General features: G+C 36.7%; 1 protein-coding gene and 2 long non-coding RNA genes across 5 annotated transcripts; all 3 read right to left on the bottom strand.

Annotated features, from left to right (window-relative positions):
• Positions 1 to 3,194: 3,194 nt before the first annotated feature.
• On the bottom strand, positions 3,195 to 5,700 carry LOC113320221. Of its 3 annotated transcripts, none has more exons than XR_003345966.1 (4): positions 5,608 to 5,700; positions 4,858 to 5,108; positions 4,660 to 4,694; positions 3,195 to 4,319 (listed from the first exon to the last, which is right to left on the bottom strand). It is a non-coding gene; the product is annotated as an uncharacterized LOC113320221 (long non-coding RNA). The 3 variants fall into 3 exon arrangements; XR_003345967.1 differs by having other exon boundaries at positions 3,756 to 3,773; positions 4,270 to 4,319; positions 4,660 to 5,108; XR_003345965.1 differs by having other exon boundaries at positions 4,217 to 4,319; positions 4,660 to 5,108.
• Positions 5,701 to 19,848: 14,148 nt separating this feature from the next.
• On the bottom strand, positions 19,849 to 24,089 carry LOC113324273 (phosphate transporter PHO1 homolog 7-like). Its single transcript, XM_026572597.1, has 12 exons — positions 23,420 to 24,089; positions 22,678 to 23,084; positions 22,516 to 22,587; positions 22,284 to 22,413; positions 22,022 to 22,142; positions 21,666 to 21,924; positions 21,453 to 21,557; positions 21,289 to 21,333; positions 21,042 to 21,191; positions 20,567 to 20,845; positions 20,333 to 20,469; positions 19,849 to 20,154 (listed from the first exon to the last, which is right to left on the bottom strand). The coding sequence occupies exons 1-12, from the start codon at positions 24,087 to 24,089 to the stop codon at positions 20,052 to 20,054; spliced, it is 2,478 nt and encodes an 825-aa protein (XP_026428382.1). The 3' UTR covers positions 19,849 to 20,051.
• A 36,778-nt stretch (positions 24,090 to 60,867) lies between these two features.
• On the bottom strand, positions 60,868 to 62,384 carry LOC113321231. The gene is made up of 4 exons (XR_003346561.1): positions 62,308 to 62,384; positions 62,101 to 62,233; positions 61,402 to 62,027; positions 60,868 to 61,311 (listed from the first exon to the last, which is right to left on the bottom strand). It is a non-coding gene; the product is annotated as an uncharacterized LOC113321231 (long non-coding RNA).
• Positions 62,385 to 62,494: the final 110 nt, after the last annotated feature.

Raw genomic sequence — 62,494 nt, 5'->3', positions numbered from 1 at the left:
CCGTTCATCTGATCCGGCTTCGAGTCTTTCGAGAACCATTCAGACACCCACCAACTGTAGAAGCACTTCGTTTCGTAATCTTTCCGAACAAACCCTGCCGACTTGGCGACAAGAGTGGCGCGCATTTCCTCTTCCTCATCAGATAAAGTAATGTCAAGGTTACCTGTTATTGATTCAGCAGGACGGCTACACTCTCTAAAGAAATAGTCATTTCACCCCACCTGCATATGGCCGTATGAGTATCCGGACACCATCTGGAGATAAAAGTGACCAAACCCACAATGTCCTTCCTGATTTGAAGTGTTGCAGAAGCCATGACCGCATTGATGATTTACGCCCTGGTCAGACTGTCTCTTACGCAGTCTTGACTTATCATGAACCGCATTCATTCATCAAAAGAACGCAATGGACTCTGACAAGCCCAGAAGTCAATAAGGTACGCATGATATTCATTTTTCTGAAGACAAAATCGTATCACGCGCAACTGGCTGAACTGGTTGGGCGTCTCCTTCATTTTATGAACCGTTCAGAAGGATAGCCACATATTTGGGATGGTTTCTCTTAACTGTGACAGACTTTGTAAAGAATTCGTCATTCGTGTTGGGATTGGAGTTGCTAACGTTTTTCGACATAGCGGCATGACTATTCTCAGGTGACATCCTAACAAAATTTTCTTATACTGCTTTCACTCTCAAAGTAGCTACAACAGAGAAAAATAAAGAAGAATTACTGCTTTGAAGAAAAGCATGCATGAATATTTTATCAAAATTGGACGCAATAATCAAGGAGCAGTAACAAATCTTCTATGAAGAAGTTTTCTTTCTACTAGCTGCGTGTCATGATACCCACGGAAAAAGAATGGGGACTAATGCTTGCTCGACGGGATGTGTGTGCTGAAAATTAGGGCAAGGTGCCGAAGTTTATCACGGATATAGCAACCATCTCGCGTATCATGATACCCACGGGAGCCATGCTCTCGGCCAAACCACGCCTTGATACGGAAACCATGCCCATGGACAAAGGAAACCCTAAAAACTAGTTTTCATGGAAAGGGGCGAATATAGTTGGCCGCGCACAAACAATGACCTAGCATGTTAATTGGTTTCGTTGCTATTCGCATTATGGGTAACCCTAATATAATACTGCCGGAGAAGAGGAGTCGTTCATGTCAAAATATTTTTGTGGAAGTAATTCCTATAGCTAGAGTTTACACCAACACATAAGAACAAGCTAAAGAAGGAACGCTGGAATACATACCTGGAATGCGCTCGCCTGCTCTGTTGCTACTGCTTTGCCGCCGACACCAAGACGTGTACACGAGACTAATGGAACAAGATGGATAAGATGGGTAGCGCCTTTTATAGGCACAACACTTTTGAAACTCAAATGGGAAAAGGTTTCCTGTTTTAAGCTACCCACGGAAAGGGCAACCGGGACCGCGCTAGGAACGCCCCACAGCGCCAACAGTTCGCTCCCTAGACAGCACCAACAATCCGCGACCTAGACAACGCCAAAAGTATGCGACCTAGCCAGCGCCAACAGTCCGCGACCTAGCCAGCGCCAACAGTCCGCTCCATAGCCAGCACCAATAGTCCGCGACCTAGACAGCGCCAACAGTCCACGACCTAGCCGGCGCCAACAGTTTGCGTCCCAAGACAACCATCAATCCGCGGCCAAGACGACGCCAACAGTCTGCGTCCCAAGCCAGCAACATCAGTCCGCGGACAAACCAGCGCCATTCATCTTTCCAAAGCAACGTCGTCTTCCCGCTCCAAAGCTAGCCCAAAGTAGCGCCATCCACCCTTCCAGCACCATTGACCTAGCTAGCCCAAGCAGCACCATCTTATCCACTCCACAGCCAGCCAAAGCAGTATCATCCACCTTTCCGTAGCCAGCCAACGCCCGTTCCGCAGACTAAGTTGCAGTGCCACCTCTGCCGATCAGTATCCAAAGATGCAACGCTGATGCCGACACCCTATGGACAAGCCGGATTTATGCAAAGCCGCCAATGCAAGGGTCACAGATTCTTCATGCCTCCTGACAAAGGTTAACCAAATCTTCCTGACGACATCTTCATGACTTGCCGTTTCGATTTTATCCTTGTCTGTCACCATCTCATGCTTACCCCGCAACAATGCCATTGTTCCGAGTTAAGCAGGGGACTTAATGTTGATGGTGGTTTTTAGCTTAGGGTTAAAATTGTAAAACCTTACATCAGATATGACGTCACTCTGTAAGGAAACAGAGCCATGAGTGTCAACCTCTCCACTGGCATACTTATTGAGCCGTTCAATATATCTACATGAAATTTAACCAGACTGGGGGATGTAGCAACAAATCCCAAACACTCTGTAAATATCGACACTTCGCCTACACAAGACTCACTGAGTACTTTTCTTGTGCTATATTCCCCGACAGAATCCTTAATATCGGTATGGCATGACGGATTTATGTTCACTCGCAGCAGAGTAGCTCTGATCTCCAAGTACCAAAGTTAAGGCCATTGCACGAAATGCTCAGACAGAAAGCACACTGCACTCTGTAAAAACAGGAATTTTGTGGCAGCACACAAGATCCAATCCAATCAATAATTGTGACAACTCACAAAAAACTCATGAACCTCACTAATTTGCATAAATTATGGTTTTGCGCCCTGCACAGTATATTAAACCCCATTTGGTTAAAACTACTCTTAAGCAACTAAACAATTGATCCGCCGCGGATTAATAGGTGTAGAGAGTCCTGCCCAAAATTAGAAAACAAAGAGTAACGGAGCCACATAGAAGGAGCAAAAGCGTGGCCATGCCACAGGCCACCTGGCACTTGTGGAAAATTGCCGTTTCGCGACTATCAAAGCAAGTCATAGATACGAGTTAAAGACTTGCTTTGGCAGTCGAGGAAAGGGTCGCTGTTTGAGCGTCTTTTTTATCTATGACGTGGCTGCGCGGGTCGCGTAGTATCTTATACCAACGACCGGTATTGACGGTCCATAAGTTCTGACTGACCACAGTCGGTCGTAGATATAAATCTTAATATAAAAAAAAGTAGACTTAGATTGGCTGACTGGCCTGATCGAATCGGACTAAATCTCAAATCAAACCCAAATGAAACTCAAATGGGAATTCAAATGAAAACTAAAACAAATTCAATGAAACTGAAATGAAACCCGTACTCAGTAAATTTATAATGACCTTTCCATTAATCATCCATTGTTTTCATCACACAACTTATAAATACATTCAGTTTACACTTGGATTCAGAATCATACAAAAAAAGGATTCAAATTCTAAATTCATACTGATACAAATCCTAATAAGTTCAAGGTTTCTTAAAGATAAGAGCAACTAGCCCTAGTAAGTTCAAAGTGTCTTAAAGAAAAGTGCAAACCAGCAAAATGATAAACTTACTGGTGTTGAACTAACCCCCGAAACTTGATACACCAGCGGTAAAATGAACTAAACCAACACTTCGTAATGGAATACCCGCAGCAAAGAAAGTTACAAAATAATGGTTTCGTTAGGCACTTAATTTGGAAAGTTACAGAAAAAATAAATTCTGGTTCTAGATGTTTGGAAGGGTCAAAAGACTACAAGTCCAACACGGAACAACAAGCACCAAAGATTAAAAATACCCCACTTACAGTTCAGTATCATATTCCAGGATATCTACACTGCTGGTCATTAATAATTTGCATACCACAGGGATTAAAGATCATCAATTAGAGCCTCCTCTAACCAAACCATCAACTATGGTTCTCTAGATAGAATGTATACCTGAGGAATAATGCTCATATCTCATCACATTCTTTCTTAATCACTTCGAAAAGATCAAGCACTGAATATAGACTACAATTGGATTTCATAAATTACACCATTTATCACAGTATCTCATACTAGATGATGTATATAACCATTTCTTTCGCAGAGTATTAGTGACAGACAATCCAAAGGGCTCCATGACCTAAACCTATAAAGCTGGGACATAATTTGAGACTTCAAAATGATAACTAAATTGTCCATAACAAAGCTACTAAACAACTAAATTAGCCATAACAAAGCTACTAAACTAGTATCGCCATTCAAGTTAGTTTTGGAACCAATAACCAAGACAAGAAGATGCCATTGAAACCATCCGGTTCACACAATGCAGTTAATAATTCTGAAATATATAGAGAACGCTATAGAGAACAGTTACCCCATTTTGTTTTCTTTAAGGATTTATATCAAGCACTTGATGTGCAGTATCTGTTGCTTCAGACAATGAACTTACACAATTCAAGTTGATAATTTCAAATAAGGACCTTTGTCAGTTTGAGCTCCCTGAAACAAGGAACACGATTGAATGGTTACAATATGACATGAAACTACATCACACAACTTGTACAACACCTATGTGAGTGTAAATTGGTAAGGCAGTAGCAAACACAAACATATGACATGAACATAGTAGCTTTTACATTCTTAGGTTTTACATGAACAAAATAATTTTCTAATACATGCGACCACATCTCATATTCTTAGATTTTACATTCTTAGCTTTTACATGAACGGAATAACTTATACAATCATCTCATCGACTGGTCAAACTTAATTAATACTTCATTTGTAGAAAATAGAACTTAGAAGCTGAGTGAACAGATTAGTTGATGAAGGAAGATACCTGATTTCAGATTCTTTTCCCTCAAGAATCCTCACCTGAAAGATAAATGATAGCATTTTAACAGTTAAGGTAACCCTTGCAAACAAAACGTTAATAAGGAAAAAATTGTTCAAAAAACTACCTCAATCCCATTAAGGATTTCAATTTTTGCCAAACATGCAATCAACATAAATATAGGAATACCACCTTTGCTTGTACCTGTGAATGGATTCTCTGGATGCTTAATGTCCTTCACATCAAAAATCACAAGGCATCAATACAGAACATAGTTGGAGGATGCTGGCTAGATAGGAAAAAACATCTAATAGTTGAGTCATGGAGATGCAGTTTGATAAGAATAAGATTGAACATATCTCAACCAAGCAATTAAAGATGATTATGACAAACAAAAATAAAGCTTACTTTCCATTCCGAAAGCAAGTTTGCAGTAAAATCGAGCTCCTTCAAATCTGCGATAAACAATAACGTAGGTGCTCAGAAAGCAATTTCAATGAAGGCCTCTCTGAGATTTATTAAAATAGAATAATTGTCGTGTTTAAACATTGGGACAAATGCAGGGTTGCACAAGTTGTTGGTACAGTTGAACTTGTTTAGAAAAGATTAAATGCTGGTTTGGTGAAGTCTTAATAATAGCCAGAAAAAACCGTTGCTTACTAGTCATTTGATACCAGTAGTGCAGTCAGATAAATGAAAATAAAAATATAAATAACTTGGTAGAGCTTATGAATGGATTAAACAAATTACATCAATCAGTTAGAAATGTAACAATCAAAGGGAAGAGTAAATAAAATTCAACCAAATAACTGAACATATCCAACTCATCACATATATTCTCACACTCAATTGAGTGGAAAATACAAATTTCGCGACCACCAGAACAAAATGAAATTGATTATTACAAACCCAAAAACATAAAGAATAAATGAAAAAGAGATGTTAAACCCTTACCAGACATTGAATAACCTGAGCAAGATTTTGAACTGTCACCCTTCCCAAATAAGTTATCAACAGTTTGGTTCTTTCGTTCCCATCTCTTCTTGAAGTCCTGACATATATATTTTGAATAATTTGATATGAATCAGAGTCGCATCATAATGACTCAATATACAATAACACAATCAAGATGTTTTAGGGGCTTGCCTTTATGGCAACTTCAGCACCAGCCTCCCGAAATCTTAGCAACTCCAGTGCATAGCTGGCAAACACATCATATCACAAGTAAGAGATATACGAAGGATGCATAGACGACAGACAGTATCAGAAGTTTTCATCAACCTAATGGAAAAAAATGTTGTTAGATAAGGAAAACTCACATTTTGGAAATTTCTGTAAAATTGCCAAATCGAGGGTCAAAACCCTTCCCAATACCATCCAATACTGCAAGGTTGGAAACTAATTTATGAGAATCATGCTCAGATATTATACTATATAGCAATGACTAGATAGGTTAGTCAAGGGATGTACCGAAAAATGTTCGGATGACAAATGTGAAGGTGGCAGGAAAGTGAAAAAGTTGGTCAGCAGCAACACAGAACAGATTTTCTCCTGAAACAGAGGCAGAACAAAATTTTAGTTCACTTGTAACCATGCTTATACATATAGATTGAATGAATATAAACCATATAGACTATATTAAATTGACAAAAGAATCAGACTACAAGCCTCATCAGACTATCACCTTCATAATTATCTCATAATTACCATTAGAAATAAGAGGAGCCTTCAGTCAAGAACCATCATTCACATGCTTGTACATGTCCTTAATCCTACATCAACACATATAGCACCATAAATTTTCAATAATTCCATAAAAGACGCTAATATACTTAACGAACAAATGAAATTATAACCAAGAAAGCATTTCAACCTTAATTAAAGAATGCCAATCAGAATTGCTACCTGTTAAGTAGTTTCTTTGTGTAAAGTGAGCTCCACACCTCAAGTTCTTTGCACATTTTCACTGAAATCATCCAATTCATCATCTTGTTGCCTACATAAATCAGTTAGCAAGATAAGCAATTGGTGAGAATCAAATTTGCACCTTATATTTGTAGGACCAAACTGTTTTCAACTGACTTTTTATCAAATTAACATGATAGTCATGATGAAAAAATTAGAATAGGTTGATTGCAAGAATTTTACCCCTTTTTGTATGGAGAAAGACCTTAACAGCTACCCTGAAATAAAAAACCAGTAAACACGCAGTTGAACCGAAAAAATGATGGAAGGAAAATGTATTGAGTAAAAGAGTTTTACCCTTTTTGCTGTAGAAAGGGAGAAATACCATAGCGGTGAACCCTATAATCATAAAGCCCTAAAATCAAAAACCCTAAACATGCGGTTATACCAAAAGAATGATGAAAAGAAAAATCAATAAGAAATTGGGTGAAAGAATTTTACCCTCTTTGCTGTATAGAAGGAGAACAACCTCAACAACAAACCCTGAAATCAAAAGCCATACAATCAAAAAAATAATAATAAATAGAATCTAAATGCAATAATCAAAAAATCATCAAATAAAAATTGAGCGAGTTTACCCATCTTAGAAACATATTGCTTGGTTTCTGTAAAGAGCAAGAATGTTACGAACCTAAGTCAGATCTTAGAAAAGAAATTGTATAAAGAAAAATTAGTATGCAGAGAAAGAATTGTAGAAGAAATCTCAGTATTTACCAAATTAGGTCATACAGTCTAAGGCAATCAAAATAATTGTAATAATTTTCAAAAATCAGTTTATCAAACTTGTAGGATTCAGAAAGATACCCAACCCAAAGAAATTGGAAGAATTAAAAGAAAAATCGATGAAATTTTCTACAAACACAAATTACAGAAACCCTAACAAATTAAAACCACGAAATCAGAACCCTAATTTTATTTCATATCTGAACAGAAGTTGGATAAAAAGAAACCCTCTGAAAAAAAATAAAAGAAGATCGGTAAGTAATAACCTAAACCACAAAAATGAAAATAAGAAAATGGTAAGAAGAATGCTTCTCTTCCTCTTTGCTTAAGTACATGGTTACCTGTTTAGAATAAGGTTTACTGGAGAACTCGATTTTGTCGAGGAGATGAAGAAGACCGGGAGAAAGGGGTTGGGTTTAAGAGCAATAATTTAAGAGGTGTTAGTCCTCAAGTGATTTTGGGGGAGTTGAGTGTATTTTAAATCTCAGGAATTTTAAGAGAGTTTGAGAGAGTGTAGGGAGTTTGAGAGAGGTTGGTGTTTTTGAGTTCAGGGAGTTTGGGGGAGTGCAGGGAGTTTGAGAGAGTTTATTTGAGGGAGTTTGGGGGAGTTTGAGAGAGTTCACTCCTAACTCATTCTCTTTTAAGAAACAATAAAAGGGAGCTGAGCTCAATTTCAGTGCCGGATTTTTATGATCATCTTCACAAGCAGCTGCCGTCATTTTCTCTACTTCTATTTCATTACTAGGTTGGAATGGGTGCATAAAACATAGATGGGTTTTCCCAGTGCTCTAATTTCATTTGCAGGGAAAAGAAGATACACGAAGCAACAAAGAAAATAATAAGCTGAAGGTACTGTTGGTTGAATTCAGGCAGTGTTGGTGCCGTTAAGAAGAATTTGAAATGATGATGTCGAGGGAAGGAATGCTGCAGAAATTATGGAGCTAAACCTGTGGTATTGGTCTGAAGTTGGTGGATTGTAACGAGCTGAACCTGTGCCTTGCAGTTGTGCGTTTGCAGTTGGCTAAGAAAGGAATGGACTGAGATGGGAGTTGTCTGAGGTTGCAGGGAAGAGAAGTTGGTGTTTTTGCAGCAGCTGGTTATGGAGATTGCAGATGTGTTGAGTCTGTGCATTGCAGGGAAGTAGGTTGTTCTGTTCACAGCACAGCTATTGAAAGCTTGAGTCTGTGGTTGTGTCTGAAGAGGGAATGTACTGAGATAACAAATGGGTTCGATTGATGAGTTTGGTGATGACCTGAGATAATGGAGATGCAGTATGGCGACGAACTGAAGCGGGTATGGAAGTGAAGTTGCAGTGAGGCCATGGGAGATTGCAAGTCTGAACTGGTAGGATGAGCTGGAAATGGAATGTGTGTTGAATGTTTGATCAGTTGGTGGCGGTATTAAGCTTGATGTTGAACTGGGATTGCAGTCAAGAGCAGGAGTATTGTGAGAGTCAGTGTAGATGGTGCTGCAGTTTGATATTGCTTCCAGAGATGGCTGTGGGTATTGGTGGTGACAGTCAGGTAAGGCGGAATCAACTATAGAGAATGAGATGGTGAATGTGCAGCTGATCATGGCAATGGTGAACAAGGTCTAGAATGGAATTGAGCTACAGTTGTATGAAATGGGTATGAGTGTTTCCGGAAGGGAATGGATGCTAACTGATTAAAGCAGAGACGAGTCTGGTATTGAACCTGACTTGCAGGTGGTTATAGTTACAGCAGGGAAAGAATTGAGATGTTGTTGCTTGAACTAAATGGTACTGGTGATGGTGGTGGTGGTGCGAAACAAGGGACTGAAATGAGTTCGATGTTGGCGGTGATGGAATGAAGCTTAACAGAGAACAATAGAATGCAACAGTGCTGTGTGCTGAGATATGGGGGCTGGAGCTGATTGTGTGTGTCGGTGTCACAGCAAGAAGGAGAAATTCAAGGACTGGAATGGCAGGAAACTGCAGCGAAGGAGAGTGAGATAGCCGTGGTCCTGGTTGTGCTAGAATTGCAACTTCCAGATCTTTCTTGCACACTATGACTGGATGCAATGGGCGTTTCTGACACAGATCTTTCCAGTTTTCCTTCAGAAACATGACCTATATCCTCTTTGAGATGGACTTGTACAACTCCACAGCCAGCAGACCCAGAAATAGAACATGAATTTGTTCTCTTCTTCTTCCGACCTACTTTACCTTTTTTAACTCCACCTTTGGCTTTAGCCAACTTTGTACTCTCAGGATGCACACTGGAACAGCAACAGTGGCCTCATTTGGATCAACATTTTTCACATCAGAATTTGTAGATACTGGAGCATCTTTTACAACTTCATCCATACCAGTATCATAACTGCAACTAAGATCTTCCGGTTCTTCACTTTTCATGTTAGTGAACGTCTTCTTGTTGGAAAGAGAAGTCGGCACTTCTTTTGACTCGGGAAAGGAAGACATACTAGCTGGAGCACCATCACCAGCAGATGTTGGTCCAAGCATTGATCAGCAACATCCTCCCAGCCAAATGGAAACCCCACAATGAAACGACTGCAAACCTGCTCATAGTGTAGGTATCCATCAATATATAATACTAAATTCCTCTAATACCAGAACAGGTATCGTAATTTGATACTCAATGTGCACATACTGTTCTCAATGCAAACTTTCAATGACCCATAGTTAGATATTATATTCCTCAACAAGGACCAAAATTGACTTGCCAATGCATTTGTTCGTAATAAACTAATAACCGAAAAAGGACTAAAATAATGCAGGTTGTAATCCATAACATCACTTGTGACGTAAAAAGCATAACTCATATGGATTTTTTTGTTTACGAAGCTTACGCATTTAGTCATTTACAGAACAATTTATATGCACAAACTAAAATTACTCCATTTCAACATGAGACAAGACAAATCAAAAAGGCATAACTAAGAAGAATAAAGACACAGTAGTAGTAGTAACAACCTCTGGAGAAAACCCATTTTCCTGAGAACGAGATAGGGCCTTGAATCAAAATGTTGATCCCGTCAGCTGTCTTAAGAGATATTAAACTATATCGCTTAGTAATTAGTGCAGAGGAAAATACTCGCTTAGCTCGATTACTGTAACAGTACAACAAAATTAGAAAATCACTGAGACCCTTTTCAAGCTATACATTCTCAAACTCCTCCCAAATCTCTACTCTTTTGAGAGATTTGTTGTGAGACCAAAATACACTAGAAACTCCTTCGAACTCCCCAAAGCAACCAACTCCCTAGTATTGTAGGGTTTTTTGACTAATAGGGAGTTCAAGAGCTTTTTTTAAACTCCCCAACGACTAACATGTGTTTTCTAGGGAGTTTAGGAGACTCCTCTAAACTCCTCCACGACTAACGGGGATTTGGAGAGACTCCCTCAAACTCCCTCATGACTAACAGGAGAAAACCTAAATACATTAAAATCTCTCAAACTCTCTCACGACTAACCCCCTGTAAGAGATTTCTTCTGGGTATTTTTCTGTATCGGTTTAGAGGTCGAGGAAGAAGATAGATAAGAGAGGCGCTAGGAGAGAGATAGTGAGTCTGAAGTATAGTTAGGTTAGAACGATGATAAGGAGAGAGATACATCTCATAGAAAGTGGGTCCCATAGAAAGTGGGTCCCACAGAAATAGATAAGCTCATCGGTCATAGTGTGGGTTGAGAATAAAGGTTGGAAGTACGACCCGTTTTGGCTGCTAAATCTGTTCTCCGTGTTTTTTTTTACATCCCCGACTGTTTTGACCTGCTCAAGGTCAATTGACTGTTGACGAGGGTCGGGGTTATGGGTTGAAAGAACCTCGTTTCCCACTAGTGTGGCCACGCCCCCATTTTACCTAAACCGGCCCTACTCCTTTGTCGACCAGTCGGGTCGCCTTAAACCTGCCACACTCCCATAAGTCGTGGTTGGGCCCATATTTTCCGGCCCTACTTCCATCGACCAATCAGGTTGCTCTAAACCTTCCACGGCCTTAAAAGGGTTGGAAATTGTGTCAAGAGGTCGTCATACCGAATTGGTTTCCCAAAACCATGCTCACATGCTAATGGCATTCTAAACATGCCAAAATGCGCATTTCAGGCGCACATGCCAAACAGCATGCCAAAAAAGCCAGACGCGCATGTCAGGCGCACATGCCAAACGGCATGCCAAACAAGCCAGACGCGCATGCCAGGCGCACATGCCAAACAAGCCAGACGCGCATGCCAAACGAACATGCCAAACGACATGCCTAACAGGCCAGACGCGCATGCCAGGCCCACATGCCAAACATGTCAGGCACACATGCCAAACGACATGCCAAACATGCCAAGCGCGCGTACCAGGCGCACATGCCAAACGCGCATGCCAAACATGCCAAGCGCGCCACCTATCGCGACGGCATGCCGAAACTTGCCATCCCACTCTCCATGCGTGACCAGTTTCATAACGGACTTTATTTGACTAGCCTGAACCCTAGGCGCGACCATGCTCTAACGACAATAGATAAAACCCTAACTTCTAATCGTGGCACAAAACTATGACACCTTGGGCCCACAACATGCCACCTACCGCATGCGGCATGCCATATGTGCTAATTAGGGTTTCGGCATACCAAACCCTAATTTAGACGAAGTTGTCAGGCGCCAATGGAAGGTAGCCATAATCAACGGCTACCCTTCCTCATGAGATGCGATCTCATCCATCCAAATTGGCCACCGAGCTAAACAGGCTTGTGGCAACTTTTAGGCGACCAACCGCCAAAATCCATTGGTCATGGCTACGCCAGGCGCCACTTGCACAACCGTGTCACTGACATGCATGTGACATGTCAGCCATGCCACAATTCCACTGGCGCGCACTCAAAGAGCCACTATGCCATCATCAGGCGCCAACGGAAGGTAGCCATAATCAACGACTACCCTTCATGAGATGCGATCTCATCCATCCAAATTGGCCATCGAGCTAACAGTCTTGTGACAACTTTTAGGCGACCAGCCGCCAAAATCCAGTGGCCCTGGGTACGCCAGGCGCCACTTTCACAACCGTGCCACTGGCATGCACGAGATATGCCATCCATGCCTCAATGCCACTCGCGTGCGCTCAAAGTGCCACTATGCCATCATCAAGCGCCAACAGAAGGTATCCGTAATCAACGACTACCCTTCCTCATGAGATGCAATCTCAGCCATCCGAGTTCGCCATCAAACTGGCATACTGGTGGCAAGTTTCAGACGACCAGTCAAGACGAGCCTAACAACAACACATGCTATTTTCCTGCGGCAAGTCTCTTGATTTTGGCTCGCCACACGTAGCATAGTGCTACATGTTTTTATTAGAAAACACTCGAGACATCAAACATGTCACAAATTGGGGGATACTCATCAGGGTATTGGTCTGGCGATTTACAGCGTGCGGCGTGCAATACACCCGTTACAAGAAAGCGTCATAAAGTGGGGAGGTTAGTAATGGCAAAGAGTAATGGCGTGAGCGGATCCACCTCCCTCATTATGGAAACATAAATCCCAACGTTACACATTACTCTTTCACCACTCAATCGTTTTCAATTCCTATGAGACCAGGGTACATTTTGTTGCGACTTGTATAAATAGGTCTCACCTATTTCCACCAAAGAACAAGTTTTGGTCAGGAGAACAATACAACATACAGAAATCACCTGATATCTTCTCATTCAGCTAGCCAGTTCTATTTTATGATACAAGTCATAAAACACCCATACTTCCAGAATCAACGATTCTGGTCTCAAATATTTCTTCGCTTCCCTCCCTAAGACCAACCCTTCTCCTTCACTTTGTGACCGAAGCAATTCTGGAACAACAATTTATTGGTTTAGGCCATATTTTTACAGATTGATCTCTCGAATCAAAAGTACTCTCGTGCAGTACATTGTTTAGGGTTTAGACTCGTTTCTCATCCACACACACGAAATTACCAAAACCAGCAGAAACAGTTTTCACCCACAAACAATGGGTAATATGACATTTCTGAGTGGTGACATGGCACTTAACTGATAAATTATCTACTGGTGTTCAAAAATGGAGGCTATAATGAATTAATTTGTATATAAAGGGTTTTCGTAAATGTTAACAATTCTGTTAGCGCGTTGCTTGGTTAAACTAACCATGCGTTGGTATGTCAAATTTGGTTGTCATATTTTATTTCCAAAACTTGAAGATGCTTGGTTTGATTACTATAGTCAACTTTATTAAGTTAGACTAGGAACATAAAAATAGAGACTCCCTCTTGTTACTCATGAAGAACCTGAAAACGTATCGGCATCAACGACCACATCATCCTTCAATTCGAGGTAGTAGCAACAGGCTTGACGTGTTCCATTTGTATCTTTGTTATTTCAAGTCAGTATTTATTGAAAACATATCATACAAAGTAAATCTTGTTTATCTATCGACTATGTGATCAAAAGTATCAAGGAAACATATACTAGTGGTTCATACAACTTGTATATATGAATGATGAAGTATAGTTTATCTATCGACTACGTGAATCGACATAACACTAATTGATAACTTGTTATTGTTTAGCATATTGATCTTCCGCAATGAATTCAACCCTTTGGATTATGAATGAAGGAATATTGTAAAAAATATATAAAGAAGTACACTTGACAATATCTTTTCTCTATTCAAAAAAGACTTCAGGACCAATCCCTGGTCGATCATGTTTGAAGTTTAATCTAAGTTTATATTTTTATATGTTTGATGATCTTCGAGTTTTTATAAACATCGAGATGTACACGTATTGAACTTGAAATGTTCGCACAATGTTGACATAGTGGTTTGAACATGTGTTGAACTCTTATATATTAATGTTCAAGTATATTCCTTTGATACTCGAGGCAAGATCCTGAAGCCTAAATATTCGATATCTTTTAGATATCGAATTTATGTACTTACCATATCACAAAAGTTCACATATCTCTATTTTCTATATTAGTTACTTATATGACTGTATATTAGATAATATTAGTTGTCAACTAAGAGTGTTTTGGTTTATTGGTTGGATTACAGTTGGAATTTGTCAAAATTGAAAATTTACATTAAATATATATCTTAAGGATTTTCGTATTTGGTAATTCCTTTTTTTTCCAAACAAGCTTTGGTCATAAAACTATAAATAGTGAAGCCTGTATTCTTACAAACTCATCTCTTAACACACCATCGAACTGTTTTTGTGGGAAGACAACTCGTTGATAGAGGAGAATAATCTAATTAGGTTAAATCTCTCGCGTTGTCTTCGTTTGATGTCTTCTTCGGGATCAAGAATCTTTTAGTAGTACTGTTGGTAGGAAACTAAATCCTATTGTTATTTTAGTTTTCGATTATTGATTTTATTGAGTAACGGTATATTTATCCTTGATAAATCAAACTTGATTACTCAATCGTTCTTCTTTTCTGATATAAGGCCACTTAAGTTTGCTTGAGGATTGACTATTACAGATTTAGTGATTCGATATATGTTGATAAAACGTTTAATCAATCAACGTTAACAGTCTCTATTCTGGGTGTGCTGATTATCCGTAGTAATTAAGTTATTTACCAAAGGTTACTCTCAAGATTGCATATAGAAAACTTTTTATTTTTGGTTTATGATCTTTATGATACTTCATGCATACTTTATTATCTGGGATCCAAAAAAGCAGTTTATTTCGATAGACATTAGCTTTTTGAAAGATCGAACAATATATCTACTTATTTCTCCACGTAGATTTATTTGAATAGATATTTTCCACAAAGATAGATTATTTCTATAATCTTTATCTTGGTTTTATCTTTGACAAAAGGAATGGAAGATCCTTTATACTCAACTTTCTCTATGACCATTTCCGGATTTGGGAGATACACAACGAGGTGGTTATTGGAACATGTTAGTCCTTTACTTTTTTGGGGTTACGATCCAAATAAATTGAGCAGAAGTGATCTTCACAACGGGTGAAGCAACTTGAGGTAGTAGACCCTACCTTTGGATTTACGTGCGAAACCAGATTCATTGTAGGCAGATGGATACTAAAGGAATTAGGTAACTAGGAATAGTTTACTCGGTCCTCTATACGAAGTTGCGGTAGTCAATTTATATAAGGGCCTAATTTAAGACTATTCAAAACTGGCCTTGGTCCCGGGTTTTTCTGCCTTGAAGTTTTCCTCGTTAGTAAAATATCATGTGTCAATGTGATTTACTTACTTTCACATTATATTGTTTATCTTAATTTATAATTAATATAAGTACACCAGTACATTGATCAAACCTGGTACGATCCTATATATTGGTTCGTTCTCGAACTTAAGTTGTATACAAGTTACATCTTGTTGAAGTAATCTTTTAGTAGTTATTTCTTATATTAAATTACACAAGGGGTGTCTATATTAGGTTAATACGAAAGGATTGTGGTGTACTCGTTACCCTCATCATTTTAATTTCACGTAGGGGGTATTGTAAGTGTTAAAAATATTCATTAAGATATATATTGTTGGAGCACTGCTCGGTCGAACTCGCAAGTTTTTCTATCTCAAGCTTGTTGTCAATATTAGTTGTACAAAACTATATCTTGATTTCTAGTTTTCTAAAGTCAAGTCTCAGACTAGGTTTAGAAGTTTATAATTGAGTATCAGAAATCACTGAATAACCCTCAAAGATGAAGACTGAAGACCAAACGAAGACATCTGGAGAACTTCATCAACATGTGGTATGTGAAGACTGAACCATTATATTTACTAACATAAATTACCATTTTATCTATATGAGACTATGTCGTATGACTTATAATATAGATTTATCATTGCAAAGAAGAAATTTCGAGTCAAGCTTTTCTTGTTCAACATCTCGAATTGTGATTCAAGCAATGGATATTCATAGTTCTTTAACAATCTTAGTTCGAAACAATTTATTGTTCAAGAATTATGTTTGTGTCATATGGATCTTTTAGAAATAACTCCATGACATTTTGGAATGTTTCAAAACATCAAAAAAAAGTTTCAAGAACTTTTTGTAATCTGAACTCTGAGAAGGTACACGTACCTAGTACGCATACCATTGATGTATGAGGTTCCGGAATAGGTAAATACGCAAACCAAGTACGCCTACCTTAAGGTTCTGAATTCATGAACTGGTCATAGGTACGCGAATGGGGAACAATACACATACTTAGTACATATAATGTTTTGATCATAGTTCGTGAATAACCAAGCGGCAGTGCGCGTATTATTGGTTTCTGAATTCATGAACTGGTCATAGGTACGCGTACCGTTTCGCATATCTACCCAGTACAAATTTGCAGATGCTTATATATGTTTAGCATTGCTACAACTCTCATAAGCACCTCTAATACATCATTGATCACTAGAACACTTGTGTTGCGCATCATGATTCAAATATTAAGTATTTAAATGAACACGATATTTTTCCGAGTATTCAAGATCCTATAGGATTTTATCCATTTTATTGAATATCAGATCGGATATTTCTTCCTTAACATATCAAAATCGCATTAGGCTCCATCCATTTGTTAATATATGATATCCGATAGAAACATGGACTTACTTGTAATTTCCAATGGCGAATGACTTGATCAATTGGGATAAAGGGTAAATTAAGACTCCCCCCTCGTATGATTTCAATGACGAATGCAGTAGAAGTTGAGAAAGAAACAATGTGAAAGCTCATGGAACTTTAGTTATGGTACATATATTATATAAAGGTTATCATATCATAACAACTATTTCTCTCAATGTTGGCATCAATCAGATTACGTTTTTTGTTTATCGTGATCTTATTTCTCTTTCCATACTCGCACATGTTGTATACTTTCGTGACAAAAGGATTCGTCTTCCTATCAATTCTCAGCTACTAATCTCATTATTCTTCATCAGATTAACTGGGTATGATTTAATCCAATCAACCCCCACCCCCCGCCCCATTCTTTAAATTTGTTAAAATTTCATTCCTTATTCATGATTTCATATGATTTGAGAAAAACACGTTGTTCAATTTTGTCGAATTTTGTTAAAATTCGTTCATTCTCATCATGACTAGGGTATTTGGGATCAGCTGTTGTTTTTAACTTTTTATCTCCGGATACTATCGGATAAATATCCGATAGGTCAGTATATCGAAATCGATATCGAATTTTTATATCCTATAGGATATTATCAGATATTCGATAGCGCTTAACCTATCGGATACAGATTTTTAAATATTCGACGAATATTTATCCTTTGACAGCCCAACGATATTGCTTATAAGTTCAAAAGGAATATATTCTGAGAACTATCATTATACACTGTTCCGGTACCCGGACCATAATGTATATTCTTCTACGTGATTTTAAGACATATTTCTGAGATGCTTACATGGACTCCTTACAAGAGTTTCATCTAAACAGAGAAAGTGCTTGCTTGAACCTCAAGTTATCTTAGCTTGAATTTTGAGCAACTATAGTCTTGAAAATCTTTAGATAGAGAGACTCAATAAACTGAGAAATTCAATCCCTGACACTTTTTTGTCCTTGTTGTTTACTTGAGTCTTCCTATGTTGACCTAGGTTTCCTCGATAAACATAATTAGGTCTACGACTGAAAGACTTCACTTAGGGTTTCGTGAAGCGTAGTCCTACTATCTTTACCTTGATAGTTCGTGTATCTTGATCTTGTTCATTTTTTTATCGAGGTTTAAGTAATCTCTTCCAGGAACGAGATAGATAGAAATCACAAAGTTCTCTTTGTCTCAGACTTTGTGATTCCTCAAGATAAATATCTGAAAAACTATTCTTAAGTGTTTACTTTTAAGGTTGTTCTTGAGAGGTAGTTAAGAATCCAGGATTCTCATCTAACAGAGTGTAAGTGTCCGGAATTGTGAGGTTTGCGAGATTTGTCTATTGCAATTTTTTTTATCAAGCCTTGATCTAATGGATATAAAAGGGAATCAAATAGGCTTATCTGTTAGAGACAGATTGGTATTAGAAGTCTTCACTTTGTCTGAAGCATCTCTTAGGCTGTAAAGGACGTCAGCTAAGGGAATCAATAATGTAGAGCCTTGCGAGGTTCAAGAGATGTAAGGAGCATGATTGCAGTTAAATTTTTTGGAGGGTGAATTCAGTCTCAACTACATTCAAGTACGAAGTTTGATATTAGGCTAGTGTCTGTAACGACTTAGTACTTTGGTGTCTAAATCTGAACGAGGTCCCATAGATTTTCTGCAGGTGCAGTTTTACTCGTTAACAGAATTCTTATATTTTTTCCTTTTCTGCATTATATTGTTTAGCTTTATAATAGGAATAACACAAGTAATACGAAATCATTCTAGTAGATAAGTCCATATTAATGGTGATCAATTACGAGACTTGTTCTTGTAGAATTGGTATCTTGAAATATACATAAAAACTTTCATACTTGGCAGAATTCTGATTTAATTATTTGGATACGACTAGATTGATCTTGGATATTAATTTTTTAGATCATCCAAGAGTACTCTTCTAAACAATCAAGTTCACAGACTCTATTGTCTAGACTTTCTGATCATGAAGAAATAAAGATATAAACTTTATATAAATAGTGTGATCATTAAGTTGGTCTACTTGCAATTGTATTAGCTAGGTCTTGTCCATACAGATTGCCGAATGAAAAAATTGGTGGTGCACTTGGTGCCTAGATATGGATGGTGGGGTATTTTCCTGTAACTTTTTTTTCCGGGCCATTTACTATCGAGGCATGGAGCAATTTCCCAATTTCATCAAAAAAAAAAATTAATAAAAAAGACAACGTAATACATAACCACTACCGAGCATGCTCTATTAGTTTCTACTACTTGTAGCAACTTACAGCAAGTCTCATACTGCGGGGCGTGGAGCAGATCCGAGCAAATTGCCCTTCGGGATGGAATTGCTATAGAAGCATGAAGCAACACTACAAGTTGAAACATAAACCTTTCTATGTGTGTAACACCTATATCATTACAAACACTTTTTTTTTTTTTCCTTTTTGAAACGAGATATTGAAAGGCGTTTAAAATCTTAGCTGGGAGCATATTGATAAAATACGAAGCAGTAAAAAAGAATCAATAAATTCTTTAGGCATTGGAGCTTGAATAGCAATAGTAATTACCTAACATGCTGTGCTTATATCTTCTGTCGGCAATTTCATTCCGTTCAAGGGTATGTTCTAGCACCAGCACACGCTGAAATACTTCACAACAGCAGAAATTGATTCTCATTCATACTCTCAAATCTTCAGATTAATAAAGCACACCCCAAACCATCATTCATTAACTTCATAGGATAAACCCAAGTGAAAAATAATAGTACATGCAACTCTACTAATTGAAAAAATAACAATAAATGCAACTCTACCAATAATGCATTAGATTTGGCTGGAGGACAGGTATGTTGGTGGATGCCGGCGGACATGTGGATAGTAACTATTTTTCTTTAAGCACAGATGGTGAGGAAACATCATCAGATACTCCTAAATATACATCCTTTGGACTCACAGATTTTTTCTTAATTTTTTGATGGACACTAAATAAAAAATATTAAATCATCTTTTGTATATCTAGAAAACATACAAACAAACTGTATATTGTTGTTGATCGGTCTCGGTAGTTAGCCCAACTGGCCATTCTTGAAATTCTACATTGCTATCAGAGGTTAATACTAATGTTCCTTGATCATGGCATTGAAGCTCTTCTTTTTTGGAATTGGCTAGTCATCTTTATCATCGTCATCCTCATCATAGTTGAAAGGAAGAGGCACTTTTGTGAATGCACGAAACTTGCCGACATTGTTTACGTGTTCATTCTCTATCCTAATAATCATTAAAAACCATATCATTAGTAAAATTAGAATCAGTAAACATAGTTAAAAATTTGAACCTATTCGCAGTATAAACTGCAATGCAGAACATAAAAGCTAGCAAAACGAAAACATAGTTATCATCGGCAACATAGTAAGTGGCATAGCTTATGGAAACACCAAAATAATACCTGAAGAAATTCCATACACCGCGACGAATGATCTCTAAGCATGCAACAACAGTAACCATAGCTTCCTTATGTAAGAAAGGTAATTGTATGTTCAACACTGTCTGTAGCCAGGCAAATCTCAACAACACATCTGATACCTGCAACCAAATAAAGGAACTTATATTTATCTCAAATACGAATTAACCATAAACATTCATTATGTTGAAGTTTTTATCACCAGAAAATCTATATTACCATGGCTGCAAAGTAGACACTCTTGTATGATACTAGAAGTTTGTCTCTCAACCAAGGGTTTTTCGAGTTTTTCCGTAGTAGTCCCCAGTCCAAGACAAGATCCCAATATATTGCCACAATAGTTGCAACAGTTGAGCAGATCCAAGCCAGTACCCATAATGCTGTCGTATTGTGCTTACTGTAAGCTGTTGTCATAAGAATGGCCAGAACAATACTTAAGTATTTGAACCCGTTATATCCTTGTGTCTGGTCTTTCTCTTCAAAGTATCGTCGAAAACACTACACCAAAAAATCCGAGTTGTCATAAGGGTATGTATGTATGTGGTCTCAGTAATGCATTTCTTTCATAAACTCATGTGAACCCTCAAATCAAAACTCGAACCAATCGAGGGGACAAGGATAGCAACAATAATATATAAGTCCAGTTAAAGTAGCTTTCTAATTTGTTTCACTGAAAGTGAAAAAAGGTACAAACCTGTAATGCACGTAACCAAAACGGAAAAGCACCTAACATGATATAGAATGAATTGTATACGTTGTTAGTTTTGCAGCTGGTTTCCCTCGTTTTGTAGTCACCCGAAGCATAGTAACAGATGTAGAACGCAACGTTTCTAAGAGCTTGACCCTGAAACAATAGACAATCCTGGTTAACTAGTTGTTTTAACTAAGAGACAGAAATGTACGCACACATGCCAGAAAAAGTTGTGTGAGAGATAGCGAACCTGGCTACTCATCTGATCTGCTAACATAAAATCTGATAGACTGACCTATTGGATCGGTGGGGGAAAAAAAGAAGAGTAAACCATTAATTAAACTTAATTATTAATGGTCATTTTCTCTAATGCTGATGTTTTACAAATTAATAGAAATTTCCTTCCTTCTTTACCTTGTAGAGAGGAGCACTAAGACAATGGAGCGTGGTTCTTAACAGAAAGATACGACTAGAGAGAAATACAATGTCGAATGGACAAAATGTTATCAGTAATACAGCCTGCAATGATCAATCAAGAAGTTAAAACTAGGTAATGAATAAGGTATCGATAAACAAATGGATTCAAATCAATGTATAAAGTGATGGTCAGGTAATATAATATCTTACAGAAACTAATGCTAGAGGAAGTAGCTCCTTAAGCGGTTCGTACTTGGTTGCTGTGTGATCAATTTCCAGGTTTAGGTTGGCAAGTACACTGGCAAGTGAAACTGTTGCAAGAATTGTACTTAGTAGAAAGACTTCCCTGTATCCCAACTCCGTTCCTTGCTTGAATTCAAATATAAATGGATAATTGACCCGGTAACGCTTCCAAAAGTATATATTCGCTGAATACAAGAGCATATGTAGCACTAGAAATCCGAATAAACTGCAGATAGAATTCAAACAAAATGAGTTGTTAAATGCAAACATTCTTTAATATAACTAGATGTCCACTTTGACGATGTCAGCTACCTACGATTTACCTATAGAGAGGAAACATGGTATCCATGTACTGAGCAAAGCTCTGCTTCTTAAAGATTTTGCCGACATTTATGACCAAAATAAGGCATATTAGAAGTGATATTGTACAACCGAAAAAGAAACCTGAAATAAAAGTTATAAAACGAAATTAGGATTAGAAATTCACACAGCAACTATAAGCGACCTCTGTGCCTTTTTATTAGCATATAAGTTGAACACTTTATTCGTAAAGCAAATGGCTAATTTGATTTAAACCATAATTACCTGAGGAAAATGTTGTGGAGTGTCTTTCTTTCTTCTTTTTGGATCTCAAGATGTGCATGCCCTTACCGCGGTTTGACTTAGAGAAGTGTTTGATGAATGAAGACTCTACTCTGTCCATGAGCCTAGAAACCTGTGATTTGTGTTCAACAAACAGAGTCCCTCGAGAAGTCTAATATAATTCTAGTGCTAGTGTTAAAGAAATTTTTATGGATATATACGAGAGAAAGCTTACGTCGTCAGAGCTGCCGATGTAGGAGTTATCCACCATGTTCAAGTATATTTTCGATGCATGCCGTGAAGTTATCTGTAACAGAATCATATTATTCAATTTCAGATATCCAGACTTATCGAGAATTTCTCTTGTTTGCTTGAAGGATTTGGGGAAAAAACATACCTTGTCATATCTCTTCATGGTCTTCGAAAATGCTAAGAGGTTCAGATAACTATAGTTTTTCAGAAGTTGAAGTTTGTGATAGAAATTAACAAATGCAGACTTAAGTTGTTCTTCAACTATCTTTAGATTTCGTCTGTTGAAACGCAATCCTTCATTATTATTTCTGTTCTTACTGATTATTGCTTTGATAGTTGAAACCGGGGTTTCGATTTTTTTGATCGTAACACTGTTCAGGATTTCGTTTATAGACGCGTCAGGTTCTCCATTTACACCCGTTTCTTGTTTTTTAGACTGATCACCATCCACACAGTCTCCGTTTTCGCTTAGCTCACTTTCTTCTGATTGGTTTCCACGGTTGCTAACGCTTTGTTCATTGCTTTCTTCAATTGCATCCATATGCGCCAATTCTAAATGTTTGTAATAAACAAATGAAAAACGTTTTTCATATAAGCTAGACCGTAGGTTTTAACCTCCAGAAAACTGAGGTCGGGACATAATTACCAAAGTTCTTATCAAATAATTACCAGTCACAATTATTTTAAATGGATTACCATAAGTACTAAACAATCTTACCAAATTTCAAGGGAATTACAGTTAATTAACTGGTTTGTTTATGGACTAGGCCTTTAAGTCTTTAGATTTTGAAAGGCCGGAGCTCTATATTAACTGGTGAGCAGCGAGTACATAGGCACATTATACAAAGGCACGAAGAAGTAATGTAACAAGGTATAGGATTTCGTACCAGTTTTACTGGAGGCTGGTGAAAGGAAAGAGAAGGCGGAAGCAGATTTAGCAATTTCCCTGCAGAGCTGCTCAAACTTTCCTTGATCTGATTCAGGATGCTCGACTTTAACCCTAAAAGCAACCAAAGCATCCATTTGTTTAGTCAAGACAGCAGCTTCATTCATAACTTGATCAACTTTGTCTCTATAAAAGTTATTAACTTTGTTGAATTCCTCATCAAGTCTTCTGAAGAATGCTAATTCAAATTCTCCTCCTAATTCATCTGGCTTTAACAACTTGGTCTCAAAATTTTCATGATGAACCTCATTGGTTCCCCCATGTTCTAAGTCGTGATCAGTTTGCCGGTGCGCCACACGGTGCACTAAAATGGCTGGCTCTTCATGGTGAAATATCCCATGATGATGGTGATGGCGGTTCGTTGTAGTTGTTGTAGTAGCAGCAGAAGATAAGTTAGATGCAGAAGAGGTGACTTTAGAGGAGTTGGTGACGCTGGGGATGCTACGAGCAATTAACAGACCACTGAATGTTCTATACACTTCAGCAACTCCACCGTTATGATGATCCTCCTGATGTTGCTGTGGGTTCCTGAGTTTAAAAAGTTTGAAATCTTCAAGTATGGCTTTGAGAGATGTATAGTCCATGTAAGCTGCTTGCCATTCTGGCACCATATGCGACCATAACTCTTTCCCAAACTTCATATCTCTCGCTAGATCTCTTCCTCTTCCTCCTCCCCTCTCTCTCTATTATATATATCTCTTCCTTCAGATATATATATATATATATACAGTATATATTATTATAAGCTGATAATGGTTTGTGACCAACTTGAGAGTGACTATTAATTTTCTTCAAGTACTATGCAGAATAATTAACCGTACGGTTCGATAAGGAAAGCCCCAGATCAACGTAGAAAGAAAGTTGATAAATAAGAGTACATCTCTTTTGATTCTTCCGATATAAGCAATGAGTAGTTTGCTTTGAGATGAGATAAGCATATGAGACAAAGGGACAAATTAACCCAAAACCGGCGTAAAACTAAGCGAAGTTGACTTTTAATTCATTTTAACATGGGATTCATATATTTTAACAAGTAAAGTGCATTTTCCAACTTAAAATGAGAGAGCTGGTCTAAAACATCCCGAGTGATCTTGCAAACAAATACAAGTGGTGGGGGACATGACAAAACTAACACGAAAAAAAAGTTTACATACCAATTAAAAAGTAAACAGTATTCAAAGTTCAAACAGCATATTCTAGAGCACCAATAAGGGTTTACCGAATAAAGAAAAAACAAACTATAATTAGGAAGTTGTACCAAGTCGTGCTTACATGCTAATGTTGAAAAATGAGAGTAAAACTAATCATCTGGCGAGAGAGTGACAGCGTCAATGATTTAATTTACTACTATGCCACCACCCGCCACTGTCAAACTATGATAGTACATTGTCAAGGTATATACATTTTTTTAACTAGTTTGAATAATTAAAGTCTAATGCTTGTGCAAATTGCAAAGTCTTGGTGTGGGGATTTTTGAACTAAGATGGTAGATTCGATACGTATCTACACCAAATGCTTTTAATTTACTTCTGTATAATATACGTGCTAGCTAGGGAGACATCGGATACACCGTCATTTAGAACTGCAAGATGTTGTTAATGTCAAATTGACCACTGTTAATGTTCTCATAATCTCGTTCACCTGTTTTTCACGATCAAATTGACACCGTCATTAAGACGTCCAACACAATTGAGAAACCGACAAGGGGGCTATGATATTTTATTTGTACCTCAAAATTTTGAGGGGTATTAATCCAATCGTGAATATGTTGTTTTACTCTTGGTTAATATTTTTTTTCTTTCAAACAATGACTCTAATTAATGATCCTTCATAGACATTAACGATAGTTTAGAGTCGTCACTGAGAAAATTCCAATACCATGACGACTCTAAACTGTCGTACATTTCCGCCATAACGACGAAGATAACAACTCTTCTAAGAGACTAACGATTGTCTGTAACGACACTTCTAAAACATTAACGACTGTTTATAGTCGTCATACACGTAATCAAAACAATAACGACTCTTCCAAAGGGTCGTCAGGGAATTGATTATGTTTATGACGACTCAAAACTGTCGTACATTTCCGCATTAATGAATCTTCGACAGTTTAGAGTCGTCACTGAAACAGTCGAAACATTAACGACTGTTTAGGATCGTCACTGAACTTTTTTTATACCATGACGACTTTTCATACAGATCTGGGCAAAAAAAAATCAGTCAAAAAATTGCAGACAAAAAATCCGGAAAAGAAATCTCTAATTAAATAAAATTATCATTAATTAATTAAGATTATCACTAATTATTTAGTGGCATTTCAGCCATTCAGATCTTTTTTTTATAAGAGATGACCCAAATTAGGGTGGGGTGACCTTTTTTGTCCTCTAATACAGGCTCCCATTTAATTTTTATGTCCCCCAATTAAAGGAGGTTTTGTAAGATGCTTGCGTTATGTCTGCGGTATTATATGCCTAACCGACACAGTGCGTCTGTGGGGCCAGACCCATGCACAACTACTTTTGGTTTGTGACTGATTCCTAGTTTCGGAGCCTCTGCAACAGCTGTGATCCTACGAAAATAGTTGATCGCGTGTAGAGGTGTGTGTATGATGCCTGTAAGGAAAGGCAGCTCTGATGCCTTTGTATATAAATATAAAGCTTACATCATGATTTTCATTTCACACTTGAAATTAGTCATTTAACTATTCTTTTTCGATAGACATTGAAACTATACTAGCAAGTTTATTATACATTGTCGACATTCGTAGCGATAAACGCACCCTTGCTTTGAGATAATCTGCTGATAAAGGAAAAAGTCTCATAGTCATAGCATAACCAAAGTAGAGAAATTGGAAATTTGTAGTCTTTCAGCGGCGTTGGCCACTGAATCCGCAGGCAAGTTTTTTGTCTTTGCAAATAAAATAGGAACTCTTGTTTGTTGACTGGAATAACTTTTGGCATAAGAAGAGAATATGTTCTTCCAGCCAGGGTAGCTCCGCCTTTGCGTCGGTGACAGGCTAGCTCGATCATTTCTTCAGCGTGAATAGAAAAATCGTTCCACGCAGAAAAATATGTTCAGAAAAACATGCTTAGATATTACTCAAACGTAAGCAATCAAATTTTATGACTAGATAGTATAGTTGAGTGAAACCAAAACCTATGTAACAAATTTATTAAAAAAACGTGATAAAGAAGAATATATGCTCCTCGATCGATGTTAAGGTTGCTTTTGTTGGTAATACTGTGATGTATTTCAAAATACATTGTAGCCGGTTAGAAATAACTAACCGAATACAGTTATTGTTCCAACATATGAGAGAACAGTAAGGCACATACCGTTTTGGTGATATGTTGTGTTGGTTGATTGCATCCAATGAAGAGATGATTTACTGGATGGCATCTCTTGAAACAAACCTGTCTAAAGCATTGCGACTCTTAGTCAGGTGTCCTTTCAGTATCTATATATAGGGTAGAGCAATTGACCTACCTACATAGTGTTGGGTGCAATAATCAAAAACAAGGAAAAATCAAATAAGCAAAAGTTATTGATACTTAGCTCCTGTATAATGGAAGTGATCGATTTGATGAAATGGACGAGCTCCCCATATCTCCGCAACATGAACAAGGCAAAACTTTGGAAAAATAGAGTGAGTTACGTGTTCAACACGTTGCCCTTAAGACATTAGCGTCCGGCTACACTCAAGAGTGATGCTATATCCCTCACAGGACGGATATCTCCAGGATAAAACACCCTACTACACCTACTACTAGCATATGTAGTAGATGCACAACTTGAGCTTGGCAACTCCGAAAAAACCATAAAGGAAAATCTCGAACACTTGAGAAAACAATATAAAATGTTTTTTCCCTTAGGGGTCCCTCTAAATATAGAGCAACATCTTTCCCATTGATTTTACAAAAGTAGTGAATTTGTTTATATAATTGACAAATACAACTTAAGAAGAAAAACTTCCCGATGTGGGACTAAAAGGTTTATATAGTTTCTTAAAACTACTAAAAATTGGAAACTCCACAATGTGGGACTAATAAGTTTCATTCACAAAAGAAAACAATAAATTATAATTTTTATTAAAACTTTAGAAAATTATTTTTTATTAATCGTTTTTCAACAATCCCCCACATGAATGAAAACTCAATAAAACATGAAAACACATATAGATCTGGGTAAATCAACATCCCAATCTCACGATCTAAACAGACTGATCGTGCAAGTGTTGAAATCATACTAGTCATTTCTACGTCCTCTCCCTCACACAAAAGTGTGTTGACCCCAGGGTCATTCTATGGATTGCACAAATCATAATAGTATTGAGAGCTTTCATCTTTAGTTCTCACATGGTGAGACTATAGGTATCTTTCACCAAAGTGAAGAAGCATGAACTAGTGAAACCTTAGTGACCTTTAGGTCCTAAGTTCCAGTAATACCAAAACCATCAAAACGAGAATCACATAAAAAGCGCAGGAAATATCATTTTAGGCAGAGGTGTCCATGAGGTCTTGAATCTTTGATTAGTGAGATATTACCGGAATTACTTGATAGAGACAGTGAACTATATCTTGAACTGCTAGCATTTGATGTAATTCGCGATAACAACCACGGGTGATATCTCCAAGGTTGCTGCCAAGCTCGTGTCGTTTTGTCCAATTTGGCCCTGGACGTATCATGTTTCTCAGAATGCTCTACAGAATCAAAGCTCATATTCTCATAGGAAGCGTCCCACTTCCTCATTCAGATAGGTGAGTTTCCATAAAGAGTGTTACTGCTACACCCCACTTCAATCTTAAATTGAAACTATAGAACTCATTAAGACTTCTTAAAAGTCATCCTTCACATGCAGTCACACTATCACGTCTACACCATAGGGAAGGGACAGAGAATAAAATTCTCTGATAGTGTTTACCTTTACGCACCACAAATTAGTTGTCTCATTCGAAACCTTGATCTTGGGATCTCCATTCAGCAATGTTGAGTATCTTTCATGGAAAGTTTAATTTATGAGCTTAAGCCCCTTCCCCCCGATGCATTTCTAACTATCTCTTGGGATAAACCTTTCGTCAAAGGTTGCGCGATATTCTTCTTGGAATTTATCCAATCAATGGAAATAACGCCAATTGAGATTAGTTATTTTCAGATTTAGCTATTATAGCTTGGCTAACACAATGTATAGATATAGCTGGCACAGGCCTATGCCAGAGAGGAATGTATTCTAAGAAGCATCTTAGGCACTCGGCCCCCTCTCGTGCTTTATCTAACTCAATACTCTCAGATTCCATAATGAATTGAGAAATATATGTTTGTTTGTAAATCTTCCAAAAACAAACCCTCATGCTAGAGTGAAATATATCCACTCGTAGACTTAGACTCCTCTGAGTCAACTATACAGTTTACATCACAAAGTCCCTCAAGGACATCAATATACCTTTCATAAATCAAATAAAAGGTAATAGAGTATTTTAGGTACCATAATACTCTACTCAGTGCATCTGAATACTATTGCTCTGGACTACAATTATATATACTTAACTTACTTACAATATAGGCAATGTCTGGACTCTTACAGTTCATTAAATTCATCAGACATCCTATAACTCTTGAGTATTCAAGTTAAGATATTCCATTACCCTTTTTTTCTTGAGTCTACAAGAATAATCGTACGGAGTACAAGCAGGCTTACAATCACACTGATTGTATCTTTTAAGCACAAATTCAACATAATGAGAATGACTAAGACTACGTATGTTAGATTATTTTCTAATCCTCATCCCTAAGATTACATCAACAGGGCCTAAGTCTTTCAAGTCAACGTTCTCATTCAGCGCATGTTTTTAGTGGAATTAATCACATCTATGTTTGTATCAAGTATAAGCATATCATCAACATACAAGCATACAATCACACAGGCATCCTTAACAAGTTACTTGTAAATATACTTATCAGATTCATTAACTTAAATCCACTACACATTATCACATGATCAAATTTTCCATGTCACTGTTTACGTGCTTATTTTATAAACCATACAAAATTTTGTTCAACTTACAAGCTTTGTCATCATAAACTTTCACTACAAAGTCCTCAGTTTGGTCCATGTAAATTTCTTTATCTAATTCACAATTTTAGAAAAGCTGTCTTAACATCCATCTGATGTATCTCTAATTTGTTTATGACAGCAATAATAATTAGCATCTCAACGGAAGTAAATCTCGTCACATGTGAATAAGAATCAAGGAAATACACACCTTCTTTTAGTTTATATCCTTTAGCTACCAACTTAGCCTAATATTTTTCCACAGTTCCATATACCTAATGTTTCCTCTTAAAGACTCATTTGCATCTCATGGTCTTACTCTCTGGAGGTAAACTAGAAACCTCCCAAGTCAGGTTCCGTTGGACTGAGTCCATTTCACTAAATGAAGCTTCTTACCAAAATGGGGTTTCAGTAGATATCAAGGCTTCTTTACAAGTCCAGGGCTTAGACTAATCTATGCATGTTATGAAGTCGGTTTCATAATAAGTCTCAAGTCTATTTGTTTTACTTGTCTTAGGCTCAACCTTAACTTCATCTTCCTTTAAGATAAGTTCTGACTATTTGAAAATAAATCTAGGGGATCAACAACACATCTCTAATGAGGTATAGGTTTAAGAATAAACATGTTCAAAGAAATCAGCATCCCTATATTATGTAAAGTATTCACAACAAAGTCAGAAAAATGACACAAAGTATGAAAAATCAGAACACACAACCAAAAATCTATATGTAGAAGTATACTCAGCATACCCTATATGAAGACACAATCAACATTTTTGGTTTTTATCTAGTTCTTTTAGGAAGAGGAATGACAATCACAGTCAAACACTCCCACACTTTGACGCATTCATAAGAAGGTCATCTACCTTTCCATAAATCATATGGAGTTTCGTCTGATCCTTAAGGGTATTATATTCAGGATATACTAGTTAAGAGGACTGCCTCCCCCCACAAGCCCGCATGTAATCCTGAACTAATCAACATGCAATTATCATCTTCTTAAGGATACAATTGTTATGTTCAAGGCTTCTAATTGGTTTTGAACTTCAATTTTATACATCTTAAGGCTTCTAAGGCATCAGCCTTATCCCTAAGAAAGTATACAAGATAGTACCTCATACAATCATCCATGAAAGTTATAAACCATCTTTTACTATAGTGGTTTTGGGTTGAACTCATGTCAACTAGGCCTAACTGAATTAATTCTAAGGGCTTAGAATCACTCTGAACATTTGTGCTAAAAGATTTTATAGCATATTCATTTCACTTTTGTGTTCAAGATCCAAACTAAATTTGGGTACGTAGCCTATGCTAGGCAGTTTATGAATTGACTTATAATTTTACGGTTCCAAGTCTACCATGCAAAACATTCAAAGACACACAAAAGAAAGCATAAGAATCAACTATGTTCACTTCATCAGATTTTCCTTTAAACTTATATAGACCCTAAGTCCTATACTGTTGCCTAAAAAATCAATGCCCTTAGTTATAACAAGTTTTCCACATTTAATTAAGATCTTCAATCTTTTAAAATCTTCAAGAGAACAAGATACAAGATTCTTTCATATGCTCGGAACATGAAAACTTCATTCAGTGTGAGAATATTACAGATATGAGCTTATGATCGACCTTTCCCTTTTATGCAACCTCTGTCGCAGATGAGTTACTCATATAGAGTTTCTCGACATCCCTTATCCTCTGATAAGAGGTGAACAGGTATCTGTTTCAACAAACATACTTAGTGGCACCAGAGTCCACCCACCAGTCTCTCACATTGGTTATTAAAATAACTTCCGACATCATGTCAATGAACTCGTTCTAATTTGTTTCAACTAAAATAGCATTAACTTTCTACTTATTAAGGTTTTCTGTTGTCTACACTTTACTGCCGTATGGCCAGGAATTTTACAAACATAACAATCACCCTTAATTAAAGTAATGCCGGATTCAGTTTTACGAAACATACATTTCTTACGAAGACCATGCTTAGAATTGTGTTTGATGTTCTCGCCTTTGTCAGCTTTGGAAGACTTGTGTTCATCCACATGCGCCTGGTAGCCATGTTCCTTTTCAATTTCATGTCACAAACTTCGTTTATACTCTGACCACAGACACGGTAATTTCCCAATCACCTAATACACCACATCTTACAAACCTTAGTTCAGATAAAATATGAGTTTTGAAGATAATATCTATATTTATAAGCTTCTTTTGAACCACCATATCAAAAAACACATGGTTACTCCATAAAAACTACTTTAGTTAACAACAAAATTTTGTCCGTCAGAATTTTTCAGGAACGTTTCTCTGTTTTGTAAAATATCAAAAAAAATACTTTTACAACTCCAAAAATTCTGAAATTTTACGTGGGTAACTATCAGGATGTCTACTACGTTGTGTCAAAAAGGTTCATAGAAATTCCCTCTAGGTTAAGAGATAAACTCGAAACTCTACATCTGACCAAAAATTCGTTTTTGTTTTTCACTCCATAATTAACATCCATGATTCACAAACCAACCAACCATTTTCTATTATTACAAATTATAATGTCTTAATGCAATAATCAAAAACAAGGAAAAATCAAATAAGCAAAAGTTATTGATACTTAGCTCCTGTATAATGGAAGTGATCGATTTGATGAAATGGACGAGCTCCCCATATCTCCGCAACATGAACAAGGCAAAACTTTAGAAAAACAGAGTGAGTTACGTGTTCAACACGTTGCCCTTAAGACATTAGCGCCCGGCTACACTCAATAGTGATGCTATATCCCTCACAGGACGGATATCTCCAGGATAAAACACCCTACTACACCTACTACTAGCATATGTAGTAGATGCACAACTTGAGCTTGGCAACTCCGAAAAAACCATAAAGGAAAATCTCGAACACTTGAGAAAACAATATAAAATGTTTTTTCCCTTAGGGGTCCCTCTAAATATAGAGCAACATCTTTCCCATTGATTTTACAAAAGTAGTGAATTTGTTTATATAATTGACAAATACAACTTAAGAAGAAAAACTTCCCGATGTGGGACTAAAAGGTTTATATAGTTTCTTAAAACTACTAAAAATTGGAAACTCCACAATGTGGGACTAATAAGTTTCATTCACAAAATAAAACAATAAATTATAATTTTTATTAAAACTTTATAAAATTATTTTTTATTAATCGTTTTTCAACACATAGAAAATCATAATCTCTCTCAATCTCATTCTCTCTGAATACAAAGTACTGCTTCTGTTTGTTGTAAGCCTATCTCATATTGTTCATTAGAATCTTGTACTTGAGAGTGCATTCTTATAGGATTGAGATCGTTGAATCCTGGGGAATACACGCCATTAACCGTTTGCACTGTAGGGGCGAAATCTATTCTTAAGGACAGTGAGTTTCTTCACGCCTCGATCTGTTTTGTTCGCATTTATAGCATCCTTTGCCCTAAATTTCCAACAATCTTAAGAATAGATGATGGCTGCTGTAAAATTCAGTTCTCGTTCCCTTCCCGATGTTTCGAATATTGAAGCCTTTACCGGGTAATTTTTTAAGCGGTGGAAAGAAAGGATCTTCAATTCATTGGATGTAAGGAATTTGGCGCAATACTTGACGCAACCAAAACCAAGTGAAGGTTCTGAGAATTATGAAGAAGCTTTTGATGTATGGACAAAAGCAAACAAGGTATGTCGTTATATTATACTCAGTACTTTGTCTAATGACTTGTTTGATGTGTATTGTTCCTATCAAAATGCACATGAAATATGGGAAAATCTGAACCAGAAATACATCATTGAAGATGCTGGAACTCAGAAATATGCAATAGGTAACTTCACTCATTTTCAGATGTCAGATGACAAGGATGTCACCTTGCAAATACATGAATTTCATGTACTACTAAGTGATCTGAAAAATGAAGGCATCGCATTACCCGAAGCTTTTGTGGTTGGATGTTTAATAGAAAAACTCCCTGACTCATGGAGAGATTATAAGAATTTCATGAAACACAAAAGGAAAATAATGAAATTTGAGGATGTTATTATACACATCCGCATAGAAGAGAAAAAGAGAAAAACAGGCTTCGAGATAAGACTGAAACCGCTAAGGATTTTAGTTCTAAAGCAAACTTGGTCGAAGGATCCTCGGAAAAGTCAGAGGATAAAGCCAAGAAGAAGAAAGACGATCCTGACAAGAAATTAAAAGGTCGTCATCCCAAATTAAGAAGAAGAAGGGTAAATGTTTCAATTGCGGAATATCTGGGCACTATGCTGACACCTGCAAGAAACCGAAAAAAAATGATAATAACTCTCCGAAAGTCAATTTAGTTGAAGGAGAAATTATTTTCGCCGTCGTTTCACAAATAAACATGGTTACTGCCAAGGAATGGGTGGTTGATTGCGGCACTACCAGACATATTTGCGGCGACAAAAACTCATTCTCAAGTTACATATCAGTCAAGGAAGGGGAAGAGCATGTTTACATGGGTGATTCAAGACCTTCTCCTGTAATAGGGAAAGGAAAAGTTCTTCTCAAACTGACGTCTGGAAAGACGCTTGAATTGAATAATGTACTTCATGTTCCTAAAATCAAATGTAACTTAATTTCAGTATCCTTGTTAGGAAGTGCTGGGATTCAAACCTCCTTTGATTATGATGGGTTTGTGCTTACAAAAGCTGGAGCTTTTGTAGGAAAAAGATATAACAGTCAAGGATTATATCTGCTTAATGTAATGAATGTTCTTATGAATAAAAATTCTCCCCATGTTGTTTACATGGTCGATTCTATCGAATTATGGCATGGCAGATTAGGTCACCTAAATTATTCTTACATCAAGAAAATGAAAGCATGTGGGTTGTTACCTAATATTGGCACATTTAACAATGATAAATGTGGTGTTTGTGTTGAAACAAAATCAACAAAGAGAACATGTAAACCTGTTGTAAGAAGGGAATCTGAATTACTTAGTCTAATTCATAAGGATTTGGGGGATCTTAAACAAACCATGTCTAGAGGTGGTAAGAATTACTATATCACATTCATTGATGATTTCTCTAGGTATGCTAGAGTATATCTATTGAGGAATAAAGATGAAGCAGATGAAATGTTTCAAAAATATAAGGCTGAAGTTGAAAATCATTTGGAAAAGAAGATTAAAACACTTCGTTCTGACCGGGGTGGTGAATACGAGTGTAATCCGTTTAATGATTTTTGTGAGAGACAAGGAATCATTCATGAGACTACACCACCACGCTCACCAGAATCCAATGGTGTTGCCGAGAGAAAAAATAGGACTCTCAAGGAAATGATGAATGCTATGCTTGTTAATTCTGATGCAAGTCCAAACTTATGGGGTGAAGCTATCTTATCTGCATGTCATATACAGAATAGGATACCCTATAAGAAAACTGGTAAGACACCTTATGAATTATGGAAGTATTATTAACCTAACCTTAAATATTTCAAAATGTGGGGTATCTTGCAAAGGTTCTTTTACCTGAACCTAAAAAGAGGAAATTAGGACCTAGAACAGTAGATTGCATGTTCATTGGTTATGCGAAAAATAGTGCCTCATACAGATTCTTGGTACTAAAAAATGAAAGTAATTTGGTTGAAGCCAACACCATACTTGAAACCAAGAATGCAGAATTCTTTGAGAATACATTTCCTATGAAAGTAGAAGTTGAAAGTCCTATTTCAACTACATCTCAGCAAAGTATTGTGCCTCTACAAAATTCTGAAATTAAAGTAAGAAAAGGTAAGAGAGCAAGAAAGTCTACCAGTTTTGGAGATGATTTTTATACTTTTGTTATTGATGATGATCCACAGACATTTCAGGAGGCTGTAACGTCATGTGATTCCCCATTCTGGAAGGAAGCAATTCAAAGTGAATTGGACTCCATCTTGGCAAATCACACTTGGGAGTTGGTTGACTTGCCTCCAGGTGCTAAAAATATTGGATGCAAATGGATTTTCAAAAGGAAATTGAAACTAGATGGATCCATTGATAAGCATAAAGCGAGATTAGTCGCAAAGGGTTATACCCAAAAGAAAAATGTTGACTACTTCGACACTTATGCACCAGTAACTAGAATTTCCTCTATAAGAGTTTTAATTGCCACAGCTGCTGCTCATAACCTTATTATCCATCAAATGGATGTTAAAACAGCATTTTTAAATGGTGAATTAGCAGAGAAAATTTATATGAATCAACCAGAAGGTTGTGTGGTGCTTGGTAGTGAAACCAAAGTCTGCAGGCTAGTTAGGTCATTGTACGGCTTGAAACAGGCACCGAAACAATGGCACGAAAAGTTTGATAGCGTGTTAGTATCTAACGGATATCAAATCAATGAGGCAGATAAATGCGTATACTATAAATCTGTTGATTCTAGTGCTTACGTTATTATATGTCTCTATATGGACGATATGCTTATCATGGGAACTAGCCTTGCTGTTGTTGATGAGACTAAGAATTTTTTATCCTCTAAATTTGATATGAAGGATATGGGAGAAGCTAGTGTTATTTTGGGTTTGAAAATAAATAAATCTAGCGACGGTCTCATATTATCGCAAGAGCACTATGTAGAAAAATTTCTAAAAAGGTTTGGGTACTTTGATTGTAATCCGGTGTCGACACCATATGATGCAAGTATTCATCTTAAAAAGAATAAAGGAAACAGTGTCTCGCAAACTGAATTTGCCCAAATTATTGGAAGCATCATGTATTTGATGAATTCAACAAGGCTTGACATTGCTTATGCCGTAGGCAGACTTAGTAGATATACTCAAAGTCCTAACAAGGTCCATTTGACTGCCATTGAAAGAATTGCCAAATACTTAAAAGGTACAATGGATTACGGAATCAAATTCAGCGGCACTCCTCCTATTTTAGAAGGTTATAGTGATGCAAATTGGGTTTCTGATTCAGATGAAATCAAATATACCAGTGGTTATGTATTCACTCTCGGCGGAGGTGCAGTATCTTGGAAATCGTCTAAGCAAACTTGTATTGCTCGGTCAACAATGGAATCAGAATTAATCGCCTTAGAGAAGGCATGTTCTGAGGCTGAGTGGCTTAGAAATCTCTTGGCAGATCTTCCCGTTGGTATTAAACCGCCTCCATCAGTTCATATGTTATATGATTGTCAGGCAGCAATAGCAATAGCAAAGAATAAAATGTATAATGGGAAGAGTAGACACATTCGTATACGACACCAAGTTGTTAAGCAGTTACTAGAGTCCGGAATAGTAACCATAGACTATGTGAAGTCAGAGTTGAATTTGGCCGATCCTATGACAAAACCACTAAATAGGAGGATAGTGGTAGAATCGTCGAAGGGAATGGGGCTAATGCCTAAACCTTAGATCAATAATGACTGTAGTCTCACCTATTTGAATGAAAACATCATCAAATAGGTTCATAGAGACAAAACAAGTTACTAGTTGATCTACAGCACTATCAAATGTTTGAGAAGTCTGTTCCTATGGCGAGATAGTGCATGTATATATGCAGTAAGTAAGGATGAGTTATTTCATATACTCTTAATGAATTCCATACCATTTGTTGGTGTGTATAACTACAGTACACTTTTAATGGAAGTTCACCTATATAAGTTTGGAATAAGGTCGATTCCAGTAGAAACTAAAGCATGTTTCTACATAAACTTATGAAACCAGGAGGGCGCAGGACCGAAAAGTGCCAAACCGCAGAACAATAATGATATTTAAACTTAAGTGTGGTTATAAATCATCTACATTATACAAAAGAAAGTTGGTTCATAGAAATTTCGATTTCACCAAGTTCCTTTGTTAAAGTTATGGTTTATAATCCTAGAGTTGGTTCATAGCTCAAAAGGCACCAACTTAAATATACTTTGTTATAATCTTTACCGGAAAAAGGTTTACAGTATTTTGAAATGTGGGGGATTGTCGGTAATACTTTGATGTATTTCAAAATACATTGTAGTTGGTTAGAAGTAACTAACCGAATGCAGTTATTATTCCAACATATGAGAGAACAGTAAGGGACATACCGTTTTGGTGATATGTTGTGTTGGTTGATTGCATCCAATGAAGAGATGATCTACTGGATGGCATCTCTTGAAACAAACCTGTCTAAAGCATTGCGACTCTTAGTCAGGTGTCCTTTCAGTATCTATATATAGGGTAGAGCAATGAACCTACCTACATAGAAAATCATAATCTCTCTCTCAATCTCATTCTCTCTGAATACAAAGTACTGCTTCCGTTTGCTGTAAACCTATCTCATATTGTTCATTAGAATCCTGTACTTGAGAGTGCATTCTTATAGGATTGAGATCGTTGAATCCTGGGGAATACACGCCATTAACCGTTTGCACTGTAGAGGCGAAATCTATTCTTAAGGACAGCGAGTTTCTTCACGCCTCGATCTGTTTTGTTCGCATTTATAGTATTACTTTTCCCTAAATTTCCAACAGCTTTTCAATTAGATAAAGCTTGTAAACCGTACAAGTATCATAAACTATGAGATTAGGTTGGAGGTACCGTAGAATGTATCGCACCTAGGAAGAGTATTCAAAAGTGTATTGTACTGAAATTAAGAGGAAGCGCAGCAAGATGGTACATAGCTTCTTCCAAAGTTGGAGATTGCATTGTGATGGTTGGTTTTCGTTTCGTATATCAAAATTCTTAAAACCTTCGTGAAGGATCTTTTTCATATCTTCCTGTGAGTTCTATTCATCAAAATAATAATTAAGCATGTGATGATAGGTACACCTACGTTTTGGTCCAGTTGAAACCCAGTACTCTCATCATGTGGAGTCATATTTCAATAAACTTGATAAATAAGACAAATTTAAGTCTGATTTCACAGAATTGCACAATGGGAGCCCTAGTCATATTTGCTCATTCAATCACATTTTTATTTAAATCTTCTTTTTCTGAAGGTTAGATGTTATTGTTTCTGAACTATTAGGATATATGTACTAGTCATGTCAGGTCAAGCTATGTTGACTTGACTATAGCTTTCAGACGGTATTGGTATCAATAACTCTCCTCTATATCTGTGTCTAACGGAAAAAAAATTGAACGCGCAACGCGTGATCAAAATTTAAACTCGTAGCTTCATGACTGTCGGATTTTAAGTATATGACATCAACAAACCGTAGAGTTAACCACAATTAAGTGCCGATTTGAGTAGCACTAATCTTTGTTATTTATTCTCCCTCGCCGATCCAACTCTGTCTCTTCCCAATCCCAATACGAAACTTCTGTTTTCGAATTTATGTAAATCCAAACTTTCATTCCTGAAGCTACCTCTCCAACCCTCTTGTAAGCGATAATGATGTCCGCCGAAAAACTAGGCAGTAGTTAGTAGAATAACTTCCAAGTTACAAAAAAAAAAAAAAAAAAAAAAAGCTCTAGAGCAACAAAAACACATATTACCATCAAACTATCAGATTCAAAATGTATTCATTGTCTAATTTAAATTACTATAAAAGATCAAAATTTTGTTATAGAAATTAATGGGTTTATGTTAAAGATTCATTATCGGCATCTACAAGTATAAATTGCAGAAGAACTAATTAAACAACCCTAATCATGTATTAACATACAAATACTGGTTTTTAGTCGCCAATATGCCAGGTTCCAAGATGTGTAATAATTAATAACTAAGTAGTGATAATATATCGGGGATCAAAAGAAAAAGTACCAACAGTACTGAGTGTATAACGAACAAGTTCTACGGTGCGTAGAGGTTGTTTCCTTTACATCAAGTTGCATGAAACCATAGTTAATTTAGAGCGGAGATAAGTTCGATTGTACTCCTTTATCTATTCCTTAATTTATGATCATTTCTGATGCTTGAAGAAACAAATAATTATTCTTGTGTTTAATCGTACTATAAAGGACATTACCAATCACAATCAGTTAGACAACGTGGTTGTAATAAAAATTAGTTGGCAAGTCAAGGTGGCGCAATCCTAGTGTTAGAGCATTGCTCGGTCGAACTGGCATGCGTTGCTATCTCAAACATGTTTGTCAATATTAGTGATCAAAACTATATATTTTGGTTTCTAGTTTACTTATGACTAAGTCTCGGTCTAGGATAGTCAAGTGTAGTTGAAGCTCCAGACTCCATGGCGATCATCTTACGAAGACGAAGAACTACTCGAGGAACCGGTGGAACTTCATCCGACTAAAAGGTATGTGGAGACTTGAACTTATCTATCACTCAAAAGTCTATTCTATCTCATACTCTTGAGACAAAGTCCTTTAAGTATGATAGTTTACATACATACACATTTGCTATTTCGATCCGAGTTTACTCGCCTATATTTTTCTCGAAATATGTGTTGGTAAGCTTTCGCTTTAACCATTTTCATCTTTAACCGTGACGAAAGTCATGATGACGTTTCAATCTTGAAAATAGCTTTGATAACGATAGTCGTGAATAACGATTGTTATAACATTATAGAAGAATGTTTCAATGATTGAAATGTAGAGTTGAGATTACCATCTATGGATATAAGCATATATAGTGTGTTCACACATTAGTGTATAAATCCATGTACCGGAAGCCAAGTGCGTGCATATGTGTGCTGGTGGTATTGGTGAAGGAGACAGGTTGAGTACGCGTACCCGTACGCGTTCCCATGGGAGTTTTCATACCGAAAATTTCTGCTGGAGTTTGTAAGTTTGCAAACTAGTAAACCATTCACCTTAGGTATGCGTACCCACGGAAGTTTTCGAACCGAAATTTTTTGCTGAGTTTGTAAACTCAAATCCGGTAGCTAAGGTATGCATACCCGTACGCGTACTCAAGCTGGTGATATCTCAAATAGGTAGTTCATGAACTTAAAACAATAAATTATAAGGAATGCAATATTTGCAAACCGTGGCTGTATTGTTCATGAATTGATTCAAGTGTATCAAACTGATTTTGTTTCAATTGTGTCTATGAATAAAAACCTAAGCAATTGAACAACTCTTCAACTAGTTCTTATGAGTCATTTGAACTAGTTATGAGAAAGATGAATACGTTTAATATGAAAGTGCTCATATGGCTAACCATTGGTTAACTATTTGTGAACCAACTAAGTGTACACGTTTAGTTACGGTTACTCAAACCTAAATGAATGCATTTCATTTGTGTGTGTGACAAGCTAAGTTTCGATCTAACAGTTGAAAGATATTAGCTTGGTTGAATTAGGTTTTTCATGTAACAGTGAATATTGAATGCTTTGTTACCAAGGTAAGTTAGATTGCAAACCTTGATTTGAAAACTATATAAAGGAGACATCTAGCATCTGGAAAAACTAATCCCCACACCTCCTCTGTGATACTAGTTGGTTTTCTAGAGTCTATTCTCCTTTAACCTTAGGTTCTTCTCGAGACCCTGTAGGTTAACGAATGAAAGACTTCATTGGGATTGTAAAGCAAGACGAAACTACTTTTCTTGTAGTTGAGCGATCCGATCTTTCCATTTTCTATCGTACGAGTTCAATTGATTAATTGTCTTGAGATTATATCTCCTATAGGGAAAGATAAAAAGAAATCACAAACATCTTCGTCTCATCGTTTGTTATTCCACAATATCTAGTTTCGCTACCATACGATTTAGATTATTGTGAGGTGATTGATAATACTAGGTTGTTCTTCGGGAATATAAGACCAATTTATCAATTAGTTCATGTTCACCTTGATTTATCAAAATACGGAACAAAAACTCTTGGGTATTTCTATGGGAGACAGATTTATTCAATTTTACAGACTTTTTTGTGTAAGACAGATTTGTCTATCAAGTCTTCGACTTTGGGTCGTAGCAACTCTTAGTTGTGGGTGAGATCAGCTAAGGGAATCAAATGCGTAGTATCCTGCTGGGATCAGAGACGTAAGGAGAGCAACTGTACCTTGAATCAGTGTGAGATTGATTAGGGTTCAACTACAGTCCAGACAGAAGTTAGTTTGTAGTAGGCTAGTGTCTGTAGCGGCTTAACACAATGTGGTGTTCAATCTGGACTAGGTCCAGGGGTTTTTCTGCATTTGCGGTTTCCTCGTGAACAAAATTTCTGGTGTCTATGTTATTTCTATTCCGCATTATATTTTGTTATATAATTGAAATATCACAGGTTGTGCGTTTTATCGATCAATTGTGAAATCCAACCTTTGGTTGTTGATTGGAAATTGATTGATCCTTGGATATTAGTCTTTGGTACCATCCAAGTTTTTATCCTTGTATTTGATAAAGACTCGCAGATTTCTATTTGCTTGAGTAAAGATCAAATCAAGAGGTTGAGATATTAACTCCTCGATATACTTTTCTCTAGATTGAGTCTGACTGTCTAGTTGATTCTATAGAAAGTATATTGGAGTTAGTCCATACAGATTGTTAATCGAAATATTGGGTGAGGTTGTTATACCCCCTCTTTTTCAATTGATATCAGAGCAGGAAAACACGTTCAAGACCTCAAAAGTCTGTGTTTGTAGCGATCTGACTCTATGGAAAGAGGTGTTATCTCTATTAACGTACCACCAGTCTTCGATGGCTCTAATTACTTATGGTAGAAAATTGCTATGCGAGCTTTTCTTCAAGCGCGTGATTTTCAATCATGGGTATATGTTGTTAATGGCTATGATGCTCCCGTTGTTGCAGTAGGTAACGTTAATGTTCCAAAAAATATAGGCGAATACGATGCTGTTGAGATACTTGCTGCAAAGCAAAACTCCGACGGTTTGAATGCCATCATACATGCCATTACCCCAAATCTTCAGCACCATGTGTCAAACTGAACTAGGTCTAAAGATGCGTGGGATATCTTAGAAACCGTATTCGAAGGTAATACCAGTGAAAATGAAGCTAGGCTTCAAAACCTTAATTCCGATTGAGAAAACCTTCGTATGGAAGATGAAAATTCATTTGGTGAGTTTAATCACAAAGTGTCTGAAATTGTTAATGCATCTTTTGCATTGGGTAAGACTATTCCTGAAAAGGACATTATGATGAAAATTCTCAGATCGCTGCCATCTAGATACGACTCTAAGAATCATGCCATCGTTGAGGGAAATAATCTGGATAATCTCTCCAGAAATACGCTGATTGGGAAGCATAAGATCTATGATCACGAGCATTCATCCAAATCTAAGGATGTTGCGTTCAAAGCACTAAAAGACACAAAATTACTTGATAAAAGTAAAAATGTGTATATCTCTGGAGAAGATCATTCTGAGACAGATTCATCAGATGAATATCTTGACAAATCGGTCTCGATGATTACAAGACAAATTAGAGATCTTCTTTTGAAGGGAAGTAAGCGGTTCTCCAGAGATAAGGAAAAAACATTAGTCAAACCTCATAATCGTATTCCTCCTAAAAACAGGGAAACAGATGAAACTGATGACGAGGATATGCCTCAGTGCTTTAAGTGTAAAGGTTTTGGTCATTTTTCTAACGAGTGCCCAAACCGTAGAAAATACACTGGGAACAAAGGTCTTGCTGCGACACTTGATGAGATGTCTGAAAATTATGATTCTGATGAAGACAAAAAATCAAGTGTTGCTCTTCTATGTGAAAATATTGATTTTGATAATTGTAGCAATAGATACATCAATCTTGATAATCTTTTAGAAGAGAGCCCAATCAAGATGGAAGAATCAATTGACCCTTCTTTTGGAAACCCTTTGTTTAATGTTTCAGGATCTACCTTTGCCTAGCAGCTTGCATTTCAAAGGCGCCTGAATCATCTTTTGCATTGACATGCTCCTATTGTTCTCTCAAGGGACATGAGTTTTCAAAGTGTTTCAAATACAAACACAAGATGAGATATGTCAACAAGCTTCAACGAAGAGCAGATCGTCTAGCTACCAAGCTTAAACTAGCGGAGAAAATAGCTGAGGTATGTAAGATCTTATCTTCCTCGAAGTAATTAGTTTCCAAGCAAAAAACAAGACCATTAGAGAAGAAAGTATGGTCAAATCGTTTTGATAGACATAGGTCTGTGGATTCCTCCCTCGAGGAACATGGTGGACAAATTGTTGTTCACCACAACACAACTTGATTGTGTTGTTTTGTAAATTTTGTCTCATGTGACTGATCAAAAGAGACAAGATTTTATACCTCTCAGGTTTTAGGAAAAGTTTGTTTTCTTTTCTTAGTTTTTAGGAATTCCCTGTCTGTCATTAAAAGAGGGTTATTGTCGACAATTCTACTCTTTATAGGGTTGTGAGTTGGACGTGTGCGAACCTGTTTAAAGGTTTCAAAACCCTACATTCCTTTTTCCTTTTCTGATATTCTTTATATCTTAAGACTGCTTGTTGAGGTTTGATTGTGAACTCCTCTCATAAAACCGTGCTTTGATGGATACTCCAAGTACCTTGTCTTCTGATGGGAAATATATCAATATGATTGTTAAGCCATCAATCACTAAGGAAAAAGAGAAGTCTCTATTGTCTCCAACTTTAAAAAGAAAAAGAAGGAATGTGAGGAAGCCAAGAGCTGTTCCTTCGAACTCTCAGAAGTTTTCGGATGTTCTTGAAGAGTTGAAGCTGGCAAGAAAAGAGATTCGCGAAATAAAGGCTTGTGTTTTAAGATCATTGGAAATTCAGAAGGCTCTGGTTCGACATCATCAGCCAAGAAGGTTTATTGATATTAACTCCTATCTTCATAAACCATATGTACCAATGGCTGTTGACGACAAGAAGTTCGGGGACGATAAAGAACTCTTCAAAGGTCTTAATGTCTAGTAAATCTTTTTATGAGAATTTTATTCTTGTTTTTGTCTAGAAGAATAACTAGAATTTGGAATAGCCATTATTGTGAGTACACATAGCTATGTCCAATGTTTTCATCTTCATGTTTTTAGGTTTATTTGTTTAAATTATAAAAAATTATTTTGGAAGATGGTGATTGCAGTATTAATCTTTATGGTTTTATATATTGCAATATGTTATGGGATATGTGTGTTTGCGTCCGTGAACTATTATTGTCCCATACGATGTCAAAAGTTATCTCGTTTATATGTCGATATGCATGTATTGATAAAAGGATGAATGGACTTTTGACAAACAAAAGTTAAGCCTATTATGCCAATTCTTTGATGGAAGATAGGTTAAAATCTTTTGTTAACAAGGATTATGTCTATTGTATATCGTTATGCAAATAGTGATGGAAAATAGAATGAATCCTCGTATATTCCGCAGTATTGATCTTCCCTGATCCATATTTTATGTATATATTGTGTGGCTCCATAAGTCTTCTTGTGTGAGCATTTACAACTAAACTAATCATAGATTCGTTTGTGATTATTTTGGTTGTGTATTCCGATTAGATTAATCATGGGTTCTCTTGTGGTTAATTTGATTGAGAATTTTTGGATAACAAAATCATTTTTTTTTGGTTTTTGGTGTCCAAAGAAATCCTTCTTTTCTTGTAAAAGTAAGGTCGCTCTTGTTGTTCTTTCGGGAATGACATCAAATGCGGGAGAGTTTTTTTTGAACTTGCGCTTAATTTCCATATCTTTGTGGGGGAGTGCAGCTGTGGAATATTTGAGGAGTTATCTTGTATCTTTATAAACTCCTGATGAATGCATTTAGCTTCGGCTTTATGATTGCATCAAAACAAATTTGATATGTACTTTTCTTTGGTCTTGAAGTGTCTCCATGAGAATTTCATTTGGATCCCGTTTTCGTACCTTTGCCAATTTTATTGACAAAAAGGGGGAGAATTAATATGTAGTTCACACTACAAATACATATGGTTTATGTGTTTTACAGATCATTATGTAAGGGGGAGTGGTTCTCGTGTTGAGACGAAGTATTGACTAAGGAGGAGTGATACATATCACCATAATATTGTTGTCGAAGTTGTGATATGAGAACTTTGATGCTGTGTAATAATACTATGACACTGTATAACAATGATCGAGAGCATTTGTTTTCTCATTATTATGTCTACGGAACTTCAACAACGATGATGCTAAACTTACAACCTTTGGAATCATTGGAGTACTAGGAAGTGACGAAGATTTCGAGTAATGTTGAAGCACCAAGGAGATCAAGCATGTGGACGAGAAGCTACAAAGTTTTTATCTTTTTTTGTAATCCATATGTATTGATAGTTTTGCCGCTAAAATTTACAAAGGGGGGGATTGTTGGAGCATTGATCGGTCGAACTCGCATGCGTTGCTATCTCAAGCATGTTTGTCAATATTAGTTATCAAAACTATATGTCTTGATTTCTGGTTTACTTATGACTAAGTCTCGGTCTAGGATAGTCAAGTGTAGTTGAAGCTCTAGACTCCATGGCGATCATCTTACGAAGACGAAGAACTACTAGAGGAACCGGTGAAACTTCATCCGACTAAAAGGTATGTGGAGACTTGAACTTATCTATCACTCAAAATTCTATTCTATCTAATACTTTTGAGACAAAGTCGTTTAAGTATGGTAGTTTTCATACATACACATTTTCTATTTCGAGCCGAGTTTACTCGCCTATCTTTTTCTCGAAATATGTGTTGGTAAGCTTTTGCTTTAACCATTTTCATCTTTAACCGTGACGAAGTTATGATGATGTTTCAATCTTGAAAATAGCTTTGATAACGATAATCGTGAATAACGATTTTATAACATTATAGAAGAATGTTTCAATGGTCGAAATGTAGAGTTGAGATTACCATCTATGGATATAAGCATATATAGTGTGTTCGCACATTAGTGTATAAATCCATGTACCGGAAGCCAAGTGTGTGCATATGTGTGCATGTGGTATTGGTGAAGGAGACAGGTTGAGTACGCTGAAAAGACGAGGGTACCCAAATATACCACAATCTTTTATTTTGATCACAACCTATACAAGACCCACTGTGTATAAACGTCTTGGAGCAACAATCACTCAAGGAATATTTCAACACAGTGTCCACTTGAAATAGGGTTAGTCCGAACTGGCCTAACACGTGAATAATTATATCATACAAGTGGATATGAAATCCAATACACTTTGTGTGATCATCTATGGATATGAAATCGAGACAATACAACGACAAAATGTTCACTTGATAATAGTAAAACCTTATAAGATAAATATCAAGTGCCTCGTTAACATACAAGTGTAATTACTTTAATTATAATACAAAAACAATCATAATACGGAAATAAAGTAAAGCACACACCATAATTTTGTTAACCAGGAAAATTACAATCTTGTAGAATAACCCCTGGACCTGGTCCAGATTTGAATACTCAATGAATTAAGACGCAACAAAAAGTAAAACTGCAACTTCGTCTAGACTATACTAAGTAAACTAAAATCCTACTTACTCAGCTTCAGCGGTATTCTTGTTTTGATAATATCTAGCAGAACCGAAGTTCTCAATAGATATTTGATACCTAATATCCTAGCAAAACAAACGTACTCTTTAGGACTAGATCTAGTATATCTTCTTAATGATTCACAACAAATTATTATACAAATATTCAAAGTCTTCAATCTTCGATTTAATCTTCAAAGTAACAACCTGCAAAAACAAACTTGATTCCTTATTGATTTGTCGCACAGAGCGGAGTCTGTTAACAATGACAAATCAATGAATCTATCATACAGATCTAGAAAGACTTAGATCCGTAGAAACGTTAAATCCTTGATCTAATTTGAGTGAGCCTTATATCAGAAGAGAATGTTCTCAAGAATAAACAAACTAGGTGCAATTGAAGATTCAACAATCTTTAGTCAATCAAATGAATCGAAAACAAAAGATAAACTGCAATTATCTAGTTTCCTACCAACGGTACTAATAGAGCGTCTCAATCCCAAAGAAGACTTTAAACTGAGCGGCCGTAAGAGATTTCACCTAATTAGGATACTATCCTCTCCGAATAGGAGTCTACACCAGTACCAGCACAACTGAGATAGTTCTTGCTGTACGAAGGATTAGTTTGCTAGAAAGCAAAACTTCAAGTATTTGTAGACAAGGAAGTTTGGACACCAAGGAATTTCCAAAACCGAAAATATTCTCAAGATATTCATTAAAGCACAAATTCGGTTTCCATAATTCCTGGAAATGCTCTGTCCAAAAATAATGATCGAAATCTCTCGGAAAATCTCTAATTAGTAAATGCACATTACCAATTCTTATTTCCCTACAAAATGAAGTTAAATACCTTAATTAAAAGATTCTTAACTTATTTATGTTTCGATCCTGTGATTCTCTTCCCTTAGCTATTAAGGAATAACTTTGAACAATAAAATATAAACATTATTGCACGAGTTCAAAGTGTGTCGACATCCTTACACATTAACCAAATATATTTTCGGTATCTCTAATATTTCTAGAATAATAGAAAATTCGAAAAGATATTTTTGGATAAATTTTTTTGTTAAAAACACAAAACGTGTTCGGATTTGATTGGGACTTTTTGTGGCCGACTGCAGATGTTCAGAGGATCGGTTCCCCCTTGTTACACATGTCCATAGGATCGGTTCCCCACATATTTATGGTATCTAACTTGTATGTGTTGCACATGTCCATAGGATCGGTTCCCCTTTGCCTAAAAACGTGTTTCACATGTTCATAGGATCGGTTCCCCTTTGCTACACCTCATACAAGGATCGATTCCCATTTGTGATGTGTTGCACCTCTTACTAGGATCGGTTCCCCTTTACCCAGAGTTGGTCATACACAAATCACAAACTCGATCATACCATCTCAGGTGATTACTTAAGATCGGTTTCACTAATAAAAGTCATACCAATACATAAGTCAGGCCTTTGTGAATAGTTTTACCAAGAACACAAACAAGTCGTGAGAGGCTATACTAAATCACACATATTGGATGTTCACAAGATATGCAATGAATAACAATCCCAATAACGCCTGGCGATTTCCTTTTCGATTCATAAACAATTTTATGAACTTACTTCCTTAAAACACATGTAGAACATTGTTTCCTAGGATGAAATCCTCACCTTATACTCGTACATAATCACAGTAGCATTCAACCGATTATGTCGATGTCTTATATACAAATTTTAATTTTAAGCAATAAACCTCGTATTGTATTCCTTAATACTATGTCTAACTAGAGTGTAATCATGCTTTGCAGTTTTGTTTTCAATATACACGACTTGAAAGACATAAGATACATATGGAACAAGTCAAGTCATAGTTACTAACCTCAAGATGAAGGATAATGTCTTTGTTGTCTTCAATCTATCTTCAGATCTTTGTGAGTAACTGGAGCACAAAACTTTTATAATTTGTAGTCTAACCTATGGAAGTTGATTGTAGTTTACATAATAGCGACTCGAGTTTTGGAACTAAATATGACAACCAATCTTGACATACCAATGCTTGGTGGGTTCAACCGAGCAGTGCTCTAACAATCTCCCCCTTTGTCAATTTAGTGACAAAACTCTATTACATATAGAGATAAAAGAATTACAAAAAATAACTCATACTAATCTTCATATGCTAAATTCACATTTCAACAGCACAAAAACTTGGAGATATTCAAACCATAAATGCCGTTGTTGACATTATAATAACAAAGCTATACTACTCCCCCTAAAGGTAATATAGGTAGATTTTCAATCCACACGTCTTTTTTATACCATGTAATATGATATGTTACTCCCCCTTAGTCTGTGCTTTCACTCTTTCGTTTAGATACGTTCAAGAACCAATGTTCTTTTCCTTAGTGATACCAATTAATATAAAATCAATGCCAGTATCAGTTGTTTACTCCATATATTTCTCCCCCTTTTTGTCACAAAATGACAAATAAACAAATAAAAAATAAAGGACAACACGAAAAGAATCTTACAAATCCCAAAAATAGACTTGCAAACCTGTAGAGTTAGGCACGAGGGTTCCACACATCATGTTCTGATAACCAATATCAAATATTTTGATATGTTACCAAGGAAACAATTGTCTGAATTAATTTTTCCATATTAGTTTAGCAAACCAAAAATCAACTAAGCACCTTAGTCCCTTTGCTAAACAGATTGTACAAAAACAATCGCTTCATTCGATAAGACAAAAATAAAGATAACTCTATTTTTCTCATCAGGTTCTAATTATCCATATAATTTAGACCTTTAAATTTTAAACAAGACAAGTACTAGGTTAGTTAACTAGGATTTATTGTTAAGGCATTCGATTAGACTTGAGTAACCGAAACCTCACTTCGATAAGTCTAACTAAGATCAGAATTAACTTAGTTTCTCTTATCCGGGATCGAATTGGACTAAACAACTCATCCCGTACACCTTTTATTTCGTTAAGCCATAAATAATTCATACAAATCAACATAAATCAACTTGCATAATTATTCACCTCAACCGGAAGCAATTGAAACAACATAGACATTAAAAGCACCATAATTGCACCGAAATTTTGTAAGCCTAAACAATTGATACCACACAATAAAGCAAGATAACAATAGTTTTTCTTAACCGGAACCAATTGAATCACACACATCATGGAAGAAAATATCAATTGTACCGAAATTTTGTTAAGCAAATGCAATAAATATATGCAAATAAAATCAAGCTTTTCTTAAACAGGAAAACGATTAACTAACAAATTCGTTACCTCAAGCTCAGCATACTCTTCTCTTCAATGTTTTGTCATCCTTTGGCAAAGACATAAGAACAGCAAAAGCAACCTTTACCAGAGAAAGGTTGAGGTGGTTTTAACTATTATGTGCCAATAGTAATAAGCTAATACCAAAAACTCATATGTATACTATATACACAACTTATGAAAAATAAATTGATAATAGTATAATCGTGACTCACATATGGGATTAATTGTCATCATGCTTTTATGATTATTTGATTAAGCAACTAAAAGGTTAGATATGAAACTCGTTAAATCAAAAGTCACAAAATCATAAAAAGGTAACCGCTGTGAGACCTAATTATCTCATATAACGATGACAACATGGAGCTACATTCATTTGATCAAGAACGTTTAGCACAATATTCTGAATGTCATGAGTATTGAAACTTATCATTCGAGTGTCATCGTTGTGACTATCCTTTTATACTTTCCTGGTTGTCTTTAGAGAAGACTTTGGAATCCATTTAGAAATGGGTTTTACAGGAGCAGCTTTGTTCTTCCTATTATTTCTTCCTGAAATCCAAGATGAATCTCTTGAGGAAACATTAGGGTAACTATGTTGAAAACTCTAAGAGTTATCCTTTCTCCAATTTGGAACATCAGATCTGGTCTTTACAAAGTTATCTCTCCTTTTATTGTTTGAGCGATTATGAGAAAACTTTGTAGAACCCTGATAAGCAAACTTTAAACTATCATTACAATAATTCTTTTGCTCATTTTTAGGACAATGATGTCCTGATTTAGCACGAGAAGCATTATTGAGTTCAGCCAATTTTGCGGAAACACGTGCATCTATGGCTTTCTCATTCCTTTTACGGAATCTGCATCCTCTTTCCAAGTGTCCTTTATTTCCACAATAAGAGCAGTGCTTAGTAACATACGAAACATGGGGTTTAGTGTTACCTTGTTGTGGATTCTGTTTCATTGGAGTTTGACGGATTTTATGTTTTCCGTCTTTTGCTGAAGATGAAGGTGTTACAGATTTTTCTTTTATGGAAGAGCAATCTTTTGTGGAAAATTTTGAAGCAATTTCTTCAGCAGAGTCTTTAGGCTTTACAGACTTTATTTCCTGTTTAGTATTCAAAGTTTGTTTACCTTTGTAGCCCAATCCTCGCGTGTCACGGGGAACTCTATTTGACTTCAACATTGATTCAAGTTGTTTTGTGATACTATCGAACTTTTACAAGTCCGTTTTTAGACTCATATTCTCTTTCTCCAACATTTTTATTTTTTCGAGAGCATTATCTAGATCAACCTTAAATTTATCACGTTGAACTTTATAATCTAATGAAATTTCAGATTCGGTAGAATTACTTACCTCAGTGTTCTTTAGGTTCTCCAACTCTGTATATAGTTTCCTTTATCGATCATGACTTTCTTCGATTTGCTCTCTAAAACATTTCATGTATTCAAGATAATTACCAGAAATAATAATCTCTATATCGTTCTCCAATTCATCAAGTTCCCGTTTCAATTTTTCATTCTCTTCACGAAGATCACAGTTGAGTGTCTTTGGCTCTGGGGATGCTCGATCATCACCTTTTTCAATTTGTTTTCTATATTCTTCCAAGACTTCAAGATAAGTTTGACCATTTCTTACACGTTCTATATCCTTATATAGAATATCAAGTTCCTTTTTAAGACTTTCATTCTCGTTACAAAGTCTATCACATTCAAGTGCCTTTGTTTCTGAAGTTACTTCAGTATCCTTTTCAGGTGTGCATTCAACAGTTACATGAAAAGCTTTGTTCTCTTGATCCTTGGAACAATTAGAGCTATCACATTTATTTTGTTCTTCTACACATTTTTTGTGACTTTTGAGAAGGAGAATAACTCATTTTCTTTTGTCTTAATAACTTTCTAAATTGTCGTGCAGTCGTATCAACACTGCAATTCTTAGTTTTTGTATCCGAAGAACAAGTCTTAGTTACAACTTTCAGGGTAATACCTTCTTCATTCTTGAATTGGTATTCAAGGTCAAAGATCTTTAATTTACCAACTAGAGCGCTTTTAGATAGTGTGGAACGATCATTAGCTTCCATGATGGCATGCTTTTTAGATTCGTATCATGGTGGTAAAGACCTTAGAATTTTACACATAATATCTTTATCTGAAATAGTTTTTCCTAAAGCATAAGAGGCATTCACTATTTCATAAATTTCTTGATCAAACTCATCAAAGGTATCGTCTTCATCCATACGAAGATTTTCCCATCTAGAAGATAGGGTTTGAAGCCTAGCTTCTTTTTTAGAGGCATTCCCTTCAAATACGATATTAAGAATATCCCAGGCCTCCTTTGATGTTTTACACTTGGTTACATGATGATGGAGGTCTCAAGTTACAACATGTATAATGGCGTTTAATCCGTAAGAATTTTGCTTCGAAAGAAATTTTCTTCATTATTGAATTCTTTCAATTCCTTTAGTCTAAAATCAGTGATTGGGTTGTTGACCAATACTTTTGGGTGTACATACCCATCAATAACTAAAACCCAGGTGTTAAAGTCATGAGCTTGAAGAAAAGACTGTATAGCCATTTTCCACCATAGATAGTTTGCGTCATCAAACCCTAGAGGTACGTTAACCAGATCAATTATCATTTGATTCAAAACTTTATAGGTTGGATCACACCAAACACAGATTGTCAGATCTTTTCGTGTGTTCTTGCTCTGATACCAATTGAAAACACGAGGTTACCAAAATACACCACAATCTTTTATTTTGATCACAACCTATACAAGACCCACTATGTATAAACCTCTTGGATCAACAATCACTCAAGGAATATTTCAACACAATGTCCACTTGAAATAGGCTTAGTCCGAACTGGCGTAACACGTAAATAATTATATCAGAAAAGTGGAGAAATCCAATACACTTTGTGTGATCGTCTATGTATATGAAATCGAGACAATACAACAACAAAGTGTTCACTTGATAATAGTAAAACCTTATAAGATAAATATCAAGTGCCTAGTTAACATACAAGTGTAATTGCTTTAATTATAATATAAAAACAATTATAATGCGGAAATAAAGTAAAGCACACACCAGAATTTTGTTAACCAGGAAAACTACAATCTTGTAGAAAAACCCCGGGACCTAGTCCAGATTTGAATACTCAATGAATTAAGACGCTACAAAAAGTAACCTGTAACTTCGTGTAGACTATACTAAGTAAACTAAAATCCTAGTTACTCAGCTTCAGCAGTATTCTTTTTTTGATAATATCTAGCAGAACCGAAGTTCTCAATAGATATTTGTTACCCAATATTCTAGCATAACAGGCGTTCTCTTTAGGACTAGATCTAGTATATCTTCTAATGATTCACAACAACTCCTTCTTCAAATCTTCAAAGTCTTAAATCTTCGATTTAATCTTCAAAGTAACAACCTGCAAAAACAAACTTGATTCCTTATTGATTTGTCGCACAGAGCGGAGTCTGTTAACAATGGCAAATCAACGAATCTATCTTAAGGATCTAGAAAGACTTAGATCCGTAGAAACGTTAAATCCTTGATCTAGTTTGAGTGAGCCTTATATCAGAAGAGAAGGTTCTCAATAATAAACAAACTAGGTGCAATCAAAGATTCAACAACCGTTAGTCAATCAAATCAATCGAAAATAAAAGATAAATTGCAATTATCTAGTTTCCCACCAACGGTGCTAATAGAGATTCTCAATCCCAAAGAAGACTTTAAACTGAGAGTCCGTAAGAGATTTCGCCTAATTAGGATACCCTCTTCTCCGAATAGGCGGCTACACGAGTACCAGTACAACTGAGATAGTTCTTGCTGTACGAAGGATTAGTTTGGTTGAAAGGCAAACTTCAAGTATTTATAGACAAGGAAGTTTGGACACCAAGGAATTTCCAAAACCGAAAATATTCTCAAGATATTCATTAAAGCACAAATTCGGTTTCCATAATTCCTGGAAATGCTCTGTCCAAAAATGATGATCGAAATCTCTCGGAAAATCTCTAATTAGTAAATGCACATTACCAATTCTTATTTCCCTACAAAATGAAGTTAAATACCTTAATTAAAAGATTCTTAACTTATTTATGTTTCGAACCTGGGATTCTCTTCCCTTAGCTATTAAGGAATAACTTTGAACAATAAAATATAAACATTATTGCACGAGTTCAAAGTGTGTCGACATCCTTACACATTAACCAAATATATTTTCGGTATCTCTAATATTTCTAGAATAATGGAAAATTTGAAAAGATATTTTTGGATAATTTTTTGTGTTCAAAACACAAAACGTACTCGGATTTGATTGGGACTTTTTGTAGCCGACTGCACATGTTCAGAGGATCGGTTCCCCCTTGATGCACATGTCCATAGGATCGGTTCCCCACATGTTTATGGTATCTAACTTTTATGTGTTGCACATATCCATAGGATCGGTTCCCCTTTGCCTAAAAACGTGTTGCACATGTTCATAGGATCGATTCCCCTTTGTGATGTCTTGCACCTCTTACTAGGATCGGTTCCCCTTTAACCAGAGTCGGTCATACACAAATCACAAACTCGATCATACCATCTCAGGTGATTACCTAAGATCGCTTTCACTAATAAAAGTCATCCCAATACATAAGTCAGGCCTTTGTGAATAGTTGTACCAAGAACACAAACAAGTCGTGAGTGGTTATACTAAATCACACATATTGGATGTTCCTAGTAACGCGTGGCGATTTCCTTTTCGATTCATAAACAATTTTATGAACTTATTTCCTTAAAACACATGTAGAACATTGTTTCCTAGGATGAAATCCTCACCTTATACTCATACATAATCACAATGGCATTCAACCGATTATGTCAATGTCTTAGTGATGCAAGTTATGTCCAAAAAGCATGGAAGCTTTAGTGATGAAGAGAAATTGAAGAGAAAAAGTGGATTTGAGAGGTAAGAGACGGCTGCTGTTGGTGGAAGAATTCGAAGAAGTGGTGTATTTTTGGCATTTGAACTCACGAGAGAAAGCACTGACGGCACCCGGAGGAGTTGATAAAGGCACCCAGGAGTTTTCACTATTCACAGCGCAAAATTTATCTTTGTACACTACAAATTGCTATTCGTACCCCAGGAATTGGTAAATGTACCCCAAATTGCTAAAGGGATACCGGAACTGGATAAGGAGTGACCTCATCTTCAACCTTTTGAAACTGAAATTTGGCTGGAAAAATGGGATTAGGGTTGTAGAATTGAAGCTGTTCTACTGAGATTCAATCGCTGAAATTTTGTGGGTCTACTTCCTTGAGCTTAGAAGAGATGGTAATGGTGTTTGATTCGTCTGAAATTGGCTGGATAATCAAAAAAATTTGTTGCAGTCACCGGGAAAGTTAGGGTTCAATATTTGGAGCTGTTAGAGGCATACTCGATCGATCAAATTAATTGGATTTGCTCTAATGAACTAAACAGGGCTGGTAATGGGCTGAGATTCAGTTGTAATTGGCTGAAGTCATGAATTTATAATATTACTCTTAGGTATGTTCTTTCCACGTAAAGTTTTGCTAGAGAACTGGAGGACTTTTGGTGAGACTCAATCTCGGTTTTGGACTTGTACGGGCATGTTATATCTAAACATGATTGGTATATCTTCCGGATTCGAAAGAATAGGGCTGAATCACCTCATTGAAGAAAAACAGGGGAAGAAATATCCACGAGTCTCTGTTGCTTCGAGTTTGTGAGAGTTTAAAGGGTTCTACAATCTGGTTACATTGTTACCTAATCAACAAGGAATAATGACGTGTATTGGAGCTAAAAGAATGAGCAAATCTCGGTATAATAAGAATTTTTCCATGAAACAGAGAGGAGTTAGTTTATGGGATATTTTTGGATTTAACTCTGGAAGTTTCATGGAGTGGAAGGTGAGAATATAATATGTAGGATTTGTTTCTATCACACAGGGATTTTGGCAGTTGAAATTTATGCTTTCGGAGGAGGAAAAGCAAGAGATTTTCTGGATTTATGATGTTATTGCGTATATAAAGAGGTGTTGGGAGCTGTAGACAGGGATACAGAGAGTCTGGGAAAAAATAGAGGCTTAGGATCGAAATTTTTGTGAGTTTCAGAAAGTTACTTGCTACTGCAAAACTCAAGAACACAAAGAACATAGCCCGTCAAAAATAGTTGCAGAAGCAGTCTTATATTCAACCACAGAAGAACAATATCGTACATTGTTTTAGCTGCAGTAGCTCTTCCGCAATTGAACTATTTCAACACTTTTGTGGCTGAATACCTTTAGCGACTAAAAATCGTTGTAAGCAGAATTTCATTATTTTTAATACAATGAGTAGCTAAATTTCTTTTCTAGGGTTTTGGAAGAAGTTAGTTTCGATGCGTAAATTTTAGTAATTATTTTCTTTGACAATTACTCCATTTTTGTGCTTTAAAATTATTAAAAAAATTATCTTCTTTACATGCTTCATATTAATTGTTTTGGGTAGTTTAGCTATCGATCTTTTATAAGCGAAGGAAAATTAGGCCTTAGAATAGCGACGAGAGTCATAAAAAGAGCTTGTAACGTTACATCTTCCAAAGCATGAGATTGGGTTCGAAATTGTTTTGAGTAAAGTATGAGTACTTGTCAAAGAAATTGTTATTGAGTTTACAAATATTGGAAGTAGTGGAATCCAAAACCCTAGAATCTTCTCTCCTTGGTAACCAAAAAATCAAAATTAAATTAGTTCATCTTAGTATTTTTCTTTTAAAAATCAAAAACCAAATCTTTAAAAAGAGTCTGAGTATCGAATCCTTTCTTACCACTTGTAAAAACTGCATCAGTCAAGAATGTGGGAATGGAAGAAAAATCGGTATACTTCATTAGTAAGACCGTGAGCCCGCAGAGAAGAATTATACTAAATAGAGCAATTGATACTCGTGTTAGTATTTGAAACACATAAACTGTGGACATACTTTCAGGCTCACAAAATTAGGGTGCTAACAAAATCTTCTATCGAATCGGTACTAGACAGCTCTGCAATATCGGTTTGGATATCCCAATGGAGTGCTCAAATCAAACAGTTTGATGTCTTTTAAAATAAGGACAGCGATCAAAGCACAGACGGTAGCGGTGATTTCCCTCTAGGTGAGGAAGAAGAAGTAGAGGGTATTCCCGGTATGGAAGAAGATAGGGACGACCCCTCCGACCTTCTCGAGACATGCATCCCGACACGATGGGAGGTGTTTACTGACGGATCATCAAATAAAGATAGCTCAAGATTGGGGTTGGTCTTCACAACACCGAAAGGAAGAAAGATAATTCATTCTTTTAGACTCGAGTTCGAAGCAACTAACAATGCCACCGAATATGAAGCAGTGATACATGCTCTGTGACTAATTATAGAGTTGGGGCTTGAAGAAGTAAGACTTACCAGTGACTCGCAGCTGTTAGTTAGGAAAATTAGTGGAGAAATATTGTTAACCCGATACTTCAGAAATACTGGAAATTGGAAAAATTCTACATCGATCAAATTCCCAACATCAAGTTTCGACACATCTGTAGAAGAGACAATCGTCACGCGGATGCCCTGGCATATATCGCGTCTATGCTAACAGATCCGACCATAGAAGCTATTCGAATTGGGAGAGTGTTAGCTCCATCAATACCCGAAGGAGGGTATAAAAGTACAAATTGTTACTGCTACAGCCGATAGGTATGAAGCGGGAGATTAGCGAAGCCAATTCACCAATATCTAGAGTCGGGAATATTACCAAAAAGATGACCCCAAGCTAAAAAAATTAAAAGTAAAGCAACATTTTATGAGCTTAGGGAAGGCATATTGTAAAAAAGATCATATTTGTAGGGGTTTCAACGGGTAAAAATCCGGCGGATTTTGACCAATCCGTTAAGGTTAAGTATTATCGAAAATCCGACATCCGATAACATCCGACGTAATCCAAAAATCCTAATCTGATTCCGTTAGGCTAACTTATCGGATACGGATTTTTTCCGATAAAATCCGGTTTCTGGCGAAATAAACAACATTTACATAAAAAACATCGATGAAAAATTGAAGCTAATTAGTTAAAATTAACATCATCATTAGAAACTCCATAATTGTAAAGAACCAGAAACATCATCCACTAAACTCTCTTGAACAATACTTGAAACAATATTGGGTTGTCAAAACTACTACCACCGTTAAGATAAGGAATTTGATAGAATTTCATATATGATTCATACGCCATTAATTCTTCCTATAGTTTTTGTACTTCTTCACTATTATGTTCCTTCTCCTTCTCTTCCTCTGTTTCTTGTTCTTCCACTTTTAATTCCTCTTGAATACAATCAGTACTACCCATTTCAATTCCAGCAAACCCAAAACCGAAATTAGGAAAATCATCTTGAAACTTGAGAACATGGGTCTCACTAATTTGATTTCCAGGGGGTGAGGAACAACGATCAACATCTTCTTAGAAAATCGAAACCCTAATTTTTGTATTCAAACACTATAATCAAAATCAAAAATCGAATCCCTAATTTCTTTGTTCCTCTCTATAGAACATTAAACATGGAAAAACATTAAACATCAAACATTAAACATGCAACCTCAGTAATCGAGATAAAAAAACCAAAACATTATTTGGAAATATTAATCATTACTTACTTCTGACCATCTATCGTTCTATATTCTCTAATCTCTGACCCTGTCTCTCGATCTATCGATCTCTCTTGATCTTTCTCTAATTTAACCAGTACTTTGATACTTTATGTGTTGAAACTTGAGAATAAAAAAATGTTAAGAGAAGATTAAAGAGTAATGAGTCTAGATCGATATTGGGAATAATGAGGTTATTCTCAATAGATAATTCCTAGGGGTCAGAAATTACAAGTACACAACTAGGCTATCAGATGTCGGATATTATCCTAATGGAATGAGCCTCATCCGGTTCTGATAAGGTTAAGTGGACATATCCGATAACATATCCGGTTCCGAAATCCAAAATCCGAGAAATCAGATAAAATCCTATAGGATGTCGAATTTTCGGAAACGGATTTCGGATTTCGGAAGTATATTGACAGCCCTATATATTTGGGTCCACTGTTAAGGTGCTTGAGAAAAGAGGAAGGATATTTGATCTTGAACGAGTTACATATGGCGGCGCGGGTAATCATAGCTCAGGACGAAGTCTGTTGGCGAGAGCAAAAAAAATAATAGGATATTTCTGGACGTACATGAATGAAGATGCGAAGCACATGGCTAAGATATGTGATGAATGTCAAAAGTTCGGAAAGAAAATACATGCACCATCTGTATCCTTGAACTCGGTAGTGAGTCTGTGGCCCTTCGCTAAATGGGGTATTGACATTGTTGGGATGCTACATGTCGGGTTGGGACAAAGAAAGTATTTGGTAGTAGCAACAGACTACTTCACCAAATGGGTTGAAGCTGCAACATTAAGGCATATTCGGGATATGGATGTATTTCGGTTCATCTTCGAGCATATTATTTGTCGCTTCAGAATTCCGGCCGCTATCGTGTCGGATAATGGGTAACAATTACAAGGAAAAAATATTGACATGTTATTCAACACCTACCAGATCAGAAAAAGTAAAGCTACACCCATTTACCCACAGAATAATTGGCAAGCAAAGATCACCAACAAGACAATAGCCGACAACTTGAAAAAGAAGCTGGATTGGGAGTATGGCGAGTAGTGTGAGGAACTACACAACGTCCTATGGGCCTATCGAACAACCCGAAGGGAAGCGACGGGTCTCTCACCCTTTATGCTCACATATGAAACCGAAGCAATTCTCCCAACTGAGGCAATGATACCCACTACAAGAACTGAAGAATGGAGACGAAATATATCATCGGATTTGATCCTAACTAAACTTGATTACTTGGAAGAAACAAGAGAAATGGCTCTACAAAAAATGGAGAACTACCAAAGGCGACTACAACGTGAATACAACAAGAAAGTTCGTTCGAGAGAATTTCACCCGGGGCAATTAGTGTTGAAAGAATTACCTAAATATGAACGAGATAAAAAAACCGGGAAATTGGCAGCCAAGTGGGGTGGGCCATACACTATTGTATCGAAAGTTGGAGAAGGTGCGTATAAGATACTGAAACCCGACGAAACTCCGGAAAAGCGACCATGGGACACACAACATTTGAAGCTATACCACCCATGAGAGGTGAAAGCTCAGGTATGATACCTCGTCATTTAAATCCCTGTATCATCCATGAGATAGATAAAGAAAAATTCCATAAGCGACTAATGGTCATTTTTACTCGGGGCTATGGCAATGTGAAAGTGCCGAGGTGACTTACACTCGAATGGTCTTTTCGAACTGGGGGCTATGAAAATGTTCAAGTGACGAGGCGACTTACACTCGACGGACTATTTGAACTCGGGGCGATGGCAGTGTGCAAGTGCTGAGGTAATCTAAGGGTTCTGATGGTTGGAAACCAGTAAGCAAAGGTTACCAGGACATGAGTTCCTAGTAACCGAGCGACCTAGAAACATCTACAAGTCGCTCCCATCTCAAGTGACCAGTCTCACTTGATCCAAGATGACCGATTGCTGGAAAGCCTAGGATGATCGGGACGTGGGATTTAGAAAAAACCTAATACACTCCAGTTGGATGAAAATCGCAATGATGAGATACCTCAATTGGGACATGGAATTGGGCCCGATGACCCTCCCTGTTGAGTGTGTTTGACAGACATGGAATTTATACTAACATATACTTCAAACCATAAATGCAGGATAGTGAAGTGCAAATGTTATGAACGACTATTCATAAAAGATAAATGTGAAACATTGTTGAAAGCTATAAGTCTCAAGGAGGGAGGTACTTATCGGTGACGCAACACCCCAAAATAACATATAATCCAAAACTCAAAGGTGTTCAAGCAAAACGTAAATTACAGCCTGAGAGAAGGGGCACAGTAGTGGCGCAACACTGCAAAAGGCAGAAACTATTCTTCAAGATTGGTCGATCCCGATACGGCACTCTTCCCGGCGAGTTTAGATTTCCTCATGCTTATGAACTCATTCACGCCTTCCTTGACTTTCTCAGTGAGCTCATTCTCATGCTTCTTTTTCTCCTCATCCAGTTGGCGAGTCAATTCAGCATCAGCATCATTAAGCTTGGTGTTCAAATTAAATAACTCCATTCGGCTTCATTTGGATCTGCTCCTCCAAATCTTGGACTTTCCCTTGTTCGGCTACAGAAAACAAAAACATAAAGTGATTACAACCCGAGAAAACAATAAGATAGAGCGACAAGAAAATAAGAATAAAGCATGCTTAAGGACCTGTGAGCGTGGGTAAAACTAATTTTAAGGTTTCTTTGGATTTCAAAAGAGAAACCTCATCTCACTTATCTTGAGAACCAACTCATCATATTTCTGTTCATTAAACTCATTCGAGGGGCAATGCTTCTTATGCTCACTGGATGAAGCCTGTTGACACTGATGAGCTATTTGAAGACCCGACAACTGAATCTGAGTCCATTTTAAGTCTTGACTCATTTGATCATACCCGAGAAGTTTATTCCTTATATGCTGGGCAGAAATCTCGGACTCATCTTTCAATCGGGAGAAACGTTTGCGATCGGAGTGAAGATCCCTGTTTTGAAGTCGTAGCGAGTTACACTGACCCTATAAATTCTCAACCAGCAGGAATCTGTCAGCATCAACTCTTTGCAAGCGGGATAACTCGGAGCGGAAGTTATCTATCTCTTCAGGCACATATTCGAATCTTTGATAGCGAGTGAGCTCGGATCGAAGTTCTTTAATCTCGGAGGCCTGGCGGTCAATTTTACCATCCTTGTTATAAATATTTTGTTGGAGTGTAGCCACATGACCTTCTTCATCCCTTAGTTTTCTAGATAAACAACGCAATTCGGAAGCAGAATCTCGTTCTAAGCTAGATATCTCGGCTAAAAGATAACATTAGATTCAGGATATTGGCACTACATCATCAATCAAAAACAGAAGGATTAAGCGACGTACCCTTAGCATCATTCAACTGCCTCTCGATTTCTCGAGATCGCTCTTGCTCTCCTTGAATCTGGGTCCAAAGACGGGCCATTTTCTCCAGCTCCTTTTAACGGATGGAAGCCTCGAGAAGCCTTTGGTTCTCGGCCTAGGAACACATCGGGTCAGGCTACAAATCGGGAAGAAATAAAATAAATAATTAGCCGGGGCAGGATTACTTACAACAAGGTTGAGGGACTCCCTCATAGCAGGACCATACAAGGGAACGACTTTCAACATCTCGGGGTATTAGAAAAAGTGGAAGACATATGTGTCGTTCAAAAAAATCGGTAGCGTTACCGTAGTTAATTCTTCGGTTTGTTGATGTCACATCTTTAAAATCCGATAGTCCGGAAGCTGCGAGTTCAAT

Source organism: Papaver somniferum, chromosome 11 (assembly GCF_003573695.1).
Source record: "Papaver somniferum cultivar HN1 chromosome 11, ASM357369v1, whole genome shotgun sequence".
Taxonomy (NCBI): Eukaryota; Viridiplantae; Streptophyta; class Magnoliopsida; order Ranunculales; family Papaveraceae; genus Papaver; species Papaver somniferum.
This window is presented reverse-complemented; position numbering and strand designations above follow the sequence as displayed.

Bases quoted from the DNA above. Each gene is read 5' to 3' on its own strand.
- LOC113324273 (XM_026572597.1), bottom strand. From the start codon at position 24,089: ATGGTGCCAGAATGGCAAGCAGCTTACATGGACTATACATCTCTCAAA. The intron at 22,414-22,515 runs GTAAGCTTTCTC...CACAAATCACAG, and splicing joins ACATCGGCAGCTCTGACGAC to GTTTCTAGGCTCATGGACAG. The intron at 21,558-21,665 runs GTAAGATATTAT...TGATCATTGCAG, and splicing joins TTCCTCTAGCATTAGTTTCT to GCTGTATTACTGATAACATT.